Source organism: Fundulus heteroclitus, chromosome 11, assembly GCF_011125445.2.
Source record: "Fundulus heteroclitus isolate FHET01 chromosome 11, MU-UCD_Fhet_4.1, whole genome shotgun sequence".
NCBI classification, from domain to species: domain Eukaryota; kingdom Metazoa; phylum Chordata; class Actinopteri; order Cyprinodontiformes; family Fundulidae; genus Fundulus; species Fundulus heteroclitus.
In genome coordinates, this window is record NC_046371.1 from 8,999,144 (window position 1) to 9,071,232 (window position 72,089).

The window sequence follows — 72,089 nt, forward strand, 5'->3', positions numbered from 1 at the left end:
TATAATCCCATGTGGGATGAGCACATATGGTGCATGACACTAAAAATAAAACCAATCAATCAGACACTAAAATTCAATCAATCAATCAATCAATCAATCAATCAATCAATCAATCAATCAATCAACATTAAATTCCCACTGTTTGTTAATACAAGTGAGTGATCCCTCATTGAGGTCTGCCCAGAGCACCTATACATGACAGGAAAGAAAGAAAGCCCTAAAGCTGGGTTCTGACTGCCCAGACTTGTCTATGTTTCTCAAGTACAAAGAATTTAATGATGTTCTGAATTAAATGTTTAATGTACATTCTTAAAGGAGTATTATTTATTTTAGGCAACTTTGTTCAGGATGTTTTTTAAAGAAAGGATGATTAGTTTAAGTGTTGCTGGGTTTAAGCTGGTATTTCATGTCTGGTATTCTGGACCAGATCATCTTTACTCACTGTACAGTAAATTAACTTTTATCATTGCACAGAAGCTCTTCCTCCCCCTCTTTCCCCCATGTTGTTGTTTTTCCTTCGACAGATTTAAAGGGCAGCGCCTCGTGGACTCCGTGTAGGCTATGGCTATAAGCTATGGCTATAATTGGCTATAATTGTAAATTTATTAAATGGTCAATAAAATAAAAAGCATTTTCCTAGGTGTCAGGACCCTGCGGGAAGCGTCGTGCAGTTTTCTGCCGGCCCCGCCTGATCTGTTTTCCCCACAGGTGGCTGGAGTTGATAGGTGGGCGTGGTACACACCTGCGGCTCGTTCAGCAGCGCGGAGCTGCACTATAAAGACAGCACCTGGACTGCTGGATGATGCCACAGTGTAGCCAAGTGTTGGTATGCTTAAAGTGGCCCTTGTTGCATGACAATGTTCCTTTTCAGAGTCTTAACAAATATTTCCTGCGTCTCAGGTCACCCCTTCGTCCCGAGTGTTCCTCGCTCCTCCGTGAGCTCTGTCTCCGGTGCCCATTCGGCTCCAATGGATCAATCCGTGGACACCTACGAAACCGCTCTGGTTACTCCAGCTTTCCTCAAACCACCCATCCATTCACCTGCTGCTCGGGCCCCGAACGGATCCCTCCTGACCGCCCGCCTGTCTCTCCACCACCATCTGCCATCTAGGAGGGTCGCTGATTGGGTCCGTCTCTCTGCTCCACTCCCCCGGGCTAGATCGCGGCGCTCGGCGGTAAGCGGAAACAAAGTAACACCATTCCTTTTGCTCCGTGAGCTGATCTAACTTTCTCCTTTGTCCGCAGACTGTCCGAGCCCGGCTGTACTTTCTTTCCCTGGCTGCGAGAACCATAAATCGCTTGAGATCGGCTCGTGCTCCCCTGCTTTAAATAAATATCTGAAACTGCTCTGCGCCTCTTGAGTATATTCTGCATGTGGGTTAGACACGTCAAAACCATGACTGATTTACACTCTGGCCAGACAAACCCAGCTGATATACTCGAGAGGACGCTTGCTATCCATCAGGAGCAGCTGCAAAACCTTGGTTTTGCTGTAAATTCCACCCAGGATCAGCTGAAGGGGCTCGCAGGGCAGATCGGTCAACTGGCTGACGCGCTGCGCGCCGCCGCACTGAATCCCCCCTCCGCGTCGCCTCCCACTACATTGGGGCCCACACCCCCGAACCGCCTTCAGCTGTTGGCGCAACCTCCTCTCCCGGGCCGGAGAAGTTCTCTGGAGATAGCGGAGATTGTGGGGTTTTTTTGTTTCAATGCTCTCTAGTTTTTAATAATTCCCTGAGAGCGTTTACTCAAGACGAGACTAAGATCTCCTACATTTTGCGCCTGTTAACAGGGAAGGCCCTAAGATGGGCTGAGGCCAGTTTTCCCAATTGTCAAAACTTCAATTGTTCCTTTCAAGAGTTCCTACAGGAATTCAAGATGGTCTTTTCAGTCGAATCTGACCCTGTACAACAGTCCCGCCAGCTGCTGGCAGTCAGACAACGCGGTCGCCGCACCTCCGACTTCGCAGTGGAGTTCCGCACCTTAGCTGCCGCCACCGGCTGGGAACAGTGAGCGCTCAAGACGGTCTTCTTTAATGCGCTAGACAAATCCCTTAAGGATGAGCTAGCCCGTCTAGAGGAGCCTGACTCTTTAAATAAATTGATTGAGCTCACCATCTGTCTCGATGACCGTCTTAGAAGTAGGGGCCGGGGCAGGGCTGAGAGATCCCCGCGGCTGTCGGCTCCTCTCCCTCCCGAGCGCATTCCTCCCAGGCCGGCTGCCGCCTCACCACCTCCTCCTGAACCTATGTAGATAGGCCGGGTGCGTTTAACACCAGAAGAGAGGCAGCAACGCATGGAATCTAGGCAGTGTATCTATTGTGCCTCACCTGACCATTTCATCCGTGCCTGCCCTGAGCTGTCAAAACACCGGGTCCATCGGCTGTAGTGGAGAAGCCGGCGGACCATAAGCTTTCGTCTTCCGCGCCTCCACATCTTCCTGCGTCCCCACGTTTCTGTCTGCGAGCAATAATTCCCACGGCTCATGACAGAGTAAGTTTCGCTGCTCTAGTTGATTCGGGCTGCGATTTTAACCTAATCGATGGTTCTCTTGTGCAGCAGATCGGCATCGAAACTGTGCCACTGCCTACGCCCCTTCAGGTGTCCGCCCTGGATGGTGGCAACCTCCAGCAAATTACCCACCAGACCAAGCCCCTGGAGGTCATCATTTTCCAGTAAAACACGCTCCGTTAGTCCTCGGATACTCGTGGCTAAGAGAACAGCGGCTTTTTAGACCCCACTGGGCCATTTCGAATACCTGGTGATGCCTTTTGGGCTCTGTAATGCTCCGTCAGTCTTTCAAGCCCTCGTCAATGACGTCCTCCGGGATTTTCTCAACATATTCGTTTTTGTCTATCTGGATGACATCCTGATTTATTCCCAGAGTCCCACCGAGCATTATCACCATGTTCGTTTAGTGCTCCAACGCCTCCCTCGAAAACCGCTTATTTGTCAAAGCGGAGAAATGTGAATTCCATAAACCCTCTGTAACCTTCCTAGGTCTAATTTTAGAGGGTGGGCGGGTTCGATCAGACCCTGAGAAGATCAAGGCGGTCCTCACCTGGCCCGTTCCTGAGACACGGAAGCAAATCCAGCGCTTCCTAGGTTTTGCAAACTTCTACCGCCGTTTCATCAGGAATTACAGCCAGATTGCCACCCCCCTACACGCTCTAACGTCCCCCAAGACCCCATTTATGTGGAACACTGAAGCCAATGCAGCCTTCGAGGACTTAAGAAATCGCTTCTCCCAAGCACCTGTTCTCAAGCATCCTGACCCGCTGAAACAGTTTACCCTGGAGATCGATGCCTCACACACGGAGGTTGGCGCTGTACTCTCCCAGAAATCCGATGATGACCAAAGGCTCCATCCCTGCGCCTTTTTTTCCCGTTGCCTGACCCCTCCTGAACGCAACTATGATGTTGGGGATCGTGAGTTGCTAGCTATTAAACTCGCGCTGGAAGAGTGGCGTCACTGGCTAGAGGGGTCTGAGCAGCCCGTCATCATTTGGACTGATCATAAAAACTTGGCTTATTTACAGTCCGCCAAACGTCTAAACCCTCGGCAAGCCCGCTGGTCACTGTTCTTTTCCCGTTTTAACCTGTCCATAACATACCGCCTCGGTTCCAAGAACCTGAAGCCGGACGCCCTTTCTCGCTTCTACTCCCCACACGACTCCGATCCTTAACCAGCTCCTATCTTACCCCCCACCTGCACCTTTGGCTCTTTACGTTGGGAAATAGAAGAAGTCATCACCCGAGCTCAACCGAATGAACCTGATCCAGGCAACGGTCCTGCCAATCGAGTTTATGTGCCCCGCGCTGCACGCGCTCAAGTGATTCGCTGGAGCCACGCCTCCAAATTCTCCGCTCACCCAGGCACCCATCGAACTCTCTCCCACATCTCCCGGCGATTCTGGTAGCCATCTATGGCTAAGGACATCCAGGAATATGTCCTCGCTTGCCCCGTCTGTGCCAAGAATAAACCGTCAAACCGACCCCCTTCGGGTCTCCTACGTCCACTACCGATCCGCGGTAAGCGGAAACAAAGTAACACCATTCCCTTTGCTCCATGAGCTGATCTAACTTTCTCCTTTGTACTTTCTTTGTACTTTTTTTTAAAGCAAAAACAAGATAGGATTTTATTTGTTAAAGGAGTATTAAAAGGTCTAATGAGTTATTTTTTAACATAAAATTCAACTCCTCTCTGTCATTTATCTTCCCCGTTCTCCTCCAACTCCTCTTCGTCATCGCTGCTGGTGTCCTCTAATCGCCGTGACTTGAGAGCCAGCCTCTGAGCAGCACTTTTTCAGCTTCCGTCCTCCGAAACAAGGAACTTATTTTCACATTTGAGGGCGAGGTGGCGCACTGCCACCTGGAGCTTATCGCTGAAGCTAAACCCAATGATGTTTAGAGATTCAAAATGGCTGTAACTATAACACAGGAGGTCTCTGTGTTGACAGACATTTTAGGTGGCAATGTCAGCAGTGGTTGTTGACTGAGACCCATTTTGGGCCAATGATTGGTATTCATTGGGCAAATACCTGATCCATTAGTTAAATCTCTCACCCATTGGTTTGCGTCAGTTTTCCCTTAGCAACTCTAGACATAATGTTGTCCTTTCTAAAAATAACATTGTTATTAGCTTGTGCTGCAAGTAGCAATTAGCCTAGTTTCTGAGAACATTAGTTCACAAATCTTCCATTTATTGGTTGGGTGTGGCTAAATTCCAAGATCTGAGTTTCAACTGTTAAACCTGTGGGAAAACAAGAGTTCTGATGTGACTTTGACGTCTGTTACGGATAGAATCTGTGTCAGATGTCTCCCCATAGCATTCTTTTCAAAACAATAATGATGGACAAGAGTGATGATACCCTGTTGTTGACTTGACAAATGCTTAAAATGTCTGAGTCTTTTTTATGATGCTGGCTGGTTACAGAAACCATATATCAGATAGTCCTGATGCATCCAGGTAGAAAAATACAATAAAAATATATTTTTTGCATACATCAGATACATCACTTTCCCAACTCGCATAGCTGGCTTTTCCCTTCTTAAGTCCACTGAAGCAGGGCTACTTCTTCTTTCTAGACCTGTTACACCCACAGGGTGCCCTAGAGGACAATGTACGCAAGGCCTGAGCTGGACTGCATTGACTGAATTTAATTAGATTTTGAGAGAACTTATTTCCATTTTCTGTGTGCTGCCTTAAGATGACTTGGACAAGTGATGCCACCAGATTCCTCTGCCAGCTGGTGCTGGAACCATAACTGTGACACATGAATAATCTAAATGTGTTTGAGAAGAGGCTTATCCTACAAATAAAATAAAAACTTAAACAGCAGTGGAGCTTCCTGTTGAATTCTAGATTGATGTACTGTATTTGCAATGTCACTACTTTCAATCAAGTGGACCACAAAACATGTTTTCTGTAATAAATTACAACAATCAACTATGTTTTGATGAGACATAGATGATTGACCTGTTAATTTGAAATTTGGCAGGCAACTGTAGGATACAATTTTGCATCTGCCCTTTCTTGGTAACTTCCTGTTTCTTATCAACCTGTGATTAGATTATGTGGAGCAGCTGTAAATCGTTTTAAAGCCAGACTGTCATGCTTTCTTGTCAAAGGTTAGGGAGGCTTAAGGTCACAAAACAAACCATAATGTGCCATTCATATTGCTTAAAAGCAAAGCAAATTAAATCGAGATTGCTCATAACTACTTGCTGAAGTAGTACAAACTTCTCTAGATGTCAGATGTACACTTTTAAACAGTGGTGGGTACAGTCAGGCTACAATAACAAAAGATAGTTGCAGAGCTAACTTTTTGTTAATCGCATTAGCATTCCTGTTTAGAAAGTTTAGAAATCTTTTGCAGACCAGTTTGTGTCTATTTTATAGGGTTTCTATTACTGTACGTTCTATAATTTTCACAACAAGATACTGATTTGCGGTTTACATTACTGTCCTGGCTCTCAATACAGATCCATACAGAAGAAGAGTCGTGAGAGATGGGCAGGGAAAATAGCTGCTCAACTTGCATTGCGATCACAGGAGATCAGCATCAGCACCTCTATGCTTCTCTGCCACAGGTGAGCCTTCTGGCCAGATTGTAAAATTCTGAAATCCATCATTGAAACATCTAACTGTGTTCTAAGTGGGCATGGCTAAATACAAGTAATCATTTCACCACACCAATATGTAAAACAGTCATCCACAATGAACCACACAACCTTGGTGCAGATCCTATGATGTATCAGGGAGCTATAGCTGTCTAAATATTCTATGGAGCACCATTGATCCAAATTCATATCTTATCCAAGTGAGCTGTTTGTAGGATGACAGAGATCATTCAAATCCAGTTTGAAAATTAGATTATTCATGTGTGATTTAGAGCCAAACATATGCAAACATATGCTAAAAACGTAAACATATGCTTTAGAAATTTGCCCTTCCACCACGCCCGTACTGTCGAGCCAACAGTTAAAGCTCAGAGTAGGATACAACATCAACTTGCTCTGTGGGATCACACTCAACTTGAAACTTGAGGCAGAGTGTAAAATCAGGACACTCACCAGTGAAATATGTAACTTCCTGTTCTTAGTGGGTAGGGATAAGGACATGTCATCCAATGTACAAATGACTGCAGTCTGTACTTCTGTAAAAAGACTCACAGAAAAAAAGTGTCATGCAGCTGGGAGCTTCAGTGTGGAAGTTTTATGGCGAGAAGTCAGATTTTGAGGCTTGGCCACACCCACATGCTTTAATGCATCAAATAGATTTTGATAACCTTCGATTCCAACGCCTTAGGACTATACTAGGGATTTTTAAATCTCTAAATCTAAAGCTCTGACATGAGTAAAAGAGACAAAAAGGTGGCTTTGATCCAAATTGGCTGACTTTCTATTTGGTTTGACCATCGCTCCAAAATACTTTTTTGTAGGTCATGAGAAGTTACATATGTGTACCAAATTTTATAATCCTCAGTCAAAGCATGGTTTGGGGCTGATTCTTTTAGTGATGCTAGGTGTCACTGTGGAGGTATTAGGCAACATCCACCAAATCTTTCACCACATATCTCTCGTGGCCTTCGAATTTGGTGCAGATTAGATGGAAAATGTTGAGATTAGAGCTAAACGTATGGTCCTGGCATTAGTCTTTGTGCTCCAAAGGATCTGAGACCAACATGTTATCTGTCTTATGAGACAGTTTGGAGTTGATTAGGGCAAGGAACTTTCCAGGCAAAAAAAAGGACTTCCTCTTCTGAAGGGGCGTGGCTTTGATGATGTCAGACTTTGAACACAAAAGGTCGTTGGGTCCCTGAGAGGGATCGATCAGTGCCGACTTCCTGTTGGTTTTACATTGTACCTATGTATATGCCAAATGTCAAATTTTTATGACTTACGGTTTGGCCCAACTCACTCTAGGTGGTGCTGTAGAGAAGTTTGGCCGTGCTCTTTTTCAATTACATTAAAATGAGATTTCAGTTGAGGGACAACTTTTGGTAAAGTTTGGTGAATTTCTATGCATGTTTAGGCCTCCAAAAAGCCATTCTTGGAGGCAAAAAACCCATCTGATTACAATAGGCCTTTGCTGCGCTTAGCTGCTTAAGTCTAATAAAGTGGAGGAGCTTTCAGGGCTAACAAGATACCAGAGTCTGTACAGAGAGGCTAGTTTACTGATGTTTACAGCCATTTCAAGATGCTGCTGTACCATCAAGGCTATTCATTTCACTTAAAGGTCAGCTAACTTTGTCTGGAAAATGCATTTGTCAAATCAACAGTCAAATTTAGCATAAAACATTTCTTATGCCCTCTTTGCCAAAGGTATACGGCTTATTCCACCATTGATTTTGTATGTAATGATGATGAATTACGGTTTGGCCCAACTCACTCTAGGTGGTGCTGTAGAGCAGTTTGGCCGTCCTGTTTTTCTAATGGGGGAGATGCTTTCCCATACCATCAAACTGCTTCCACCACTGTTATGCCTCTTGCAGAGAACATTTGGTAGGTTTTTGTGGGTGTAACCCATCTAAGCTTTGCATCTCAACCCTAGATTTCTCTTCAGTACAATTGCCAAACTTACCCAGAGTCATAACTCTGTTGATCCATCCAATGCCTTAGCTTTTAGCAGTAATAACTTTATGGGGTTCTTCATAAATAAAATTGATTCCATAAAAAAAAAAAATAATTGGCATCTTCACAAACATGTTTACCTCGTCCTCAGTAAGTGAGACAGCGTTGGAGGATTGTTTAGAACCTGTGTGGTTTCTGAGCTATCTAAAATTTTAGCTTCATCTAAACCTTCTACTTGCATGTTAGATCCAATCTAACCAAGTTATTTAAGGGGGTATTCCCTTTGATCAATAGCCCTATTTTAGACATGATTAATCCATCCTTAGTAGATAGATATATACCACAGGCTTTCAAAGTAGCTGTTATTAAACCTTGACTTAAGAAACCTTCTCTTGATCAAGATGACTTAATTAATTACAGACCTACAGTATATCTAATCTTCTTTTTCTATTTAAAATTCTTGAGAAAGTAGTTGCTAATCAACTATGTGAATATTTACAAAGTACTGACCTATTTGAAGAGTTTCAGTCAGGCTTCAGAGCTCATCATAGCACTGAAACAGCTCTGGTGAAGGTCACTAATGATATTCTCATGGCCTCAGATAATGGACTTGTGTCTGTACTTGTCCTGTTAGATCTCAGTGCTGCATTTGATACAGTTGATCACAATATTCTCTTAGAAAGGCTTAAACATACTATAGGGATTAAGGGGAAAGCATTAGACTGGTTTAAATCTTATCTGTCTGACAGGTTCCAGTTTGTTCATATTAATAAATTTTCTTCAAACTCTAGGGTCACTTGTGGAGTACCACAGGGTTCAGTCCTAGGACCAATTCTCTTTACTATATATATGCTTCCGATTGGCAAAATTATCAGACAGCATGGGATTCATTTCCACTGTTATGCTGATGACACTCAGCTATATTTATCCATAAATCCTGATGAATCCAATCAATTACTTCGACTACAGGCATGTCTTGATGACATTAAAGCTGGATGACCTTAAATTTCCTGCATTTAAATTCTGACAAGACAAAAGTTGTAATCTTTGGACAAGAGTCCTCAAAAAATAAACTTCCTAATCAATCACTTAATCTGGATGGCATTGACTTGGCCTCTGGTAATAAAGTAAAAAATCTTGGTGTTATTTTTGACCAAGACATTTCATTTAGATCCCATTTTAAACAGGTTTCCAGAGTTTCCTTTTTTCACCTCCGGAATATTGACAAAATTAGAAATATTCTGTCCATGCATTTGTTACTTCAAGGGTGAACTATTGTAATTCTTTACTATCAGGAAGTCCACAAAATGCAGTTCAAAGTCTTCAGCTGATCCAAAATGCTGCAAGAGTTCTGATGAAAATCAACAAGAGGGATCATATTTCTCCAATTTGAGCTTCCCTTCATTGGCTTCCTGTTAAATCAAGAACAGAATTCAAAATTCTCCTTCTCATGTATAAAGCCCTTGATAATCAAGCTCCATCGTATATCAGAGCTCTGATTACCCCGTATGTTCCTAACAGAGCACTTCGCTCTCAGACTGCAGGTCTGCTGGTGGTTCCTAGAGTCTCTAAAAGTAGAATGGGAAGCAGATCCTTTAGCTACCAGGCTCCTCTCCTGTGGAACCAACTCCCAGTTTTGGTCCATGAGGCAGACACCCTGACTACTTTTAAGGCTAATCTTAAAACTTTCCTTTTCGACAAAGCTTATAATTACAGTGGCTTATGTTACCCTTAGCTATCTCTATAGTTATGCTGCTATAGGTTTAGGCTACTGAGTTCTCCTACTGTTTTCCAAACTGGTGACGGAGTGTCATTATCTACAGTTATGTGACTACAGTGCCAACATGTGGTAAAAGGCCACTCAGAAAGGAAGAGGCCATTACTCCATAAACAGCATAAAAACCCAGGTTAAAATAATGAAAAACCTCAAGTGAACAAAAACCTTAATATGTTTTGTGGTCAGATGGCCATTAATACAATTGGAGGAAAAGGGGAAAGCTTGGAAGCATGGATAATACTATGACAGTTGTTAAATATGGGTTTTCTGCAAATTGTTGCACATCACAAAGTATATGACTATAAGTCAAACTGAAGATCGGATTACAAATTTTAATTGAGCGCACGTAAGACCAACGCCTTTCAGAAACAACAACCAGTAGCTTAAAATACAGGATTTTAGCCGCTACAGTTACCTTCAATAAAATATTACCAGTTCCCCAACTTTTACTTTCCATTTCCTTTTTGCTAGAAGGTAGGGTCTGCAGGGCACAAATCAGGTGAAACAAATCTGGCGGTTGCAGTATTTAGCAAATGGAAATAGTTTTGGTAATCCTAGTTGACCTAAACAGGGAAAGTTTAGTCTGGTTTCAAAGTAAGAAAAACATGGCTGGGTCTTTATAAACAGTACATTTAATATCTGAATTTGGCTGTAGAAAGGACTTCTGGAATGATGTCCCTTGAACAAACGAGACCAAAGTACAGATTTCTGAACAAAATGAATACTATGACTGGAGAAAACCAAACCCAACAGCACATCACCACAAACGGAGATTTTACCTTCTTCTCGCTATGGCTGTACTGCAATGTTCATTGTAAGTTTTTACTTTAAGAGTGAAGCTATTTTATCTTGCTCACAGGTTTATATGCAGATTTGTTTTCATTTCACTGACATGGTGAAAGATTGAGTCATCACATATCAAAGAACAGAACATCCCTCCAGTGGTTTACAGCTTCAAATGCATAACCTTTACTTAATTGCATCCATTAGCTTTGTAACTCTGAACCTGGAGCTGGTAGAGTCAGCTGCCACACCTCACGACAGAGGAACAAGAATTGCCTGTAAAACAAAATAGGACCAAATTAAAAAAGTAACCTCAATCCTTTAGGCAAGAGTCGGGATCTCAACATCATCACCGACCTTGGCTAAAAGGACTATCCAACCTCTTACTTACTGGCATTAAACAGAACTGACAAATTTAGCAACCAGTAGCAATAATTTGTCCCCAAAGACACAAACCGAGTTTTAAGAAACTAGGGTGGAACATCCTCCTAAAGAGGAGGCTGGGTGGTGTGGTAAGGCTTGAACTCCAATGAGACAGTCAGTGTTTTCATCATACACAAAATAACAACACATTTAATGATAAGCAAAGGTCTAGAGTAGGAGTTCTCAAACTTTTCTTGGCCAATGACGCCTTATCAGCTTAACATTTATACCAAAGAGGCCTTTTGATTCCTCATGCTGATAGTATTTTTCAAACTGTTTTTGTACTGTTAAATACATTGGGAATGGGAATTACCCATTTTCTAAACCGCTTAATCCCTCATGGGGTCGCAGGGGTTGCTGGTGCCTATCTCCAGTGTTCACCGGGCGAGAGGCAGGGTACACCCTGGACAGGTCGCCAGTCTGTCGCAGGGCAACACAGAGACAAACAGGACAAACAACCTTTCACACACACACTCACACCTAAGGGCAATTTGGAGAAGCCAATTAACCTAACACTCATGTTTTTGGACTGTGGGAGGAAGCCGGAGTACCCGGAGAGAACCCACGCATGCACAGGGAGAACATGCAAACTCCATGCAGAAAGACCCAGGGGTGTACTCGAACCCAGGACCTTCTTGCTGCAAGGAAACAGCACTACCCACTGTGTATATATACACAACTAATATTAGAGATTTGCTGCTCAAAAACCTGTATCACACAATCACTACCTAATATGCTATAGAAATAAAATTAAAGATTTGAACACTTTAAATACAGAAGAAATTTATTTAAGTTATATTTTCAAAGGATGTTTTCTTCAAACATCAATTTTTAAAGCTTGCAAAAAAATTAACTGTGAGAAGACTGAACGGAATTCCAGTGAACTCTATTTGGTCTATTTGTCAGTTTAAAGACTGCTTTAATTGGTTCAATTTAAACACAATACATCTTATTCAAGCTATTGGCAGAAAAACTGAAACTTTCTTATTAATATCTGCTTTAGGCTTTATTACACACAGTCGAGCCAGTCATCAAGATAACTCCAAGAGCTGTTCTTCTGTTTTACCTGTTAAGCCAATTCCTGTTGCAACAGGTGAACATGGATCAAGCACCCAGTCCGAGGCATCAGTGTTCACATCAGAGAAATATGAGCTGAATTGCTGACACTGATGTTAAGTGAAGTCTCAACATCCCTCACAATAACAACAGACAGGTTCTCATTGTTTAAAAACTCAGTTTTGGACATGTCTGTTATTCCATCTTGTAATCTTCTTCCCCAAAGGTCATTTTTATCATAAAGGTAGTGATTTTTGTCACTACCTTTGACCAAACAGCCGTGATTGCAAAGCTCTGGATTTCCCAAGGTTAACTGCAGTGATATGTGTATTTAGCATAGAGTGAACATCTGGGTCCATGTCTTTGAATCACTAATTGTTTTCTTTGTTGCATGTAAAGCTTCCCCTTCCACTGGAAAAATTCTTTGGTTTTATCTTTGAACGCCAAGGGCTTTGTGATGAGATGCTGCTTTATCTTGGCTGGCTTCATTGCTTTGTTTGCTAGCACTTGACGACAAACAGCACATTATTCCATCCTCATTATTTATATTTATTAAGTTTAAGAAAAACTTAAACTTAAATGTTTGTTAACTATCTTAGACAAAACATAATATACAGTTTTGTATCGTCAAATTTAAAAAAGTGTACTTGTCCTATGGAGGATTTTGACATAAACTTACCTGGTCGCAGTTGGGAGTGATTATAATAGGTGGTTACTGGTTGGAATGTAATATGGATGTGTTGCTTTCTGTTGCAGTGACCTGAACAGAGTATAATTGCACTGAAATGTATTCAGTTTAAATTGAGCTTTCAGGTGTGTCTGTCTGAAGACAAAAGAAACCAACCATTAGTGCTGCCCTGCCCATTAGTCTAAAAAGAATCATGAGCAATGCCAAGACAATTTGGATTGTTTAGAGGTTCATAATTGAATACCAAGGCTTTTGTCAATGTTCCCTGTTAAATCTTAAAGTTCATGATAGTAAGATTAGACAAAGACTGAACAAGCACGGTTTATTGGAAATAATTTAAGGAGAAGTTCCTATGGTCTCTAAAAACATGATGAAACATGATTTAAGCAGATGTGATATCATACATTTTTTAAGGTTTCAATAATAGTAAGTACGGTAGTATTTGCAGCAAGATATTCATCCACAGGGGCGTGCTATGGTGGCGCAGTGGTTAGCATGCACGACACATGTATGGAGGCCTTAGTCCTTGATGTGGCTGATGCAGGTTTGACTCCGACCTGTCATCCTTTGCCTCATGTCTCTCCCCCTCTCTTGTAGCCCCTTTCCTGTCAGCCTACTGTACAAAAAAATGCCACTGGTGCCATAAAAACCTAAAAAAAAATTCATGCATGTTTTATGTTTCTTCCAGGCTCGTAATACATTGCGAGGCTCGCAATACATTACAGACTACAGCAGTAAGAGCCACTGCTCCACATAAAAACATTGTAAAAAGAATGCTGCGGCAAGAGTTCTGATGAAAATCAACAAGAGGGATCATATTTCTCCAATTTTAGCTTCCCTTCATTGGCTTCCTGTTAAATCAAGAATAGAATTTAAAATTCTCCTTCTAACGTATAAAGCCCTTAATAATCAAGCTCCACCATATATCAGAGCTCTGATTACCCCGTATGTTCCTAACAGAGCACTTCGCTCTCAGACTGCAGGTCTGCTGCTGGTTCCTAGAGTCTCTAAAAGTAGAATGGGAGGCAGATCCTTTAGCTATCAGGCTCCTCTCCTGTGGAACCAACTCCCAGTTTTGGTCCGTGAGGCAGACACCCTATCTATTTTTAAGACTAATGTTAAAACTTTCCTTTTTGACAAAGCTTATAGTTAGAGTGGCTCATACCCTGAGCTATCTCTATAGTTGTGCTGTGATAGGCCTAGGCTGCTGGAGGACATCAGGGTCTAATTTTCTCACTCTACTGATTTCTACTGTTCTTCAGTCTACTGTTCTCCAGTTTTGCATTGTATTACATTGAAATGACTGTCGTCATTTCAGCTTTTAACTTTTTGCTCTCTCTCTTTTTCTTCATAGTAGGTACACCTGGTCTGGCGTTCTGTTAACTGTGACATCATCCAGAGAAGACGGCTCACCCGCTACTACCATCTAATGTAGAACAGATTACTAGATCAATGTGTGCTTCTGTGCTTGTTTGTCTGTCTTGTTGTGTCTCTGTTCTGTCTTCTGTAACCCCAGTCGGTCGAGGCAGATGACCGTTCATACTGAGCCCGGTTCTGCCGGAGGTTTTTCCTTCCCGTTAATGGGTGGTTTTTCTTCCCACTGTCGCTTCATGCTTGCTCAGTATGAGGGATTGCAGCAAAGCCATGTACAATGCAGACGACTCTCCCTGTGGCTCTACGGTTCCCCAGGAGTGACTGCTGCTTGTCGGGACTTTGATGCAATCAACTGGTTTCCTTATATAGGACATTTTTGACCAATCTGTATAATCTGACCCAATCTGTATAATATGATTGAACTTGACTTTGTAAAGTGCCTTGAGATGACATGTTTCATGATTTGGCGCTATATAAATAAAATTGAATTGAATTGTTGTTTTCAGCTTACCATTCTTCTTGTTAAGATGCATGTTACTTCAATCCTTTTAATTAGTAGAGTACCCGAGCATTAAGGGATTGTCACCGACACTGCATGTGATGGAAGGAGACTGAACTGAGCTGAGCTTCTGGGTCGCTGTATAGCTCAGTGGGACAAAACACTGGGTAGACCCAGTTTAAATGAAAAGTTTAACCAGTTTAAATGACCCTCGGGTAATCCCCGAGGGTCATTTAAACAGCATGTCTAAAATCAGAAAACATATTTCTTCTACAGAGCAATGATGAAACCAATTTTTATGCTTTTCTAGTCAAAAACAGTGCACATTAAGTATATGATATCAATGATGTTGCAACCCTAAAAGTCATCAACAGTAACCCTAAAAGTCATCATTCATTTCATGTTTTTTAAAGAATGATGATAGAAGGGAAAAGTGACCTCCAGAAATGATCCGCACTGTGGTCCAAGCTTCCAGCAGTGTTGCTACCTCCACTTATTATTATTGATTTTGGACTTAATCTCTGCTGTTTATAAGGTAGAAGTATGGAGGTAATAGAGCTGGTTGCTTGTTTTTCTTGCAATAACTGGCAACACCGGAGTGGCTTCCCAACTCACATTTAACAAAAATGCTGCAGTGTGGACACAGGCGGATAGAATATTCTTCTCATAAGCTTCCACTGCTGTGTAAAATTTGAAGTTTAAAAATTATTTATCCTGAACTAAAACAGTTATCCCCTAAAACATGCAGCACTGTCTGGAAGAAGGTGCTTCTTAGATTGTGCTTCCTGCACCAACTTAAGAAGTATAACCTGTCACAAGAGCTGCTGGTTATACACTGTCACTAACCAGTCTGTTTTGTGAACTAACATCTGGTTTGGCTCATCCCTAAAACAGGACAGGTTCAAACTGTGATGTATTATCAGGCCTGTTACGATCATTTAAGTATTTACAAACAAAATGGAAGATTACATCTTAAAATGAAAGGCTTTTCTATTACCAGATGGAGATAATTCATGAGGGAGCAGGGATTTAAAAAATCAGGGAGAAACAGGTCAGTGGCGGTCCAGCAGCTACTCTGTCCTCCCGGCATGCAAAGATGGCTCGGTTGTCTCCCTCTCCCTCTGTGTGTGCACAGGGAGCGGTGAGGGGATGCACGATCTAGTGCATCACTAGATCGTGCATCAGTGTGAAAAACTTACACTTTAATGGCTTTAATGTTGGTACGCTCTGAACATGTGAAACCAAAATCAAATTCCTAAATAGTGCACACAACCCTGGCCAGTAAAGCTGAATCTGAATGTGAAGCCATCTCTCCAACAGCTAAAAATCGGAACAAAGGGGGTGACTATGGCTGGATGGGTTGAGTAGTTGTCTTGCAATTGGAAGGTTGTCAGTTTGATTGCAGCTTCCCCTTGTCACTTTTTGATGTGCCCCTGGGCAAGGCACTTCACCCCAAGTTGCCTACCGTGCTATTTATCAGTGTATAGATGTAGGGAGTGCCATTGGGTGAATGTGGCTCTAATGTACAGCGCTTTGAGTGGTGAGTGTGACTGGAAAAATGCTATATAAATCCAGTCCAATTAAACCCCACACCTAAATCTGAGGAGAAAATGTTCAGTCTTTCATTATGTTGCAGGTAGATTTTCCTTTGCTTTTGCTAACTCTATAATATTAAGGTTTAACACTTAATATAAGTTTTGAGAAGATTGCACTTTTTCTGTAAAGATACTCCACATCTAATTTATAAAGCCATTTTCCCTTAATTATACAGGTGAAATGCAGTTTTAATATTTTGTTTCAGTGGGGAGGACTTTCATTTATGGATTCTCTTCACCACCTCTTCAAATAGCACATTTTCTTACAAGCTTTATAACCCAGCCCAACTAACCTAAATTTAAATCCAACTTATTGTTGTTCTGTTCTTAATATGCTCCTGAATGTGTTTGAAATAGCTGCCACGCCTGATGCTGCAGATACTTTTGGGTGATTAATAACACTTAACATTCCAGACTAACAGAAACAAGAATCACATACAACAAAATATCTGATCCAATAAAAGACAATAAATAAAAAAAAACAAGATTTTTTTCACCACCAAAACTTTAATTTTTAAAACAATAGTATACAATCGTTATGCTTATATATTATTTGCTTAACCGAATATACATGGACAAGGTTCCCAATAATATTACGCAGGATTCAACATCTAAATCAGTTTAAATCAGTTTAAAGATTGCTCTGTGTTTTTCATTTATTGGTTACAGTCACTTACCAATACCAATTCTTGTTGACATGCAAAAAAACCTGTTTGAGGTGTGTTGACTTGTCAAATTGATAATGTTAATAAATGGGAGGAAGGAGACTGTCTGAAGAGTCTCCTCCCATTGGATCCAAACTGGCTGAGCAACAGGAATTTCACCTGTACAGTATAAAAGGTGTTGTGAAGCTCTCAGATCTCAGTACAGAATCAGGAGGATAACTGATCCAAAGAACCCACCAAATGATAGAGATGAACACGCTACTTTTTCTCACAGTCATTTGGGCTCTTGGCAGCAAAGGTAATACTTGTTAAGACATTTTCTATTGGTGAAGGTGAATTAAAAGGTGTTTTTTTCTCAAGGAAACAAAACCTAAATGTTTAATCAAAAAAGCCTTAAAGAAAAACTTTGTTCCAATGCTTTGTTCAGTTTGAATAATAATAATGAAAACACGTTTTATTTAAAAAGGCGCCTTACAGGAAACTCAAGGTCACATTACACAAAAAAGCAAAAAATAACAAACAGACAACAAAAATAGAAAATTAGAGAGAAATAATAGGACCTTGGTGACCAATCAGAGAGAAAATGCTTGATTGAACAGATGGGTTTTAAGCTAAGAACAGGCAATGTGTAAATTCAAGACTGTGGACCAGGATTGCGGTGGAGGCAGGAGTGAGGGATGGTTAGAGATGGCTCTTAACCTGAGTGCGTTGGGTAACCTATGAGATGTCGAAAGTGAGGGTGAAATTGGCAGGATTTGGGAGGATGGATTTAGTCCTAATGAGGAGATTTTCTGTTTGTTTTTTATCACTGTCGAGTTTGAAAAAGTTAGATGGAAACTAGGCATTGATTTCATGTAAATGGTCAGAGAAGAAACAGGGTGGGAAGGTAGAGTTAGGTATTGTCAGCATAACGGCAGAAATTGATGTTACAGCAGAAGGAAGTTAGAATGTTAATAGCAGTTGAGGCGTGGAGTACAGCAAGAGGAGAGAAACTGCAGAAGGTGTGATGGGTCAATTAGTAGTTGGTCTTGACTATTTTCTCATAGAAAAATGGCATGATTAATTTCAGATTTAGATTCTTCCTTTCAAACAGACAAAAATGAAAATTCATACAAACATATAGAATACATTCCCATTTGTATAAGATGCAAAACGTAGGTTGTTGCAAAATAAAAAATAAAAATTATATATATATATATATATATATATATATATATATATATATATATATATAATATTGTACGTATTAAAACAGAAGTTTTAATACGTACAATTAATTTGTCAAACCAGTAGCAAAGCAATTTGCGTTTCTAAAATGAGCATAATGACCAAATGACTAAATCACGCAAATTTATGAGAGGGGATACGCAAATGTAAATACGTAATACCCGTAAAACGACTTTCAAAAGCTGAAACAGAATTGACACAGTTTTTGTCTTTAGTACCTCTGAGAGTCAGGTGCAAACTTGCGCGCAAAAAATGACTTCAGACCTTGTGGCCAGAAAGGAGGCACTGGTATAATGACAGAAGAACAGACAGTCTCTCCGCAAGTGAACATATTTGAGGTGTCACAATAACAACGGCAGAATAATTTTAGTGGGGGAAAGGACAGCTGAGAAAAAGATGGGGTGGGACGCCGTATTAATCTTCATGCACTTAAACCAAGGTGAAACATTTCAAACCTGATCCTAAAGATTGTGGCATGCTTGTAAAGAAACAAATCTAAATATTAAACCCCTTCTAAGAACAGTCTGAAGGCTGTAAACATGTTACAACTTGGGAAAAATGAAAGGAAGGGGGAGGAGGAAGGGAGGGTGCTGCGCAAGTCTGACAGCACATCTGTTTGTGTGTGTGTGTGTGTGTGTGTGTGTGTGTGTGTGTGTGTGTGTGTGTGTGTGTGTGTGTGTGGTCATTATAGAGCAGCGGGTCCACAGGTTATTCATAACTCCAGTACATTAAGGGATTGTACAGGTTATCCATGCAGGGTCACAGGGAAGCTGTCAATGGGGGAGAGGCGGGGTAAACCGTGGACAGACCTATTTATGTTATTGTTTTCTTTTAAATAGTTATTATCATTAAAACCTCCAACAACTGGAGGGAGGTTTCAGTAAAACAGGGCTTGAGAAGCTCTGCTCAGCTGTCCCATTTGACATGACCACCGTTACACCAGCAAAGATGAGATCTTTGTAGTACAAGGACTTAACTGAGGAGAGTCAGAGGCGGGCATTGAGGCTGTTCCCGCCCTGGACTGGAAGCATTTTTTTTTTTTTACCTCGGAATGGCAGACTTTCTATTGCTCATATCTTTGATTCGTCAATCATACAATTCAACCAATCAAATCAACGACTGATGGCAACATGCTACCAATCACAGCTAGACGGGGGTGGGTCACTGAGTCACATTCGTAGCCAACAGGTACACCATGGCTCGACTGAGCTCGCTGTTGATGGCGCTGGTACGCCGTGGATATTCAGACTTATCCTCCTTATTTTCAACGGAAATACGAAGACAGTGAGTTGACGTTTTTTGTGCGAGACTTCCGGTCAGTCACTTCCTGTCACTGTTTAGCTGGCTAAAAAGCGATTCATGGAGCTACTTCGTACCAAATTAGGCTACGTTCACACTGCAGCCTGAAGTGACCCAATTCCGATTTTTTTGCCCATATGCGACCTGTATCTGATCTTTTCATGACAGTCTGAACGACACAGATCAGATTTCTTCATATGCGACCCAGGTTACTTGGATATGTGGTCCTGAATCCGATACATATCTGATCTTTTGAAATGCGATCTGTGTCTGTACGGCCAGGTCGCATTCATCTGACTTACACGTCATTGATACTTGACAAATGTCACTAACGGTGGACCTGGATATGCCAAAGAGGTTGACTATTGTGTGGTAACAAGCACCTGTTGCAAGTCAATACAACCCCACAGCAACTGCTATGGCCGCCGAAGATGTGTGTTTTTATGTGAGAGCGCTAAAGAGATCTGTTCAGATGCACATAAAGGTTGCCTTTGTCATTCGAAAATTATGAATGAAGTCTGTATCAGTAAAGCCGCTCACATCTTCCTTTTCGATCTTCTTAAAAAGATTGCGTTGTAATGTGCTGGCTCCGGTTGGAGAATAACGTAAAGAACGCAAGATGCGCAAGATACGCTGCAGCATTACGATCCATGTTTACTTTCGCAAACAATGAGCACGCTTGCTACATATGACGTCATTGCGTCCTCTACTGCGCATGCGGGACACTTAGGCGTATGAATGCAGTTCACACAGGAGATCACATACAAGTCGCAAATATTTGGAAATGTGAACAGCCACGCAAAAAAATCAGATTTCACAAAAAAATCGGAATTGAGCGTCAAGGCCTGCAGTGTGAACGTAGCCTTACTCGTCATTATGATTTGGAGGAAGACTAGGAGCGTTTGTACAGTTAGAGGCTGTCATAATAACGGGTGTAAAAGAGAGGTTAATGTGGAGCAGGAGCGTTTTAATCATCGACCGTGTACAAGAGCTGTGGATTAGAGGGGCCCTATAACACTGATACTCTAAAAAATAAACTAGAAATAAAGTTATAGCTTAATTCTAAAGCTAACTTACATTTTAACGTGACAAGCCTGCATCAAAAGTTTTGAGACCACTAGTGAGATTGGTATAATTTCAAAATTCAAGCCTGAACATGAAGTAGGCAGAATGTTTTGATATCCTTTTACAACATCAATTCAATCCCAAACATTTAGCACTGCTATTTTTGTAAAATTAATTGACCAGCAATCTAATCACAACGAGGCAACAGCTAGTATGTTTCTGAATCAGATTCATTAGCCTACATTCCATAAGATCGCCGCTGCATGACTGAAGTACTTCCCCAGGAACCGCAACACAAGAGCGCTCCGGCCGTCTCGGTAGTGCCAGCTGATGTAGTCAGGATCCAGCAGAGTCAACGTCTGACTTGCTTTGGCTTGAATGGACATCAGCCTCCACGAATACCAGGTCATTGATGTTGCTATTTATTAACACCTAGACAACTTTTCCACTGTGGAGGTTCACCTCGGTAAATGACGACACAAAATGGTTAAACATGTCCTCGTACGTTATATGAGGCCACTTCTTTATGTCATCCTCTCAGTCATAAATAGTTTGAGGTTTATCATTTCAGTCAAGCTAATGTTATTTGGCTGAGGGAAGCGCTGAAACGCAAGTGCCACACAAAAAAACACAAGTTGGACCTATAGTTACTTCCGTGTTCGAAAATAAGGTGGATAGCTGCATTAATTTCAGTTGGGAACATCAGCACTGAACTCAACACTGCAGTAAATGTTCATGCTAGGAGAGTTATCTACAGCAGCTAGGTACACAAGGAGCAGAACAGAGCAGAGGAACTCGGCCAAATTGAAGAAACTTTGGTTGCAAGCAGAAGAAAACTCTGCTTTGTTGTGATCCTTGTGCTTCCTAGCTGATGTGGTTACCTCTCCTAGTATGAATATTTACTTCAGTCAGTGTTCAGCCTGGAATCAGTGGTCATTTTTGTCAGAGCGTCTGTTTATGCTTGACTTATGAGTTGATTGAATGGACACAGCATCAATCTGACTGAGTTTCCAGCCCAAGCACGTTAATTGAAAAAAAAAACCATCCCAAATTGCAACCTCTCTTGGACTCGTGTTAAAAGTGTAGAATTATTAAACACATAAAGAGCATGCCATTAGCACACAACTGCACTTAGGCATAGGAAAATACTGTTGCGCAACCAGATTGCACAATCAGGCACATTTTGTGCCTAATTCCACAAAATGTGCAATCATGCAACCAGATTACACACAAGATCACATTAACAATCACGTTATATCAACTGGAAATAAAAAAAATATCAGTAGTCTCTCAACATGAGTTGTAAATCTAACTTATAAATTCCTTTCGCTCACAGAGTAAAGAGCAATTTACATTTCTCTTTCACACACAGCCATGAAACATTTTTAAGATGATCAGTAGAACTGCACCCCATTTAGGCGTTTACAACATTGACCAATACAATTTCATTGGGACAGTTTATTAACCAGAGACTGTTATCATTCATGACGTCAGGTTTGACAGATTCTACTCATTTAAAAAATAAATTAACTAATAAAATGAGTTCAAGGAGATGCCATTTTATTAAAATGTAGAACATTTCTGTCCCACAGTGACAAATATTTGTAATTTTTGTGTTATTGATTCTTTCTAAAAACCCGTTGAATGTTGAGAAAACCTTTCCAAATTTTTACAACAAATAAGTTATTGTTTTTATCTCAATGCGTTCAAAATTAGCCTAATTGGGTGGAACCACACTCTATCTGGCAACACTGACTACATTGCTTTTTGTTTTTCTAGATTTTGGGATTTTGTTTTTTTTATAATCTTTTCCCTTGGCACTGTAGGAGTGGTCAGAGAGCCACTGCTCAGTCTGAAGCACAGAAAATGTTTTTTTTTTTTTGAAGAAAAAAAAGAAACCTTTTCTGAAAAAACCCCAAAACATTTTATGTTAATTTGATTCTGGAGAGAGTGGCTTTATAATTAATACATTTAGGAGTTATACAGTTGTTTGTGAACAGCAAGTCTGGTTTTCCTAATGAGCCACTTGAGTAGATGTCCTTTAGCTTTGAGTTCAAGTAGCGGAGAAGACAATGAAGGAGTGAAATGGGTAAATTAGACAGTTTTTAAAGGAGCAAATTAATCAAGCAGAATATGGAGACCATTGTTATTATGTGAAATCAGTTCATCAGGAGCTGATGGGGAGTGCTGGCCGAGTGGTTAGACCAGTGCACCTGAGCTCTGAGAAGGAAGCAAGTACGCGGTTCGATCCCAACTTCCTGCACTCTGGGTCCCTGAGCAAGACCCTCAACCCCCGACTGCTCCCCGGGTGCCACACATGGCAGCCCACTGCTCCCCAACGGGGATGGATTAAATGCAGAGGAAGGGGGAGTGGTGGCCTAGTGGTTAGAGCACAGAGCTTCGGTCACAGAGGTTCTGAGTTCAACTCCCACAAGCTGCCGTTCTGGGTCCCTGAGCAAGACCCTTAACCCCCAATTGCTCCCAAGGTGCAACACAGTGGCAGCCCACTGCTCCCCAAGGGGATGGGTTAAGATGCAGAAGTGAATTTCTCCATTGTGAGATCAATAAAGTTAAATTATTTTATCATTATTAGGAGAGGAGGAGTAGCTGATAATGCGAAGGGTGTCTATACCTCATGTTAGAACAGCTAAATTACTATTATTATATAAACTTTTAATAGTGAACCTCAGAAAATTTTCAAATATGTATTCTTGAATGTAAATGTTTTCTTTTGATTTCAGCTATAGCCCTGCAATGCTTCAACTGCAGAGGTGATGGTTGTATGAGTCCACCAACCAAGACATGTGACCCAGGGGAGATGTGTATAACAGCTTTTATCAGTGGTATGTTTTTCTGTTTGACAAGTTTCCCTTTGTGACAAAATCTAGTTCATGTGCACTAACAAATATACTTGTACTTTGCAGCTACCACAGGTGGACAAACTATAACCCAAATCTACAAGGACTGTGGTGCATTGTCTCTGTGTCAAGAATCAGGCATTCAGACCTATTCAGCAAACATGGGGTCCGAACGTGTAATTGCATCTGCTGAGTGTTGTGACAATGACATGTGCAACTCAAAAACTCTGAAAAGTAAGTCTGGTGTAATCAGAGATTCATGTTTGTAATGTATTGTTTCGTTCTGCTACTAAAAAAATCTATTTATTCTTTTAGCGCCCCCTGCACAAAACATAGAAAGAAATCGCAGCTGTTTTATTGTGGATCAGGAAACTTCAAAACAAGACTCAACAGTAAAATGTTCCGAATTGGAGACCAACTGCTTTTCAGCAACTTGTAAGTTTTCCCAATTAAGCATGTGATAAATCATATTTTAATATTGTCCAGTAATTTTTGTCTTTGTTTTACCTGGAGAACTATACATTTAAATAATTGCACATAATAAAGTTACTTTATTGTTTAAAAATAGCCAAAATAAAGTATGCTGGGACACGAGAAATATTTTATGTAATTTTTTTTTCTTTAATCCATAGTTACTCAAAGCAACAGAAACTTTCCGAGGCTGGGCTGTGTGTCTCCAAATATATGTACAGCTGCTAAGGCCCTGAATAAATTACCGTTCCTGGAAAATATAGGTTCAATCACAAGTGGACCAAGCTGTTGTAAAGGTAATTTATGTAATAATATAAATCGTCCACCTAGTCCAAAAACCACTACTGCAGCAACAAAGACCACAACTGCACCGCCAACAACTACAACTACTCCACCAACAACCACAACCATGGCTTCAACCACTAAATCTACTGCCCCCACAACAACTGCAGCACCAACAACGACTACTGAAGCAACAACAACAACTACTGTAGCAACAACGACAACTTCACCACCAACAACAACAACTGCTTCACCAACAACCACAACCATGGCTTCAACTACTACATCTACTGCCCCCACAACAACTACAGCACCAACAACCACTACTGCAGCAACAACAACTACAACTGCTGCACCAACAACCACAACTATGGCTTCAACCACTACATCTACTGCCCCCACAACAACTGTCCCAACAACAACTGCAACATCGACAACCACTACTACAGCAACAACTGCTCCACCATCAACCACAACCGTGGCTTCAACCACTACATCTACTGCCCCCACAACAACTGCAGCACCAACAATCACTACTGCAGCAATAACAACAACAACAACAACTGTTCCACCAACAACCACAACTATGGCTTCAACCACTACATCTAGTATTCCCACAACAACTGCAGCAACAACTACAACTACTGCAGCAACAACGACAACTGCTCCACCAACCACCACAAGCATGGCTTCAACTACTACATCGACTGCCCCCACAACAACTGGGCGTGGAATGGGTAAATTAAACAGTTTAAGTCTATAAAGGAGCAAATTAATCCAGCAGCGTACAGAGATCATTATTATAATGTGAAGTTCAGTTCATCGGAGAGAAGGAGTAGCTGATACTGGGAAGGGTGTCTATATCTCATGTTAGAACAGCTAAATTACTATTATTATATAAACTTTTAATAGTGAACCTCAGAAAATTTTCAAATATGTATTCTTGAATGTAAATGTTTTCTTTTGATTTCAGCTATAGCCCTGCAATGCTTCAACTGCAGAGGTGATGGTTGTATGAGTCCACCAACCAAGACATGTGACCCAGGGGAGATGTGTATAACAGCTTTTATCAGTGGTATGTTTTTCTGTTTGACAAGTTTCCCTTTGTGACAAAATCTAGTTCATGTGCACTAACAAATATACTTGTACTTTGCAGCTACCACAGGTGGACAAACTATAACCCAAATCTACAAGGACTGTGGTGCATTGTCTCTGTGTCAAGAATCAGGCATTCAGACCTATTCAGCAAACATGGGGTTCCGAACGTGTAATTGCATCTGCTGAGTGTTGTGACAATGACATGTGCAACTCAAAAACTCTGAAAAGTAAGTCTGGTGTAATCAGAGATTCATGTTTGTAATGTATTGTTTCGTTCTGCTACTAAAAAAATCTATTTATTCTTTTAGCGCCCCCTGCACAAAACATAGAAAGAAATCGCAGCTGTTTTATTGTGGATCAGGAAACTTCAAAACAAGACTCAACAGTAAAATGTTCCGAATTGGAGACCAACTGCTTTTCAGCAACTTGTAAGTTTTCCCAATTAAGCATGTGATAAATCATATTTTAATATTGTCCAGTAATTTTTGTCTTTGTTTTACCTGGAGAACTATACATTTAAATAATTGCACATAATAAAGTTACTTTATTGTTTAAAAATAGCCAAAATAAAGTATGCTGGGACACGAGAAATATTTTATGTAATTTTTTTTTCTTTAATCCATAGTTACTCAAAGCAACAGAAACTTTCCGAGGCTGGGCTGTGTGTCTCCAAATATATGTACAGCTGCTAAGGCCCTGAATAAATTACCGTTCCTGGAAAATATAGGTTCAATCACAAGTGGACCAAGCTGTTGTAAAGGTAATTTATGTAATAATATAAATCGTCCACCTAGTCCAAAAACCACTACTGCAGCAACAAAGACCACAACTGCACCGCCAACAACTACAACTACTCCACCAACAACCACAACCATGGCTTCAACCACTAAATCTACTGCCCCCACAACAACTGCAGCACCAACAACGACTACTGAAGCAACAACAACAACTACTGTAGCAACAACGACAACTTCACCACCAACAACAACAACTGCTTCACCAACAACCACAACCATGGCTTCAACTACTACATCTACTGCCCCCACAACAACTACAGCACCAACAACCACTACTGCAGCAACAACAACTACAACTGCTGCACCAACAACCACAACTATGGCTTCAACCACTACATCTACTGCCCCCACAACAACTGTCCCAACAACAACTGCAACATCGACAACCACTACTACAGCAACAACTGCTCCACCATCAACCACAACCGTGGCTTCAACCACTACATCTACTGCCCCCACAACAACTGCAGCAACAACAACAACTACTGAAGCAACAACAATCACTACTGCAGCTACAACAACAACAACTGTTCCACAAACAACCACAACTATGGCTTCAACCACTACATCTAGTATTGCCACAACAACTGCAGCAACAACTACAACTACTGCAGCAACAACGACAACTGCTCCACCAACCACCACAAGCATGGCTTCAACAACTACATCGACTGCCGCCACAACAACTGGGAGTGGAATGGGTAAATTCAACAGTTTAAGTCTATAAAGGAGCAAATTAATCCAGCAGCGTACAGAGATCATTGTTATAATGTGAAGTTCAGTTCATCGGAGAGGAGGAGTAGCTGATACTGGGAAGGGTGTCTATATCTCATGTTAGAACAGCTAGATTACTATTATTATATAAACTTTTAATAGTGAACCTCAGAAAATTTTCAAATATGTATTCTTGAATGTAAATGTTTTCTTTTGATTTCAGCTATAGCCCTGCAATGCTTCAACTGCAGAGGTGATGGTTGTATGAGTCCACCAACCAAGACATGTGACCCAGGGGAGATGTGTATAACAGCTTTTATCAGTGGTATGTTTTTCTGTTTGACAAGTTTCCCTTTGTGACAAAATCTAGTTCATGTGCACTAACAAATATACTTGTACTTTGCAGCTACCACAGGTGGACAAACTATAACCCAAATCTACAAGGACTGTGGTGCATTGTCTCTGTGTCAAGAATCAGGCATTCAGACCTATTCAGCAAACATGGGGTTCCAACGTGTAATTGCATCTGCTGAGTGTTGTGACAATGACATGTGCAACTCAGAAACTCTAAAATGTAAGTCTGGTGTAATCAGAGATTCATGTTTGTAATGTATTGTTTCGTTCTGCTACTAAAAAAATCTATTTATTCTTTTAGCGCCCCCTGCACAAAACATAGAAAAAAATCGCAGCTGTTTTATTGTGGATCAGGAAACTTCAAAACAGGACTCAACAGTAAAATGTTCCGAATTGGAGACCAACTGCTTTTCAGCAACTTGTAAGTTTTCCCAATTAAGCATGTGATAAATCATATTTTAATATTGTCCAGTCATTTTTGTCTTTGTTTTACCTGAAGAACTATACATTTAAATAATTGCACATGATAAAGTTACTTGATTGTTTAAAAATAGCCAAAATAAAGTATGCTGGGACCAGAGAAATATTTTATGCAATTTTTTTTCCTTTAATCCATAGTTAATCAAAGCAACAGAAACTTTCCGAGGCTGGGCTGTGTGTCTCCAAATATATGTACAGCTGCTATGGACCTGAATAAATTACCGTTCCTGGAAAATATAGGTTCAATCACAAGTGGACCAAGCTGTTGTGAAGGTAATTTATGTAATAATGTAAATCGTCCACCTAGTCCAAAACCCACTACTGCAGCAACAACAACCACAACTGCACCACCAACAACTACAACTACTCCACCAACAACCACAACCATGGCTTCAACCACTAAATCTACTGCCCCCACAACAACTGCAGCATCAACAACGACTACTGAAGCAACAACAACAACTACTGTAGCAACAACGACAACTTCACCACCAACAACAACTGCTCCACCAAAAACCACAACCATGGCTTCAACTATTACATCTACTGCCCCCACAACAACTACAGCACCAAAAACCACTACTGCAGCAACAACAACAATGACTGCTCCACCAACAACCACAACTATGGCTTCAACCACTACATCTACTTCCCCCACAACAACTACAGCACCAACAACCACTACTGCAGCAACAACAACTACAACTGCTGCACCAACAACCACAACTATGGCTTCAACCACTACATCTACTGCCCCCACAACAACTGTCCCAACAACAACTGCAACATCGACAACCACTACTACAGCAACAACTGCTCCACCATCAACCACAACCATGGCTTCAACCACTACATCTACTGCCCCAAAAACAACTGCAGCACCAACAACTACAACTGCAGCACCAACAACCACTACTGCAGCAACAACAACAACAACTGCTCCACCAACAACCACAACTATGGCTTCAAACACTACATCTACTGCCCCAACAACAACTGCAGCACCAACAACCACTACGGCAGCAACAACAACCGCTCCACCAACAACCACAACCATGCTTTCAACCACTACATCTGCTGCCCCCCTCAACTGCAGCACCAACAACCACTACTGCAGCAACAACAACCACAAGTGCTCCACCAACAACTACAACTACTCCAGCAACAACCACAACCATGGATTCAACCACTAAATCTACTGCCCCCACAACAACTGCAGCATCAACAACGACTACTGAAGCAACAACAACAACTACTGTAGCAACAACGACAACTTCACCACCAACAACAACTGCTCCACCAACAACCACAACCATGGTTTCAACCACTACATCTGCTGCCCCCTCAACTGCAGCACCAACAACCACTACTACAGCAACAACAACCACAAGTGCTCCACCAACAACCACAACTATTGCTTCAACCACTACATCTACTGCCCCCACAAAAACTGCAGCGCCAACAACGACTACTGAAGTAACAACAACCACTACTGCAGCAACAACGACAACTTCACCGCCAACAACAACTGCTCCACCAACAACCACAACCATGGCTTCAACTACTACATCTACTGCCCCCACAACAACTACATTACCAACAACCACTACTGCAGCAACAACAACTACAACTGCTGCACCAACAACCACAACTATGGCTTCAACCACTACATCTACTGCCCCCACAACAACTGTCCCAACAACAACTGCAACATCGACAACCACTACTACAGCAACAACTGCTCCACCATCAACCACAACCATGGCTTCAACCACTACATCTACTGCCCCAAAAACAACTGCAGCACCAACAACTACAACTGCAGCACCAACAACCACTACTGCAGCAACAACAACAACAACTGCTCCACCAACAACCACAACTATGGCTTCAAACACTACATCTACTGCCCCAACAACAACTGCAGCACCAACAACCACTACGGCAGCAACAACAACCGCTCCACCAACAACCACAACCATGCTTTCAACCACTACATCTGCTGCCCCCTCAACTGCAGCACCAACAACCACTACTGCAGCAACAACAACCACAAGTGCTCCACCAACAACTACAACTACTCCAGCAACAACCACAACCATGGATTCAACCACTAAATCTACTGCCCCCACAACAACTGCAGCATCAACAACGACTACTGAAGCAACAACAACAACTACTGTAGCAACAACGACAACTTCACCACCAACAACAACTGCTCCACCAACAACCACAACCATGGTTTCAACCACTACATCTGCTGCCCCCTCAACTGCAGCACCAACAACCACTACTACAGCAACAACAACCACAAGTGCTCCACCAACAACCACAACTATTGCTTCAACCACTACATCTACTGCCCCCACAAAAACTGCAGCGCCAACAACGACTACTGAAGTAACAACAACCACTACTGCAGCAACAACGACAACTTCACCACCAACAACAACTGCTCCACCAACAACCACAACCATGGCTTCAACTACTACATCTACTGCCCCCACAACAACTACATTACCAACAACCACTACTGCAGCAACAACAACGATGACTGCTGCACCAACAACCACAACCATGGCTTCAACCACTAAATCTAGTGTTCCCACAACAACTGCAGCAACAACTACCACTACTGCAGCAACAACAACATATGCTCCACCATCCAGCACAACCATGACTTCAACTACTACATCTACTGCCCCCACAACAACTACATTACCAACAACCACTACTGCAGCAACAACAACGATGACTGCTCCACCAACAACCACAACTATGGCTTCGACCACTACATCTACTGCCCCCACAACAACTGCACCACCAACAACCACAACCATGGCTTCAACTACTACATCTACTGTCCCCACAACTGCTGCACCAACAACCACTAATACAGCAACAACAACCCCAACTGCTCCACCAACAACCACAACCATGGCTTCAACCACTACATCTACTGCCCCCACAACAACTGCAGCACCAAGAACGACTACTGAAGCAACAACAACCACTACTGCAGCAACAACAACTACAACTTCTGCACCAACAACCACAACCATGGCTTCAACCACTACATCTACTGTCCCCAAAACAACTACAGCACCAACAATCACTACTGCAGCAACAACAACAACAACTGTTCCACCAACAACCACAACTATGGCTTCAACCACTACATCTAGTATTGCCACAACAACTGCAGCAACAACTACAACTTCTGCAGCAACAACTACAACTACTGCAGCAACAACGACAACTGCTCCACCAACCACCACAAGCATGGCTTCAACTACTACATCGACTGCCCCCACAACAACTGGGAGTGGAATGGGTAAATTAAACAGTTTAAGTGTATAAAGGAGCAAATTAATCCAGCAGCGTACAGAGATCATTGTTATAATGTGAAGTTCAGTTCATCAGAGAGGAGGAGTAGCTGATACTGGGAAGGGTGTCTATATCTCATGTTAGAACAGCTAGATTACTATTATTATATAAACTTTTAATAGTGAACCTCAGAAAATTTTCAAATATGTATTCTTGAATGTAAATGTTTTCTTTTGATTTCAGCTATAGCCCTGCAATGCTTCAACTGCAGAGGTGATGGTTGTATGAGTCCACCAACCAAGACATGTGACCCAGGGGAGATGTGTATAACAGCTTTTATCAGTGGTATGTTTTTCTGTTTGACAAGTTTCCCTTTGTGACAAAATCTAGTTCATGTGCACTAACAAATATACTTGTACTTTGCAGCTACCACAGGTGGACAAACTATAACCCAAATCTACAAGGACTGTGGTGCATTGTCTCTGTGTCAAGAATCAGGCATTCAGACCTATTCAGCAAACATGGGGTTCCAACGTGTAATTGCATCTGCTGAGTGTTGTGACAATGACATGTGCAACTCAGAAACTCTAAAATGTAAGTCTGGTGTAATCAGAGATTCATGTTTGTAATGTATTGTTTCGTTCTGCTACTAAAAAAATCTATTTATTCTTTTAGCGCCCCCTGCACAAAACATAGAAAAAAATCGCAGCTGTTTTATTGTGGATCAGGAAACTTCAAAACAGGACTCAACAGTAAAATGTTCCGAATTGGAGACCAACTGCTTTTCAGCAACTTGTAAGTTTTCCCAATTAAGCATGTGATAAATCATATTTTAATATTGTCCAGTCATTTTTGTCTTTGTTTTACCTGAAGAACTATACATTTAAATAATTGCACATAATAAAGTTACTTGATTGTTTAAAAATAGCCAAAATAAAGTATGCTGGGACCAGAGAAATATTTTATGCAATTTTTTTTCCTTTAATCCATAGTTAATCAAAGCAACAGAAACTTTCCGAGGCTGGGCTGTGTGTCTCCAAATATATGTACAGCTGCTATGGACCTGAATAAATTACCGTTCCTGGAAAATATAGGTTCAATCACAAGTGGACCAAGCTGTTGTGAAGGTAATTTATGTAATAATGTAAATCGTCCACCTAGTCCAAAACCCACTACTGCAGCAACAACAACCACAGCTGCACCACCAACAACTACAACTACTCCACCAACAACCACAACCATGGCTTCAACCACTAAATCTACTGCCCCCACAACAACTGCAGCATCAACAACGACTACTGAAGCAACAACAAGTACTGTAGCAACAACGACAACTTCACCACCAACAACAACTGCTCCACCAAAAACCACAACCATGGCTTCAACTATTACATCTACTGCCCCCACAACAACTACAGCACCAAAAACCACTACTGCAGCAACAACAACGACTGCTCCACCAACAACCACAACTATGGCTTCAACCACTACATCTACTTCCCCCACAACAACTACAGCACCAACAACCACTACTGCAGCAACAACAACTACAACTGCTGCACCAACAACCACAACTATGGCTTCAACCACTACATCTACTGCCCCCACAACAACTGTCCCAACAACAACTGCAACATCGACAACCACTACTACAGCAACAACTGCTCCACCATCAACCACAACCATGGCTTCAACCACTACATCTACTGCCCCAAAAACAACTGCAGCACCAACAACTACAACTGCAGCACCAACAACCACTACTGCAGCAACAACAACAACAACTGCTCCACCAACAACCACAACTATGGCTTCAAACACTACATCTACTGCCCCAACAACAACTGCAGCACCAAGAACCACTACTGCAGCAACAACAACCACAACTGCTACACCAACAACCACAACCATGGCTTCAACCACTACATCTACTGTCCCCACAACAACTAAAGCACCAACAACCACTACGACAGCAACAACAACCGCTCCACCAACAACCACTACGACAGCAACAACAACCGCTCCACCAACAACCACAACCATGGTTTCAACCACTACATCTGCTGCCCCCTCAACTGCAGCACCAACAACCACTACTGCAGCAACAACAACCACAAGTGCTCCACCAACAACCACAACTATGGCTTCAAACACTAAATCTACTGCCCCCACAACAACCAAAGCACCAACAACCACTACGACAGCAACAACAACCACTCCACCAACAACCACAACCATGGCTTCAACCACTACATCTACTGCCCCCACAACAACTGTCCCAACAACAACAATTACAACATCAACAACCACTATTGCAGAAACAACTGCTCCACCAACAACCACAACTATGGCTTCAACCACTACATCTACTGGCCCCACAACAACTACAGCACCAACAACCAGCACTGCTGCAACAACTGCTCCACCAACAACTACTACTGAGGTAACAGCAACCACAACTGCTCCACCAACAACCACAACTATGGCTTCAACCACTACATCTACTGCCCCAACAACAACTGCAGCACCAACAACCACTACTGCAGCAACAACAACTACAACTGCTGCACCAACAACCACAACTATGGCTTCAACCACTACATCTACTGCCCCCACAACAACTGTCCCAACAACAACTGCAACATCGACAACCACTACTACAGCAACAACTGCTCCACCATCAACCACAACCATGGCTTCAACCACTACATCTACTGCCCCAAAAACAACTGCAGCACCAACAACTACAACTGCAGCACCAACAACCACTACTGCAGCAACAACAACAACAACTGCTCCACCAACAACCACAACTATGGCTTCAAACACTACATCTACTGCCCCAACAACAACTGCAGCACCAAGAACCACTATTGCAGCAACAACAACCACAACTGCTACACCAGCAACCACAACCATGGCTTCAACCACTACATCTACTGTCCCCACAACAACTAAAGCACCAACAACCACTACGACAGCAACAACAACCGCTCCACCAACAACCACTACGGCAGCAACAACAACCGCTCCACCAACAACCACAACCATGGTTTCAACCACATCTGCTGCCCCCTCAACTGCAGCACCAACAACCACTACTGCAGCAACAACAACCACAAGTGCTCCACCAACAACTACAACTACTCCAGCAACAACCACAACCATGGCTTCAACCACTAAATCTACTGCCCCCACAACAACTGCAGCATCAACAACGACTACTGAAGCAACAACGACAACTTCACCACCAACAACAACTGCTCCACCAACAACCACAACCATGGTTTCAACCACTACATCTGCTGCCCCCTCAACTGCAGCACCAACAACCACTACTACAGCAACAACAACCACAAGTGCTCCACCAACAACCACAACTATTGCTTCAACCACTACATCTACTGCCCCCACAAAAACTGCAGCGCCAACAACGACTACTGAAGTAACAACAACCACTACTGCAGCAACAACGACAACTTCACCACCAACAACAACTGCTCCACCAACAACCACAACCATGGCTTCAACTACTACATCTACTGCCCCCACAACAACTACATTACCAACAACCACTACTGCAGCAACAACAACGATGACTGCTGCACCAACAACCACAACCATGGCTTCAACCACTAAATCTAGTGTTCCCACAACAACTGCAGCAACAACTACCACTACTGCAGCAACAACAACATATGCTCCACCAACCAGCACAACCATGACTTCAACTACTACATCTACTGCCCCCACAACAACTACATTACCAACAACCACTACTGCAGCAACAACAACGATGACTGCTCCACCAACAACCACAACTATGGCTTCGACCACTACATCTACTGCCCCCACAACAACTGCACCACCAGCAACCACAACCATGGCTTCAACTACTACATCTACTGTCCCCACAACTGCTGCACCAACAACCACTAATACAGCAACAACAACCCCAACTGCTCCACCAACAATCATAACCATGGCTTCAACCACTACATCTACTGCCCCCACAACAACTGCAGCACCAAGAACGACTACTGAAGCAACAACAACCACTACTGCAGCAACAACGACAACTGCTCCACCAGCCACCACAAGCATGGCTTCAACTACTACATCGACTGCCCCCACAACAACTGGGAGTGGAATGGGTAAATTAAACAGTTTAAGTCTATAAAGGAGCAAATTAATCCAGCAGCGTACAGAGATCATTGTTATAATGTGAAGTTCAGTTCATCGGAGAGGAGGAGTAGCTGATACTGGGAAGGGTGTCTATATCTCATGTTAGAACAGCTAGATTACTATTATTATATAAACTTTTAATAGTGAACCTCAGAAAATTTTCAAATATGTATTCTTGAATGTAAATGTTTTCTTTTGATTTCAGCTATAGCCCTGCAATGCTTCAACTGCAGAGGTGATGGTTGTATGAGTCCACCAACCAAGACATGTGACCCAGGGGAGATGTGTATAACAGCTTTTATCAGTGGTATGTTTTTCTGTTTGACAAGTTTCCCTTTGTGACAAAATCTAGTTCATGTGCACTAACAAATATACTTGTACTTTGCAGCTACCACAGGTGGACAAACTATAACCCAAATCTACAAGGACTGTGGTGCATTGTCTCTGTGTCAAGAATCAGGCATTCAGACCTATTCAGCAAACATGGGGTTCCAACGTGTAATTGCATCTGCTGAGTGTTGTGACAATGACATGTGCAACTCAGAAACTCTAAAATGTAAGTCTGGTGTAATCAGAGATTCATGTTTGTAATGTATTGTTTCGTTCTGCTACTAAAAAAATCTATTTATTCTTTTAGCGCCCCCTGCACAAAACATAGAAAAAAATCGCAGCTGTTTTATTGTGGATCAGGAAACTTCAAAACAGGACTCAACAGTAAAATGTTCCGAATTGGAGACCAACTGCTTTTCAGCAACTTGTAAGTTTTCCCAATTAAGCATGTGATAAATCATATTTTAATATTGTCCAGTCATTTTTGTCTTTGTTTTACCTGAAGAACTATACATTTAAATAATTGCACATAATAAAGTTACTTGATTGTTTAAAAATAGCCAAAATAAAGTATGCTGGGACCAGAGAAATATTTTATGCAATTTTTTTTCCTTTAATCCATAGTTAATCAAAGCAACAGAAACTTTCCGAGGCTGGGCTGTGTGTCTCCAAATATATGTACAGCTGCTATGGACCTGAATAAATTACCGTTCCTGGAAAATATAGGTTCAATCACAAGTGGACCAAGCTGTTGTGAAGGTAATTTATGTAATAATGTAAATCGTCCACCTAGTCCAAAACCCACTACTGCAGCAACAACAACCACAACTGCACCGCCAACAACTACAACTACTCCACCAACAACCACAACCATGGCTTCAACCACTAAATCTACTGCCCCCACAACAACTGCAGCATCAACAACGACTACTGAAGCAACAACAACAAGTACTGTAGCAACAACGACAACTTCACCACCAACAACAACTGCTCCACCAAAAACCACAACCATGGCTTCAACTATTACATCTACTGCCCCCACAACAACTACAGCACCAAAAACCACTACTGCAGCAACAACAACGACTGCTCCACCAACAACCACAACTATGGCTTCAACCACTACATCTACTTCCCCCACAACAACTACAGCACCAACAACCACTACTGCAGCAACAACAACTACAACTGCTGCACCAACAACCACAACTATGGCTTCAACCACTACATCTACTGCCCCCACAACAACTGTCCCAACAACAACTGCAACATCGACAACCACTACTACAGCAACAACTGCTCCACCATCAACCACAACCATGGCTTCAACCACTACATCTACTGCCCCAAAAACAACTGCAGCACCAACAACTACAACTGCAGCACCAACAACCACTACTGCAGCAACAACAACAACAACTGCTCCACCAACAACCACAACTATGGCTTCAAACACTACATCTACTGCCCCAACAACAACTGCAGCACCAAGAACCACTACTGCAGCAACAACAACCACAACTGCTACACCAACAACCACAACCATGGCTTCAACCACTACATCTACTGTCCCCACAACAACTAAAGCACCAACAACCACTACGACAGCAACAACAACCGCTCCACCAACAACCACTACGACAGCAACAACAACCGCTCCACCAACAACCACAACCATGGTTTCAACCACTACATCTGCTGCCCCCTCAACTGCAGCACCAACAACCACTACTGCAGCAACAACAACCACAAGTGCTCCACCAACAACCACAACTATATCTTCAAACACTACATCTACTGCCCCCACAACAACCAAAGCACCAACAACCACTACGACAGCAACAACAACCGCTCCACCAACAACCACTACGATAGCAAGAACAACCACTCCACCAACAACCACAACCATGGCTTCAACCACTACATCTACTGCCCCCACAACAACTGTCCCAACAACAACAATTACAAAATCAACAACCACTATTGCAGAAACAACTGCTCCACCAACAACCACAACTATGGCTTCAACCACTACATCTACTGGCCCCACAACAACTACAGCACCAACAACCAGCACTGCTGCAACAACTGCTCCACCAACAACTACTACTGAGGTAACAGCAACCACAACTGCTCCACCAACAACCACAACTATGGCTTCAACCACTACATCTACTGCCCCAACAACAACTGCAGCACCAACAACCACTACTGCAGCAACAAAAACTACAACTGCTCCACCAAAAATCACAACTATGGCTTCAACCACTACATCTACTGCCCCCACAACAACTGTCCCAACAACAACTGCAACATCAACAAACACTACTGCAGAAACAACTGCTCCACCAACAACCACAACCATAGCTTCAACCACTGCATCTACTGCCCCAACAACAACTGCAGCACCAACAACCACTACTGCAGCAACAAAAACTACAACTGCTCCACCAAAAATCACAACTATGGCTTCAACCACTACATCTACTGCCCCCACAACAACTGTCCCAACAACAACTGCAACATCAACAAACACTACTGCAGAAACAACTGCTCCACCAACAACCACAACCATAGCTTCAACCACTGCATCTACTGCCCCAACAACAACCGCTCCACCAACAACCACAACCATGGTTTCAACCACTACATCTGCTGCCCCCTCAACTGCAGCACCAACAACCACTACTGCAGCAACAACAACCACAAGTGCTCCACCAACAACCACAACTATGGCTTCAAACACTACATCTACTGCCCCAACAACAACTGCAGCACCAACAACCACTACTGCAGCAACAACAACCACAACTGCTACACCAACAACCACAACCATGGCTTCAACCACTACATCTACTGTCCCCACAACAACTAAAGCACCAACAACCACTACGACAGCAACAACAACCGCTCCACCAACAACCACTACGACAGCAACAACAACCGCTCCACCAACAACCACAACCATGGTTTCAACCACTACATCTGCTGCCCCCTCAACTGCAGCACCAACAACCACTACTACAGCAACAACAACCACAAGTGCTCCACCAACAACCACAACTATTGCTTCAACCACTACATCTACTGCCCCCACAAAAACTGCAGCGCCAACAACGACTACTGAAGTAACAACAACCACTACTGCAGCAACAACGACAACTTCACCACCAACAACAACTGCTCCACCAACAACCACAACCATGGCTTCAACTACTACATCTACTGCCCCCACAACAACTACATTACCAACAACCACTACTGCAGCAACAACAACGATGACTGCTGCACCAACAACCACAACCATGGCTTCAACCACTAAATCTAGTGTTCCCACAACAACTGCATCAACAACTACCACTACTGCAGCAACAACAACATATGCTCCACCAACCAGCACAACCATGACTTCAACTACTACATCTACTGCCCCCACAACAACTACATTACCAACAACCACTACTGCAGCAACAACAACGATGACTGCTCCACCAACAACCACAACTATGGCTTCGACCACTACATCTACTGCCCCCACAACAACTGCACCACCAACAGCCACAACCATGGCTTCAACTACTACATCTACTGTCCCCACAACTGCTGCACCAACAACCACTAATACAGCAACAACAACCCCAACTGCTCCACCAAAAACCACAACCATGGCCTCAACCACTACATCTACTGCCCCCACAACAACTGCAGCACCAAGAACGACTACTGAAGCAACAACAACCACTACTGCAGCAACAACAACTACAACTGCTGCACCAACAACCACAACCATGGCTTCAACCACTACATCTACTGTCCCCAAAACAACTACAGCACCAACAATCACTACTGCAGCAACAACAACAACAACTGTTCCACCAACAACCACAACTATGGCTTCAACCACTACATCTAGTATTGCCACAACAACTGCAGCAACAACTACAACTTCTGCAGCAACAACTACAACTACTGCAGCAACAACGACAACTGCTCCACCAACCACCACAAGCATGGCTTCAACTACTACATCGACTGCCCCCACAACAACTGGGAGTGGAATGGGTAAATTAAACAGTTTAAGTCTATAAAGGAGCAAATTAATCCAGCAGCGTACAGAAATCATTGTTATAATGTGAAGTTCAGTTCATCGGAGAGGAGGAGTAGCTGATACTGGGAAGGGTGTCTATATCTCATGTTAGAACAGCTAGATTACTATTATTATATAAACTTTTAATAGTGAACCTCAGAAAATTTTCAAATATGTATTCTTGAATGTAAATGTTTTCTTTTGATTTCAGCTATAGCCCTGCAATGCTTCAACTGCAGAGGTGATGGTTGTATGAGTCCACCAACCAAGACATGTGACCCAGGGGAGATGTGTATAACAGCTTTTATCAGTGGTATGTTTTTCTGTTTGACAAGTTTCCCTTTGTGACAAAATCTAGTTCATGTGCACTAACAAATATACTTGTACTTTGCAGCTACCACAGGTGGACAAACTATAACCCAAATCTACAAGGACTGTGGTGCATTGTCTCTGTGTCAAGAATCAGGCATTCAGACCTATTCAGCAAACATGGGGTTCCAACGTGTAATTGCATCTGCTGAGTGTTGTGACAATGACATGTGCAACTCAGAAACTCTAAAATGTAAGTCTGGTGTAATCAGAGATTCATGTTTGTAATGTATTGTTTCGTTCTGCTACTAAAAAAATCTATTTATTCTTTTAGCGCCCCCTGCACAAAACATAGAAAAAAATCGCAGCTGTTTTATTGTGGATCAGGAAACTTCAAAACAGGACTCAACAGTAAAATGTTCCGAATTGGAGACCAACTGCTTTTCAGCAACTTGTAAGTTTTCCCAATTAAGCATGTGATAAATCATATTTTAATATTGTCCAGTCATTTTTGTCTTTGTTTTACCTGAAGAACTATACATTTAAATAATTGCACATAATAAAGTTACTTGATTGTTTAAAAATAGCCAAAATAAAGTATGCTGGGACCAGAGAAATATTTTATGCAATTTTTTTTCCTTTAATCCATAGTTAATCAAAGCAACAGAAACTTTCCGAGGCTGGGCTGTGTGTCTCCAAATATATGTACAGCTGCTATGGACCTGAATAAATTACCGTTCCTGGAAAATATAGGTTCAATCACAAGTGGACCAAGCTGTTGTGAAGGTAATTTATGTAATAATGTAAATCGTCCACCTAGTCCAAAACCCACTACTGCAGCAACAACAACCACAACTGCACCACCAACAACTACAACTACTCCACCAACAACCACAACCATGGCTTCAACCACTAAATCTACTGCCCCCACAACAACTGCAGCATCAACAACGACTACTGAAGCAACAACAACAACAACTACTGTAGCAACAACGACAACTTCACCACCAACAACAACAACTGCTCCACCAAAAACCACAACCATGGCTTCAACTACTACATCTACTGCCCCCACAACAACTACAGCACCAAAAACCACTACTGCAGCAACAACAACGATGACTGCTCCACCAACAACGACAACTATGGCTTCAACCACTACATCTACTTCCCCCACAACAACTTCAGCACCAACAACCACTACTGCAGCAACAACAACCACAACTGCTGCACCAACAACCACAACTATGGCTTCAACCACTACATCTACTGCCCCCACAACAACTGTCCCAACAACAACTGCAACATCGACAACCACTACTACAGCAACAACTGCTCCACCATCAACCACAACCATGGCTTCAACCACTACATCTACTACCCCCACAACTGCTGCACCCATAACCACTACTTCAGCAAAAACATCAACTGCTCCACCAACAACCACAACCATGGCTTCAACCTCTACATCTACTGCCCCCACAACAACTACAGCACCAACAACCAGCACTGACGCAACAACAACCACAACTATGGCTTCAACCACTACATCTACTGCCCCCACAACAACTGTCCCAACAACAATTGCAACATCAACAACCACTACTGCAGCAACAACAACCACAACTGCTACACCAACAACCACAACCATGGCTTTAACCACTACATCTACTGTCCCCACAACAACCAAAGTACCAACAACCACTACGACAGCAACAACAACCGCTCCACCAACAACCACTACGATAGCAACAACAACCACTCCACCAACAACCACAACCATGGCTTCAACCACTACATCTACTGCCCCCACAACAACTGTCCCAACAACAACAATTACAACATCAACAACCACTATTGCAGAAACAACTGCTCCACCAACAACCACAACTATGGCTTCAACCACTACATCTACTGGCCCCACAACAACTACAGCACCAACAACCAACACTGCTGCAACAACTGCTCCACCAACAACTACTACTGAGGTAACAGCAACCACAACTGCTCCACCAACAACCACAACTATGGCTTCAACCACTACATCTACTGCCCCAACAACAACTGCAGCACCAACAACCACTACTGCAGCAACAAAAACTACAACTGCTCCACCAAAAATCACAACTATGGCTTCAACCACTACGTCTACTGCTCCACCAACAACTGCAGCATCAACCACCACTACTGCAGCAACAACTGCTCCACCAACAACCACAACTATGGCTTCAACCACAGCACCTACTGCCCCATCAAACACTGCAGCACCAACAACAACTACTGCAGCAACAACTACATCTGCTCCATCAACAACCACAACCAAGGCTTCAACCACTAGATCTACTGTCCCCACTTCTACAGCACCAACAACCACTACTGAAGTAACAGCAACCACAATTGCTCCACCAACAACGACAACTACGGCTTCAACCACTCCATCTACTGCCCCAACACCAACTGCAGCACCAACAACCACTACTGCAGCAACAACAACTACAACTGCTCCACCAACAACCACAATCATGACTTCAAGGACTACATCTACTGCCCCAACACCAACTGCAGCAACAACTACCTCTACTGCAGCAACAGCAACCAAAACTGCTCCACCAACAACCACAACTATGGCGTCAACCACTACATCTAGTGTCTCCAGGAATACTGCAGCAACAGCTACCACTACTGCAGCAACCACAACGATGACTGCTCCACCAACAACCGCAACTATGGCTTCAAGCACTACATTTACTGCCCCCACAACAACTACAATACCAACAACCACTACTGCAGCAAAAACAACTACAACTTCTGCACCAACAACCGCAACCATGGCTTCAACCACTACATCTACTACATCTAGTCTTCCCACAACAACTGCAGCAACACCTACCACTACTGCAGCAACAACGAACACTGCTCCACCAACCACCACAACCATGGCTTCAACCACTATATCTACTGCCCCCACAACTGCAGCACCAACAACCACAACTGCTCCACCCACAACCACAACCATGGCTTCAACCACTACATCTACTGCCCCAACACCAACTGCAGCAACAACTACCACTACTGCAGCAACAACAACAACTGCTTCACCAACCACCACAACCATGGCTTCAACCACTACATCTACTGCCCCAACACCAACTGCAGCAACAACTACCACTACTGCAGCAACAACAACTGCTTCACCAACCACCACAACCATGGCTTCAACCACTACATCTACTGCCCCCACAACTGCTCCACCAACAACCACAACTATGGCTTCAACCACTACATTTACTTCCCCCACAACTCCAGCACCAACAACCACTACTGCAGCAACAACAACTAAATCTGCTCCACCAACAACCACAACCATGGCTTCAACCACTACATCTAGTGTTCCCCCAACTACCACTACTGCAGCAACAACCACAACTGCTCCACCAACCACCACAACCATTGCATCAACCAGTACATCTGCTGCCCCCACAACTGCAGCACCAAAAACCACAACTGCTCCACCAACAACCACAACTATGGCTTCAACCACTACATCTACTGCCCCCACAATATCTGCAGAAACAACTACCACTACTGCAGCAACAACAACAACTGCCCCACCAACCACCACAACCATGGTTTCAACCACTACATCTGCTGCCCCCACAACTGCAGCACCAACAACCACTAATGCTCCACCAACAACCACAACTATGGCTTCAACCACTACATCTACTGCCCCCACAACCACTGCAGCACCAACCACCACTATTGCAGCAACAACAACCGCTCCACCAACAACGACAACTATGGCTTCAACTACTATATCTACTGCTCCCACAACTACAGCACCAACAACCACTACTGCAGCAACAACAACTACAACTGCTCCACCAACCACCACAAGCATGGCTTCAACCACTACTGTCCCCACAACAACTGCTGCACCAACAACCACTACTGCAGCAACAACAACCACAACTGTTCCACCAACAACCACAACCATGGCATCAATCACTACATATAGTGTTCACACAACAACTGCAGCAACAACTACCACTACTGCAGCAACAACGACAACTGCTCCACCAACAGCCACAACCATGGCTTCAACCACTACATCTACTGCCCCCACAACTGCAGCACCAACAACCACTACTGAAGCAACAACAACCACAACTGCTCCACCAACAACCACAACTATGGCTTCAACCACTACATCTATTGCCCCCACAACAACTGCAGCACCAACCACCACTATTGCAGCATCAACAACCGCTCCACCAACAACCACAACTATGGCTTCAACTACTGCATCTACTGCCCCCACAACTACAGCACCAACAACCACTACTGCAGCAACAACAACTACAACTGCTCCACCAACAACCACAAACATGGCTTCAACCACTACATCTACTGCCCCCACAACAACTGCAGCACCAACCACCACTATTTCAGCAACAACAACTGCTCCACCAACAACCACAACCATGGCTTTAACTACTACATCTACTGCCCCCACAACAACTACAACATCAACAACCACTACTGCAGCAACAACAACTACAACTGCTCCACCAATAACCACAACTCCGGCAACCACAACCGCTGCTCCCCCCACCACAACTTTGGCTCCAACTACCACAACCGCAGCACCAATCACCACAACTTTGGCTCCAACAACCACAACTGCACAACCAACCACCACAACTCCGGCAACCACAATCGCTTCCTCTTCCACCACAACTTTGTCTCCGACCACCACAACCACAGCAAAAACCACCACAACTTCGGCTCCAACAACAACAACTGCTCAACCAACTACAACTGCAACAACCACAACTGCTGCCTCCTCCACCACAACTTTGTCTCCAACAACCACAACTGCAGCACCAGCCACTCCAACTATGGCTCCAACAGCCACAACTGCTCAACTGTCCACCACAACTCTGACAACCGGAACTACTGCCCCAACAACAAAATCTACACAGACTACTACAACCATAAAGCCAACCACAAAAACGACAACAAAATCTACGCTGACTACTACAACCATAAAGCCAACCACAAAAACTACAACAAAATCTACACCGACTTCTACAACCATAAAGCCAACCACAAAAACTACAACAAAATCTACACCGACTTCTACAACCATGAAGCCAACCACAAAAACGACAACAAAGTCTACAACAACTACTACAATCATAAAGCCAATCACAAAACCTACAGCTGCTACTAGAACCACAACCAGTAGTGCATATCAGTTCAAATTAGGTCTACTCCATCTGCTTGTTGGACTGCTTATTTTTATTCTCTAACTGAAAAACTAAAATAAATAAAATGTTCATGTGATTTATGACTTAACTTTATTTAACATGAAGGGATTGTATACCAGAAGAAAGATTTTATATTTCATATTTCAATGTAAATGTATATCTTTTCCTTGACATGCAGTCATATTATTTTCAGCAAATATTTAAATGCAATATAAATTAAGATATTTATCAAACCTGTTATTCTTTATTTATTTTTTGTTTATGTGACAGTTTTTTCCTATAATCTCAGTTATGCATAAGCAAATTCAACATCTTGGTTACTTTTTGATGCAAGTGAATGTTTTATATCTTAACCGTAGTTGCTTTATTAAAATTACACTGTATTTAAGTAGTATTTTACCTTTAAATATTGTCAGTAATTCATATTTCTCAAGAATTTGAGAATACAGATCAACTCTAACAAGATATTTAATGTCATGGATCTTTTTTTTACTATCTTCCCTTTTCTAAAGGATTTGCGCTGTTCAATAAGATCATGGCACATTTTCCCACGTTTATTTGGGGATCATCAAGCTTTTGTTTCGTTTAATTTTCTGATCTTTTTTCTAGGTGTATATGCATCTGTTCATCCATTTTCTAGTAATTGCAGTTACTTTGGTGACTGTCTCCAGTTGTCAATGGCTGAGAGGTAGATGACAATCCTACACGTCATATGTCCATCAAAGGACACAATGAGGCAATATGAGGTAGGAGGGAACCAGAGTACACTGTGATAAACCGCAAATATGGAAGAAAGACATATATAATCTATGCAAAAAGAATCCAGCTGAGACATGTGTAATTATTACTTTTTAGCCTTGGTTTATGATTCTACACAATTGCTTAGAAATTGTATGTTTTTCACAGCAGCTGCTTGATCTGTTTTGTCTTATGTAAGAAGAGGGTCCAAAGAGTCTGCCAAGTGTATTGAATTTTGTTGTATTTACAGATAATACAGTATAACAATTTTTTTGTTCTGATAAGTTAAAGCAGCTTTTGGAGGTTGGTGGTTTGTTTGACAGAAATAAATAATATTTAAACGTATCTATGTCATGTCTTTCTTAAGAGGTTTGACGAACATGCACAACACACAAAGAGATCAGAGCAGATTTTAGATGTTTATTGCTCACAGAACTATGAGATCACAAGAGGAGCCCAACTGAGTGAGGCCAACGGGGAAAACACAGGAGGTATGCTCAGAGATCTGTAAGTGAACGGTGGGACGTTAGGTGATAGTTTACTCAAGATTGTAAGAGCTACGGGTAGTAACTGCTTACCGCGGGGCGCAGAGACCGAGCCGGGGGAGATGAGTGGAGAGAGCGGCCCAGCAAACTACCTCCAGCAGCTGACTGAGTGACAGGTGGCTGGTGGAGTCAGGAGGTTTCCGAGCAGCGGAGGCGAGAGGAAGGGTCCAGAGACAGCTGAAGGAACCAGGTAGTCCAGTAAGTGGGGGTCCTGAGCCCGGCTTGGTAAAATCTAGGGAGCGTCAGGTAATCTTCTGGAGAGGGATCCAATGAGCGATCGGCGGGTATTTGATTGAAGACGTCGGGGCTCGGGGAAACACTTAAGCCGGGCGTACACTGTACGAGTTTTTCCCCTTTTCGGGCCGATTCTTCAGTCGTGCGAGCATTTTTTGAATCGGGCCGAATTTCAGCTTGATCGTAGAGGGGGGGAGGAGGGGGGACTGGCTTCTCACGACTACCTCCCGATCAGGAATCGGACGATCGTGAAAATCAAACATGTTTGAAATTCAGTCAGCTGTCGTGAGGTTTTCGTGAGCGCATCCTGCTGTTCAAGCAGAGCTACGAGGGGGCGCCCTCCCCTCCTCTCCGTCCCCGCTAGCGGAGGGAGGGAAGCGGGCGTCCCTGAAGCAAGCTCCGGCCTGTGTTGGGGAGGGCGAGCCGTCCGGTCCGCGCAACGCGCTGGCCGCCTGTTTCGGCACTCCTCCGCGGTCCCGCGCGTTTCGGCACTCCTCCGCGGTCCGCGCAACGCGCGGTCCGCCTGTTTCGGCACTCCTCCGCGGTCCGCCTGTTTTGGCACTCCTCCGCGGTCCGCCTGTTTCGGCACTCCTCCGCGGTCCGCCTGTTTCGGCACTCCTCCGCGGTCCGCGCAACGCGCTGGCCGCCTGTTTCGGCACTCCTCCGCTTGCTGGGGGGTGCGGGCCAGGCGACCTGCCGTGCCGCGCGGCCGCCGATGCGTCTCGTCTCTCCTCTCTCTCCCCTCCGTTCCCCCGACGCCCGGTGCCTCGCCAGAGCTGGGCTCGAACCCCTGCTCTGGGTCCCTGTCACCCACCGTCGCTCGCCTGCCTCTGCCACCACAGCGAGCGGTCCCAGAGGGGACACGACGTACAGTGTGAGCAGTCCGGTCTCGTCCGAGCGTCGCGCCGCACAGATCGTGAGCGGTGAACTTTTTAAACCCCGCGGTTCCGTCGCACAGTTTGAGATATATATAAGTACCACGACTGAAAAACTCGTACAGTGTACGCCCGGCTTTAGGGATCCAAAGGATGGGAGACAACCCTGAAACACAAGGAACAGGACTTACTCGAGGGAAACGTAAGAACTGTCGGTGGACAGCGGCCAATACAACATACCACATAGGTTAACGTTCTAGCGTCTTTCAGCTGTCTGAACGCCGTTCTTATAGTGTTGCTGCATTCAGCAGAACAGGCCACAGGTTTGTGTTCCCGCCCACCTGTCAACTCGAGTCACCTGCAAAAGGGAGAGAGAAGGAAAAGGCAGCACTGGCGGAGAGCAGCACTGGCAGAGAGCAGCAGGCGCCGCCTGCTGAGCCCTGACACCACCCCCCCTGAACAGTCGTCACCCGGCGACCCCGAGGAAGACGTGGAAGGGCGAGAGGCGAGGAACTCATCGATCAGAGACTGATCAGGAATGGTGGAACCCGGCAACCAGGATTGGTCCTCGGGATCGCGGCCCTCCCAGTCGACAAGGTATTGGTGAACCCTGCGATCAGACGGATCCGGCGGCCCTGGTGGTCCTGGGAGGGTGGAGGGGGCTCGGCAGGAGGTCACAAGGTGCTAGAACACACAGGCTTGATGTTAGAGACGTGGAATGTAGGATGGATCCGGGAGTGGGGAGGAAGACGGAGACGGACGGCAGTGGGGCTGATGATAGAGGTGACTTCGTAGGGGCCAGAGTAGCGGGGAGCCAACTTGCGGCTGGCAGAAGGGAGGTGCTGGGTGGAGAGCAAGACCTGCTGACCGGGATGGTAATGGGGGGGTTGGATTCTCGTTTTCGGTCAGCAAATCTGCGGTTTTGCTCAGCAGTTCTGTGTAGGGCCTGGATGGTTTGGGACCAGAACTGCTGGCAGCGATGAATATGGTGTTGTACAGAGGGAACCGCAATTTGACGATGGTCTGAGGGGAAGAGTGGAGGTTGATAACCCACAGAGGCTTCGAAGGGAGAAAAGCCAGTGGCGGTGGAGGTGTGTGAGTTATGTGCATATTCAACCCAAGGGAGGTACTTATTCCAGTCGGAGGAATTAGAATAGGTCAGGCAACGGAGGGTGGACTCCAGCTCCTGGTTAAGACGTTCTGTCTGACCGTTGGTCTGCGGGTGGTACCAGGAGGTGAGGGTGTACCTGGCCCCAAGGGCCGAGGCAAACTCCTTCCACACCCGCGAGGTGAACTGAGGACCACGGTCAGACGAAAAACGTGCTTAACCAGGAGCTGGGCAGTTTGAAGGGCAGAGGGGAACTTTCAGAAGGGAACCAGGTGACAGGCCTTGGAAAATCGGTCATTTATGGATAAGATGATTGTGATGCCTTGAGAAGCCGGGAGACCTGTGACGAAATCGAGTGCAATGTGGGACCAGGGGCATTCTGAGATGGGTAAGGGCTGAAGGCGACCCGCAGGTGGCCTGTTGGAGGGTTTGTTCTGGGCACAAACGGGGCAGGAGCGGACATACTCATGAACGTCCTTGGGCATTGAGGGCCACCAAAATTGTCTTTCAGGGTGACCAGAAAATTTAGCTGTGTGAGCCCACTGGATAACACGGGGGCGAACTGAAGTCGGGACGTAGGTTCGGTTAGGAGGGCCCCTCCTGGATCCGGTTCAGAGCGTAATGCTTGGTGGATCTGGTCCTCGATTCCCCAGTGGAGGGCGTCAAAGGTGCAGGTGGGTGGCAAGATGGGTGCTGGTTCCTTTTCTGTATCCTGCGGAGCGTGGAGACGTGAAAGGGCATCAGGCTTCTGATTCTTGGAGCCAGGTCGGAAGGTGATTCAGGCACTGGTCACTCGAGGACTGATTTAATTTTTTCCGGATCCAACCGGACCTGCCCACCCTATAAAATAAGACCAAGGAATGTAACGGATGATTTATGAAACTCACATTTCTCAGCTTTGACGAAAAGACGGTTTTCAAGGAGGCGCTGGAGGACTAGCCGAACGTGGAGGTGTTCAGAGAGGTCTTTGGAATAGATTAAAATATTGTCAAGGTAAACAAAAACAAATATGTTTAAGAAGTCCTAGAGGATATCGTTTACCAAGGCTTGAAAAACTGATATACAGGCGCAGGCCGAAGGGCATTACTTGATATTCAAAGGGCATTAGTTGATAATCAAAATGACCCAGGGGAGTCTTACCGCTTCGAACCAAATGTAAAAGCAACTTCGGGATAAAAAAATAGTCCAATCTAGAGTAAGTGTTATGGGGTTGTGAATAAACTGTCCCTTACTTTAGGATTTAAATGTCACCAGATGTCTATCAAACCAGTATCTCTGCATAAGTCTTTTAGGACAGCTGAAGCTTTTGGGTTCAGCAGTTTTGCAGCGGAGGACCTGTCCAGAGATGCATTCATTGCACAATTAAAGTCACCAGCCAAAAAAAAACGATTTCTTTACAATGATGATTAAATAATAAAATCATTTGTGACATAAATTGAGGCGAGTCGTCATAAGGAGCATATACATTGAGAATAGCTATAACTTGTCCATGAATCCGGCCCTTAATTAAAATAAATCTTCCCTCTGAATCCTTCTCCTCCTGCTCCAGGATAAAAGGTAAATGCTTATGTAAAAGAATGGCTGTACCCTTGTTATTTTGTGAATGGGAGGAAAAATATACATTACCTGCCTAGTCCCTTTGAAATTTCAAATATTCTGAAACAGATAACCTAGTTTCCTGTAATAGTGCTATGTTTTTTTTCAGGTAAGTCAAAACCTTCTTCCTCTTGATCACATGACCCAGTCCTTATACATTCCAGGTAACAATCTTAAGAGAACCAGACATACAAACTGTAAATGCAAAAAACAACTCTTAAGCACTGGGTGTCATATTTAAATAGGTTAGTCTGTACTAGGGTTGTCAAAAATATCCATACTCAAAAAAGTACAGATAATAAAACAATTTCAAAAGTAACGATACACACCCCTCCCCCACCCCCCCCCCCCCCCCCCCCCCCCGCGCGCGTGCGACGCCGACCTGCCGACGCTGCGCCCTTCTCTCTCTCTCTGAAATAATAAACATAATACCTCGTTTAAGAGAGAAATGCAGCGGCAGCCTCAGGCGTATCGAAAAAACGGATTTGCCCCTCATGAAGGCATCGAAGACGAGCCGGATAGGCGAACCCACGGTATTTGTCGCAGCGGGACAGTGCCTTCACCACAGCACCAAATTCTCGTCTCTTCCTCAGGACCTCCGCGGACAGATCAGGGTAGAATCTTAGTTGGGAACCACCATGGTAGATGTCCCGCTTCTTCTTTACTGCATTAAGCACAACCTCTCTGTGCGAGTATCGCAGGAAACGGACCAGGATACTCCGTGGCAGCTTATCTCAGGCCGGAGGTCCGGACCCTGAAATCACCCCATCCACCTTATTTTCAAGGGAAATACGGAGACAGCGAGTTGACGGTTTTTGTGCGAGACTTCCGGTCAGTCACTTCCTGTCACTGTTTAGCTGGCTAAAAAGCGATTCATGCAGCTACTTTGTACCAAATTAGGCTACATTCACACTGCAGCCTGAAGTGACCCAATTCCGATTTCTTTGCCCATATGCGACCTGTATCTGATCTTCTGAACGACACAGATCAGATTTTTTCAAATGCAACCCAGGTAGCTTGGATGTGTGGTCCTGAATCCGATACATATCTGATCTTTTGAAATGCGATCTGTGTCTGTACGGCCAGGTCGCATTCATCCGACCTACACGTCATTGATACTTGACAAATGTCACTAACGCTGGACATGGCTATGCCAAAGAGGTTGACTAATGTGCAGTAACAAGCACCTGTTGCAAGTCAATACAACCCCACAGCAACGCGTTTACTCGCTGCTATGGCCGCCGAAGATGAGTGTTTTTACATGAGAGCGCTAAAGAGATCTGTTTAGACGCACATAAAGGTTGCCTTTGTCATTCGAAAATTATGAATGAAGTGCGTATCAGTAAAGCCGCTCACATCGCTAAAATTTGGCCATCTTCCTTTTCAATCTTCTTAAAAAGATTGCGTTGTAATGTGCTGACTCCGGTTGGAGAATAACGTAAAGAACGCAAGATACGCAAGATACGCTGCAGCATTACAATCCATGTTTACTTCCACAAACAATGAGCACGCTTGTGGCTTGATGGGTTCAGTAGGGTGTCTGTGGCTTGATGGGTTGAGTAGTCGTCTGGCAATCAGAAGGTTGTGGGTTTGATTCCTTGCCACGTGTCATGTTGCCCCTTGGCAATGCACTTAACCCCAAATTGCCTACCAAATTGCATCTTGGTGTATGGGGAGTGTTGGCCTAGTGGTTAGAGCAGCGCTCTAGAAGGAAGCGAGTACCCAGTTCAATCCCCAGCGCCTGCACTCTGGGTCCCTGAGCAAGACCATTAACCCCAGATTGTTCCCCTGGCACCACACATTGCAGCCCACTGCTCCCCAAGGGTGGTGGATTAAAAGCAGAGAACAAATTTTGTTGTAATGTATGTTTCAATGACAATAAAGATGATATTACTATTAAACAAATGCTTGGGCCTGTAAAAAGGTTTTGTCCTTTGGTTTCAATGTACTATGGTGTATTTCACTGTATAATAATTGTTAAAAAAAATAAACGCACTGGACCATTTGTTATAATAGCTATAGCTTTAAAGTTTCACCAAAAAAAATGTGAAAATTAGTTCAATGTTCAACGAGTTATAGAATTATAAAATTTATTCTGCGCCTGGTCAACATAATACACTGAGCTGAGCTGTGGACCGCCCCAAGATGGCGCCCCCAAATCCCGCCAGCGGCCATAAACGAAAGTGGTCGATGCGGGGTCTACTCTTATATTATGTCTATGGTCTTTGGCTCTTCACAACCGCAGCCGCTATTCTTCTTCTTTAGATTTTAACGGCAGCTTGCATCCATTATTGTTGCACTACTGCCCCATCTATTGGATCCAAATATCTATTCCTCAAATTCTCTGATCCCAGTATTTTTTTTAAGCTGAAGAATCTTCTTTTGCCCCTAAATACTATTTAGCTTATAAACCACATTCTCAAATTTAAATTCCTATTAAAACCTAATTCCGTTTTTAATAATCTTTGATTTACATATCTTCTATAATTAATAAAAACATGTTCTATTGTTTCTACATCATTACACCAACTACAAAAACCAGTAAGATGTTTCTCCATTTTACAAAGAGTTCATTTAAAAAAAACTGTAACTGGTTCTTATTCTATTTATAATTATTTCCTCCCTCCTGTTTATTCCTCTAATCCTTACTACATCAACTGTATTTTGTATCCTATATAAGTGCCCTCCGTTTATTTCATTATCCCACCTACTTTTCCATATCTTCTTGCTTTCTCTCCAAACTATACTTTTGCCTTCAGATTTGGATAACTTTACTGGTATATCAATATATTCTTTTTTAGTAGCCTCCTTAGCCAATCTATCTGCTCTTCCATTACCCAAACTACCTACATGAGCAGGAGTCCAAAAAAATATTACATTTTTATATTGTTCACATATTCTATGATGAACAGCCATAACCTCATATAATATATTTTGATGATTATTTGTACATCTCTTTTGAATACTCAATACAGATAATCACTACAAATTATGTTATTTATATTGGTTTCCTCCACCCATTCTCAAGCTAATAATATAGCACATAATTCTACTGCATATATACTGAGATAATTAGATGTTCTTTTTGAAATAATCTTTGTCAGGAATCACCACTACTATAATAGTTGCTTCAATTTTTGTCTTTTTATTTTCATGTATCTATGTCTACATGTGTGTTGTCTTTTACTTTCCTGTATCTGCTTATTCACTTGTGTGTAAAGGCACCCGAGCAATCAAAAAAAAAATAATAATAATGTTATGAGAAATTTTACTCACTGCTGCTTTTTGTTTCCGACTATGTAGACCACTGTTTTGAGATGCTGCTAGCAGAGCTGGGGAAAATAAAAACTAAGCAGGTTGATGCAGCAAAAGAGCCCCCATCACTGACAAGTTCATTTGTGAAACCAACAAAAGATGATGCCATCAATCTCTCATTGAATCGATTTTCAAAAAGAACATGAAATCATTTTATTAGTAATTGCTTATATTACATAATAATCACAACAATTTTGTGGTTGGGTATTTTTTTTAACTGCCAACAGGTGACTTCTAAAGGTAAAGTCATCTTCAAGTCCTGGGGGTGGGAAGTGGGCCCTTATACAGCCGACTGCACACGAGGGTATCACATGCCTGGTATCTTTGCCTAAATAGTCCCAACACCATCTCACAAATTGTCTATAGGCTATATGCCTATGCTGTTGCTTGTATTGGGACCAAGCAACCTGCAATGTCCAAGCATTTAGACACAGCCAGGGATTTCTCCATCCATATCCTCTCTGGCTTCTTCCATCTTAGCAACAACCAAGCCCATTTCCTGGCAACAGATGCACTCTCTCGCAGAATCCATTATTGGCAGTGAGAACAGGAACACCTAAAAAATAAGATTGATTAATTGTATATTTGTATATGAATTATACACCATAACTGGTTTGCTAAATTCACTATTAATGCATTTATGGTAAGTTGGAAATGGGTTTACATTAAGAAAATCTTTAGGCCTCAATATTACTCAGTGTATATTTTTGATATATTATTATTTTTGACTTTTGTTAGGCTAGTATGTAGGTAGGCTAAATATTAATGTACCGATACTGCTTATAAATTGTTGTCAAGTGATTCTTTATGATAACTGGCACCTCATCATTGGGCCTAACTAGGCCATGGCATAAAATGCAGCTTAAGCGAAAATTCAGACCGAAGAAACTATTGCCTACCTCCATCAATCAGAGACTCATCCGCCTCCGACACAAGCCAATCAGCTTTGAACTGCTCCTCCTCGAAGCCAATCAGCATCCTGGGTTCATCTTAAAAAGAACTCCACATCCTCGTCTCGGCCTTCTCCTCAGCGAGCAAGCGGTGGCTGCGCCGTGTCTGGTTTGGACTCTGATGACCGGCTTCAACCCACCTCCATCCCCTTCTCCACCATCGTAGCAAGCTTCGCCTGGCTTTCCTACGGTCCTCCTTCAACCTCGTCCCTATCAGAGTGTAATTCCTCCTGGACTCTTATGGAATTCACAGTCACTCCTTAAAACGGTCCGGCAGAAGACCGCCATGCTGAGCCTGGTTCTGCCAGAGGTTTCTTCCCAAAGGGGAGTTTTTCCTCTCCACAGTCGCTTCATGCTTGCTCATCATGGACAGTTCATGCAAACCTGTGTTTATCAAGTTGGACATCTAGGTCAAACAGTTCAGCATATGGACGGAACAAACTTTATTTATCTCCACTCCACCACCAGTTTCAGACCTGGGGGGAAATATCCCTATTCTCATACGCCTGCTTATGCATATTGAACTATAATTCAGCGTGAATTTTTCCTGCCGAGGTCTGAGCGCCAAACTCTTAAAATATTGTATCAATAAAATTCTTCTAATTGCCTTTTCTTTCTGTGTGAGTTTTTCAGATTGAATTAATTTTTAGTTGTGAATAAATACTCATTCATTTTAGTGATACATTTTGTCATCTCTTTATTTAAGATAAGACAAGATAGACTTTATTGATCTCACAGTGGAGAAATTTGCTTGTCACGTCGGCTCAATAATCAAAAGAAGGTGCCAAAAGGAGGAAAAGGTGCATGGGGTATATACAATGTGTCCACATATATACAGTGGATCGAGAAATAAATAAATAAATAAATAAATAAATATACTTTGAATTGTCTCTTATTTCATGCTAAATACATTTAATGCTCAAATATCAGATGCTGGATTCCTAAAAATCTTAATGCCAACAAGACCAAGCACCCTCGTAAGCTCAAAGAAAGAAGGCAATGGAATAATAATTCATTGAACTGAATTTTACACTGTATCATTACAGCTGAATTAATCGTGCTGGTTATGGGCAAACCGGTGTTGTGCGAAATAGACCCTTTTCACAGTGACGTCATGCAACTTCCGTTCTGCGGTGAAGCAGGGTATCTTTACTTCCGCTTTCTCCGCGAGCAGTGTTTTTACATAGGGAATTCACACAGTCCCTCACCAATCTACCCAAATTTCGTTTGGGAGACGTGCACAGACTGGCACAAAAGCTTTCGGCCACACCAGCCTCCAAACTCGACAAATATGACAAGTTCTTTGTGGAACAGTACCTTTTCGATTACGAAGGTAAGAGCTTTGTCTTCTTAGCTCTGTTGTTAGCATAGATGCTAGGATAATGGTAGCTATGCTACCAACAGGACTTTTGTCATTTATTAGTTTTCTATTTCTCCATTATATTGCTACGCTAGCTTTATTGCTATATCAGCTTATCTGTTTCACAGCTTTTAGTCAATGAGTCACACCAGGGATATAGTTGATGTATAATGTTGAGCCTTTTCTTACTTTGTTTTGGAACAGTGTCAATGCTGTTGGCCACTTGGTCACAGCTCTATGAATAAAAATGAGGAGCCTCATTCCCTCCTTTTTTTTTTTTTTTTTTTTCTTTTTTTGTGTAGTATTTTACTGAGGTTGCAGACTTTTGCAGTATCCCTCAAAATTCCTCTGTGGGTTCAGTGTGTTTCTCAGTCTCGTCAGTAGATCTGGAGCCTCAATTAATAAAATAATTCTGCCCATTCCTGTTAAAACTGTGATAGTTTAGGACATCATAGACTGAGAAAGACGCTGTCAATAATGTTGCAAGCACACTGCATGCACACTAATAATCAGTTCACTATAGTATTTATGGATTATGCTGCTGTCGGGGCAAACCCCTTGTGTCCTATACTGTTATTTTTCAGGAACTGACCAAAAAAACATGGATTTAAAAAAACTTCAGACACCACACTTCATATATTTTAGTTATTTATTACATAGATACTTCATAGCAGCTCTGTCCATTTTACCTTTTACCTGTCCTGTTTATCCTGCTGCCTTGCTTCGGTTCCCCTCTGCCTTACAGAAGAGCCTGCTGCCGAGCTCTGGTGGGTTCTCCCCTGAACTGTCAATTCTCTGCCGAGGTGTGGACCCTGCTGCCTGATCCTGGTTCCAAGAAGTCTCTCTCCGGTCCGTCAGCTCCTGCCAACACCATCACCCTGTTCCCGTGCAGTTCTACCTCGCTGGTTACATCACCCTCCATCCCATCAAACCTTCAATAAAGACTTTCATTTTAAGTCCCTTGTGTGTGGTTCTGGGTTCATCCATGGACAAATTAGATTTAGACAACTTTATTTGTCATTATGTATGCACAGAGTGCGTACAGAACGAAATTCTGTTTGCATACAGCTTGAGAATTACAGTAAATTACAGCAGTGATTTAACAGTAAACAATTGAAATGTAAACAATGCAGGAGAAAGAGACAGTGTGCGATCACAGTGTACAGGTGAGTATTTTTAAAAACCATTTGTATGTGCAGAAATTAATTAATTTCTCAGATTAATTTCCTTTCATTAACAGATTGATTTTGACAGCTCTAATAAAATTTTACATGGTGAGCCACAGATATTATCTTGGGAATAGCTAAATTAACTTATAACTCAATTATCTTTAAGAAAGAAAGATGGAGTTTAATTTGTTAAAGACCACTTGCAGAAACATAGGTCTCCTCGGAAGAGAAGTGCTGACTGCAGGCGTAAGTGCTGCCACGAAGGATTTTAAAATTTGGCCCCTCGTCTCTTCTTATTGCCGTCACCCAACAGGCTCCAGTCTCAGCATCAGCCGGGAAGTCATGAACACTGAGATATGGAAAGTTTTTTTTTTGTTGTTCGAACACTGTGGGACACTGCAGTAGCGGTTTCTCTGTGATTGTGCCATGCTTGGTGGATATGATGCTGCTGAGAGATGGACACAAGGGGAGAAAAAAATAGATTAACTATAATACTTTTTAAAACCTTTATTTAACCAGATAAACTCCCATTGAGATTAAGATCTCTTTTTTAAAGGTTGATCTGACTAAGAGGTCAGCAGCACATGTCATTACTAATACAGTATAATAAAAACAATTTCAGGCTTCTACTTAAAATATACAGTATTTTGCACAAAAACTAAAAAAAAGTGCATTAATATAAGTGCAAATAATATTATGAAGAAAATTAATTATAATACACAGAAAATTCAGAAACAGAAGTACTGTCCAATAGACCCACGGTAATTTTTTTTTTAGGAATGAACAAAAAGATTCAAATGGAATAAGATCTTTTTAATTCAGTGACTGCAATTATATATATAACACGTCACCATAATCAAGTAAAGGGAACAATGTAGCAGATAAATGTCTCTTTTTTCACTCAGTGAACAAGATTTATTTCTATAATAGCAAAGCTACAGTAATCATTTTATAACATCTACATCAGATTAATGACAGGTAAAGTAAGCTAACAAGCTGCTCCATGTTAGCTTTGATCTTCATGTTACTGTCCCGATCAAAGCATCTATATAACAGCAATGATCGCTACAAATACTAAGGAAAATAAAGATAGTCAATGCGACACATTGTGGTCTCAGTCTTACCTTATGAAATCGCGCTGATTATCAGTGAAACACGTCTTCACCTCCCGAATTTTCTATGTAAAAGCATGTAGCCGGAAGTAAAGATACCCTGCTCCGCTTCAAAACGGAAGTTGAGTGACGTCATGTGAAAAGGGTCTATTCAGTTTCCCTGTGAAAATCTGTTCCCCCTGTGTCGGGAGCGCGCATAGCAGCCGTTTTCACGGCTCTTCTAATTGATTTTTCAGTAAAACAACTCATAATCATGTCAAGGTTGTAACATTCAGTTTAATCGGCAGCTGTTTACAAAATTGTAAAATAAAAATAAATAAACGCGGTCTTTCAGGCAGTTGAAATATCCATTCTCTCCTCTCCTTCCCCGGAAACTTTAGGAAATAAATAGCAAATGTTTCCAAATTCTCAATAACTGTTATGTTTGACAGCATGTAGTACACTAGAAATGTCCTTAATCCATTAATCTATGGAGCGATATTTGTGCCTCCTGGTTGAGCACGCAGGAACCAATCCCAGCGCACAGTGAGACAACACGCGCGTGCTCAAAACCGGTCTGTCGCGCGCTCAACTCTGAAAAACTGTTCTCAATCCACTGCCCTCGCGCTCAGTTCCATCTATGCGCGTGCTCGGCTCCCTCTCTGCTCGCGCTCGAGCTGCTATCTCCGCGCTCAACACCAGCTGTGGGCTCGGCTGTTTCTTCGCTCGCTCGACTGTCTCAGCTTTCGCGACTTCATAAATGTATGTAAATGAACCACACCACCAGCCAATTGTGCTCAGCTTTTTTTTTCACCCAATCAAAGCATTCATTTTCAAATACTACATCCAGTTAAATGAAAAACTGCCCGAGAAGATGATTGGCGGCATCCCTGGGCGGAAGTTTTAAAAAATAAAAAGGTAAGGTTTAGCAAGACTTAATATAAGATGAAATTTATTCTTTGATTTTATACCTACAATTTTAACTGTATGCATATGCTTGCCATTTTGCATTAGTATTAATTTCTCAAGCCACTATGATTAATGCTTTATAACACTCAACCATTGTACCTTGGATAGGCAACTCACCGCAGTTCAACAATGTCGTCTGCATCACAGTCACATGTACGTACGTTTAAAATATTTTATAGACTTAATAGATCTGATTTTCCTCCTGTGGCTGTTATCAGTTTCTGGACTTGTTTCATGCTGTTCAAATTCAATTCATTCTGCTATATCAAAAGTCCATTTGCTAATATCAGTTCTTTCTCTGACCATCAGGATACACTAAGGAATCAGCTCATGGAGGGACTTCTCACAAGACTGCAGTCTGCTTTAAACCAGCAGCCACTCAATTTAGATTATTTACAGTTTCTCACTCGTCATGAGTTAATCATGTTTTTCTCTTTCTCTGAGCAAATTGGAGGGGTGTCAGATATTTTAGAAGCCATCCAACATCGTTATGATCTAGTTCAGTGGGAAATGAATGCAAAGCAATGAGACAGAATTAAGTCCATGTTCCTCTCGTCCAAGAATTGTACTGGAGAAAGAAACGCTGGAGAGACTGTTAGACACCCACCTACCAGTTGAATGCATTGCTAAATGCCTTGGAGTTTCAAGGAGGACCATTTATCGCAGGATGCAAATATTTAACTTGACTGTGAGAGGATCATACAGTACAATGACTGATCAGGAGCTTGACCAAGTGATTTCATCTATCAAACATCAGATGCCAAATGTTGGCTACCGCATGGTTCAAGGACATTTGGTCTCCATGGGTCACCGTGTTCAGTGGTGGAGGATGATGGCTTCTATGCACAGAGTTGATGCGGCAGGCATCTTCTCACGTATGACCGGACTTGGGTGCATTAGGCGAAGAAGCTATTCTTTGCGAGGTCCTCTCTCTCTGCTCCACATTGACACTAACAACAAATTAATTAGGTAACAACAACAAAGAACCGCGTGTTAACGTCAAATAAACATGCAAGCATATCGAGTTTTATTATTATTATTATTTATGTTGGCGAGACGCTACCGCGGCGGCGGCTTGGCGAGGCGGCCGCCGCCTCGCCAAGATAGCGCTGCGGGAAACCCTGATGTTCATACTTTCACTGTTAGTCATTGTTTGTACTGCCGTTTTTTCCACTTTTCGTTGCGTTCGCCTGTCTGCTAAGCTCAAAACAACCGCGCCTGGCTTGACAGAGAAACCAGAACAGCTGAGCATCTTTACGACAGTGCACTTTTACTTTTGCCCTCTGGGGGGAGCCTCGCTGGAAAATCAACCCCGGTTGCATAGTATACCTTTAAAATCTTGCTTTTCACTTGTGTGACATCAGGTACGGTTTCTAAACCCTCAACTCTTTTGGTACCAGACCACAAAGAAAGGTTGCAAAGATTAACAGAGGCACAAGTTCAAATTGAATATAGTTTATTGGTTTTACAATTTGGAACAATTAACATGTTTTATCGTGCAGGAAAGAATAACCACCTTAACACAGGCGCCTATGCTGGCCTGGAATCCTGGTAGCTAAGAGGACTAGGTAAAAACCCCAAATAAATTAACTAGACCATTTGGAGGAGAACTAAAGAAAAACACAAACAAAATACACCTTGGTGTCTCCCAACAAAGAAACAAAAAACAAACAAACCCTAGTGCATACAACACAAAAGAACTCTCCTTTCACTAGTCCCATCAATCTAATCTGAATAAAACCGGCACAGGACCCAGGGACAGCATAGGACCTCAGGTGGGATAAAACCAGCCCAGGGAGCTAAACAATAAAAAAAAAAACACACACTACAAATAAATAGCTAAAATAGGGTCCAAGTAGTGATTAAAACAACTGAAACAGTAGCAGGCCACCCTGCACACAAAGAAAGTCACATTAGACCAGCACCTTAAAAATCCAGGTAATAAGAGACTGCCTTCTTTTACCTCTCCAAGGTGGAACCCAGTCCACGGCAGTCTGTGCGTCGCTCTATTACCACGTTGCCTAAAATGTTTAAAACAAAAAGGGCTCAACCAAATCATCCTGCAGCAACCTCACTCTCAGTAGTAAACATTTTTGCAAGAACCCTTGTCTCACATCTGATCTAATCACCAATCTACCCCCCTTTAAATGGAACAGCTGATTACCTGCCTCATTAACTACCAGCTGTGTGCTGTCGAAGCATCCTCCATATATGGGCAGAAGGAAGAGTGTGCAGCACCATGCTTCAAGGCCAAAGTGCCCCAGCTACAATCGGAAGAATGGGAATGTGGGCTTGCCCTGTCATCCACTGAAGCACATGCTGGACTGCAAGACATTCTGACACTTCACCTGATGCACCTGCCATGTCCCTTTTTATGAACAAAATGCATTTTGAAAACAATTTATTAAAAGCAATTCAATGCTTATATCTAAAAAAAAAAGAAATCTTATGACTTCTCTGCATTTAACTTGCTATAACAGCAAATAATTTGATAATTACTTTATGAATTTAATATTGAGTAATATTGGTACCTTATATCTCAAGCTCCTGCAAGAAATCTTGCAGGAAATGTATAATATTCCTCTCAGCTCTTTCTTTGGATGTCCCCTTTTCACTGTATTGTGGCTGGCAATTCATCATGATAAGGTCAGCATCTGGCTAATGAGAAAATGTATATTTGCAAAAGTTTTGTAAGACATACAACCTATACAAAACACACGATACAAAATGCACCGCAGATATAATTGGGAAGAGCAAGGCAAGTTATTTAAAATAAAAAGTTACTTTGGTGATTGTCCCTGGAACAAACAGGGGTCGACAAGCCTCAGCATTTACGTTCATCTGGTTGACCAGACTACAGAGTTCCGGGCCCTTCCTGAGTTGTTGCAGCATTGGAATTAGTCTTGTGGTGGAATGCAAAATAATAGCACTGTGGGAGGAAAAAGTTCTAAATTAACTGAAATTGTAAAGCTTTTCAAACAGAATAAAATACTTTTCTTACTGAATTATTCGTTCTTTGTTATCCATCTTGATCTGGGTGGTGTATCCACAGTTTACAAAGTCCTGCGCCAACAACATTATAGACTCTGCATCTGCTGCATTTTCAACCTAATAGTAATATAAATATTCTCTGAATCTGTGGGTTGAATACTTTTGAGATGAACTGTATGTCTGACTATAACAGTCTTACCCTGCAGATTAGTAGCGCAGAGTCCAAATCTGTTTCATCCTCTTTATTCAGAGAGTCCACTTCTCCACTGCAGAAAAAGTTGTAGCACCAGTGCTTAAAAAATGCTGGAGCTGGGCCACCTTGGGCAAGGCTAACAGCAATGATTTCTCCAACAGTTCTGTATAAAATTTTTTTTTAACTTAGCATATAGAAGAAAAGAGTCAAGTTTTTGTCTGGCTGTCTTCCCGGTTATTTTCCAGTACCTCCTCCTCTCACTCAGCTCACCCTCCACTCCCTCAACAATCAGTCACACCTGTTAGGCACTAATTAGTCAGAACTCACTTCACCAGCCAGCCTCCCTACAAAAGAGTCTTCTCTTCCCCACCGGTTCGTCATCAGACTCCACATCTGTCAGCCTTGTTTACTCCCTGTTTGGTCGCTGGATCTCCTGCTAGCACTGTGCTTCAAGTAAGGCCTCTGCTAGCTGCTGGATTTCCTGCTGCCCCTGTGTTCCAAGTTTGCTCTCTGCTTTGTTGCCTCCTGCTACTCACTGTACTCCAGCAGTCCTGCTCTCCCTAGAACTGTCTCGCTCTGAATCTCTGGATCGACAGCAGCCCTTGCATCTTAAGAATTTTCTCCGATCCTTCAGCTCCTGCTCCTAGCTGCACCTCCAGCTTCCTCCAGTCCTCCTGGCCCCGCACTCAGTATTCACCCGCTCCAGCCCGATAACTGACTCTGGTCTCCTCCTGTCACATCATCTCACTGCAGAAGAACTAGCTCCTTGTGTGTGTGTTTGGGTTCTCCTCAACAAATCGCGACAAAAAGCAGATAGTATAAATAAGAGTAAATGTCACTACATGTGACCTACCTGAAGTTTTCACTATCAAGGTCCGTAAGTGAGAACTTGGGATTTTTACCCTGCCTTTCAGGACCTTCAAAGAATCTTTCTTCAATGCTTGAAATCATATCTTTCAGCATAAAATCTCTCAATCATTTTTGGGTAAAAAACTGCTATAGATATACACCCGTGACAATGTAATGTATTAATTACATGTTAGAAACTCTTTCCTTAGTGCTCCTGTATCTATACCTGCCAATATAGGCCACCTTGAGGAAACTTGTAGGGAATGCAGTTTTTTTCCTCTGCCACTGGAGAATGCCCCTGTCTAGAAGGTCTTCTCTGGCCACACACAGTCTGAACTCCTTTGTAGTGTCAACCTGTTGTTCTAGAAAGTGTAATACATCTTCCGTGCTTAACGAAGCAGATAGAAATATATTAGTTAAAAAGTTACATATTCTTAAATACCAGCAATGTTAACAGCCTTCGTTTATCACACTTATTTTATGAAGAAATGGTAAACGGTAAGAATCATACTTGAATAGCGCCTTCATGCAGCATAAATTGATAATGCACTTCACACTACACAATCACTCTCTGACAAGCTACATTTTAGCCACAGCAGACCTAGGGCAGACTGACAGAAACATGGCTGCCAGTCAGATAATGGGCACCACCAGGCAAAGTGGGCCAAGTGTCTGTGAGCAACACACAACAACTGAGACAAATGGAGCAGGGGTTCAAACCAGCACCCTGTCGACAAGAAAATCTCCCTAACTGCTGCACGACTGTCATCCCTTGAAACAAAGCCCTTCAGTGAAAACTATAACGTGTGCATTTAAAACATTTAATTTCATGGAGGGAACCGTAAATGGTAACTGTTAATGTTGGTGAAACCTTTTTGCTTTTTTTAATACTTAAATGTTTTAGATGATCAAATGACTTGAATGATTAGAAAAAGCAGTCTTTAATGATATAGGTTAATGAATTAGGGGGAAACAGCTATTCAAACCAACCCGGCTTGATGAGGAAAAAGTATCCTATGTTCTGCCACAAATAGGCCTGATTACCCTTAGACTTGAGGGATTAAGGGAATCAACTGCAGTATCAAATACACTGACAGTAATTCTTTAAGAAAATCAACCCATAAGCAGAAGCTTGGACACATACTTGCATTTGCCAATTACATTGTTTGCAAATTGTAAATGGTCCAACCGATGTCACACTGATGGGTGTTGCAGCAGTAATTATTGGGCAGCTTTGTGCTAAGGCACACCTGAAACCTAAATCTTGAATCTGCACAAACTACATGTGACCAATTACCCTTTGTCGGCAGCATTAGTGGCAGAAGAGTAATCTGTATTCACCTTCCTAAAGTTGCATAAGTTTTTTAAAGGTGGCTAAATTTGTAAAAAGCTTCTGGGGGAGTGGTGGCCTAGTGGTTAGAGCACAGAGCTTCTGTCCCAGAGGTTCTGAGTTCAACTCCCACAAGCTGCCATTCTGGGTCCCTGAGCAAGACCCTTAACCCCCAATTGCTCCCTAGGTGCCACACAGTGGCAGCCCACCACTCCCCAAGGGGATGGGTAAAGATGCAGAAGTAAATTTCTCCATTGTGAGATCAATAAAGTTAAATTATTATTATTATGACCTGAAACTGTCAGTAATTTTCTTTAAAGCTGAAGATAAAGAGGGATTTAACTTTTTAGCAACACAGTGTCTAAGTGTATATCCAATTTACCAAAAGAATGACTTTACCAGAAGAAAATCAAAGGTTTAGGAATGGTCTAGTCCAATGGTGTCCAAGACAGGGCCCGGGGGCCATTTGCGGCCCCTGGACTGATTTTGTGTGGCCAACAACAGCAATTCAAGTGTAATTTGGCCCACCACAAGGGATGATTTTTATTTTTAATGAAAGCAAATTTATCACACAAACAAATCAAAATCTTCTTGCAATTGAAAATGTTAGACACAACACATATTATTTTTCTTTTAATTTCCACACCTTTTGTATTCTATTTAACTTCATTGCAAATAGGATCCCATCAATTCAATGATGGTAAATGGCTTGTATAGCACTTTTAACTAGTCTTGACAACCTCCAAAGCGCTTTATACTACATTCAGTCATTCACACCCTGACGGTGGTGAGCTATTTTAGTAGCTACAGCTGCCCTGGGGCAGACTGACAGAGGTGAGGCTGCCATACACTGGCACCACCGGGCCCTCTGACCACCACCAGCAGGCAATGTGGGTGAAGTGTCTTGCCCACAGACACAACAATGGAGACTACCAAAGCAGGGGATTGAACCAGCAACCCACCAATTGCAGGACAAACTCTCTAACCTCTGTGCCACCATCGCATGATGTTAATCAAAAATAAATAAAATTTGCTTTTAACTCGTTTAATGAAATTAGCTAAATACAGCAAGTGTTTACAAAGAAAGAGTGACCCAAATCCTGATTTTATTGCTGAGAATAGATTTTTTATTTTTTATTGAGATGGTCATCCAGTCAGCAAAACAATTTGCAAACTGGATGACCAGTTTTTAATAAGGCAAATGTGCATAACACTTTTTCTATTCTCGACCAACAATGATTTATGCATCCCTTTCCTAGAGAAAATCTGACTTATTTGATTTAAAAAAATATTACATAATCAAATTTTGTAGAGTTGGTAAAAAAATCCCAATACAATTTTTGGCGTAATACATTTTTGGCCCTTGAATACAGGTTTGTCTTTAATTATGAAGTTGTTTTTGTTCCAGTAAAAAAAACATTTATAACCGGAGCTCTGCACGCTTGTCGCGTGCACCAGTCCAAGCTCGCCCTACCTGCTCAACCGGATGCAGCTGCCACATTTTCTGTTCATCAGAACGTTGTACATTAAGAGGCTGTGTCTGGTTGGAGAAAATTAGTGTAGGATTCAACTATCTTAACTTTATTTTGTTTTGTATGAGGCTCATAGTGTTGCTTTATTTATGGTCTTTAACTGCTTGAGGTTAATGATAAGAAGGATGGATAGAATCAGGAATTATTACATTAGAGGAACACCTCATTATGTTATTGGCGATAAAGCCAGAGAGACCAGAATGAAATGTTTCGGACATGTAAAGAGGAGGGACTGTGAGTATGTCGGTAGAAGGATGTTGAAGCTGGAACTGCCAGGCAGGAAGTCTAAAGGAAGACCAGAGAGGAAATTTAAGGATGCTGTTAAAGAGGAAATGAAGGTAGATGGTGTGACAGAAGAAGATGGAGAAGATAGGGTTAGATGGAGACAGTCGACTTTTTGTAGCAACCCCTGAAAGGAAAAAGGAGAATGAAGAAAAGGTTTAAACACTGGTGGTCCAGTAACGTGAGCTTGCCGTGTTGTATCTGTGATTCCCCTCCTTCTCTCTCATCTTACCAAACTGCACAATATATGTCTGCATATATATATATATATATATATATATATATATATATATATATATATATATATATATATATATATATATATATATATATATATATATATATGTCTGCATAACAGTTTGTTTTGCTGTATTAAATACACGACACAACTCGTGTTCTTGCTGCGATCAGCTGTAGCAAGATGCCATCTTGGTGGTCCATCACTCCCTACAGTTACTGTGATGACTAGTTAACACAACATTAAGTATCACTTTTCTAAAGTGTTGTTTATTTTTAATAAAAAAAATATATTCCAACGTTTTCTATTGAAAATTGTTTTCTGCTGTGCATTGGAAACTGTTGTTTGTTTTTTTTGTACATATAGCAGGTGTTGTTTTGTGTTAGCTTTTAGAGCTAATTTTGCCTAATTTCCAGTTCCACAAAACAAACTGTGGTCCTCAAACATACAAGTTTACACTGAACTGCAACTTTTTATTGGTTACTGGTTTCTTTCTTATTTGTTGCTTTATATTCTTATATATTCTTTGTAGCATATTATTTTTATTTTTAATTTTTTTTATTTTACTTATGTTGAACGTTACTATCAAAAAGTGTATTAACTGAAGTATTTTAATTGGAAGTTGATGTATTTTGTCAGTAAATATGAGAGAATTTGTATGTTTATTCTGTATATGTGTGCTTTACTTGCTTTTTGAGAACACCAGTGTGCAAATTGACGCCTTCGTGTATTGCATTATAATTCAACACCTCACCCGGCAGGTATTCATTAAACAATAAATGACAGAGACTGGGAGCAGTACGGCTATTACTTCCTGATAATCAAGTGGTGCCCTGACTTTGTAGTTTTGATAAAAATTACTTTGTTGATCATTTCCTTTGGCTCTTAGCGATAGTTATTCATACAAAAAACAAACCTATTGTTGCACAAAACAGTTTTGTTTTGATTAAAATAGATCCGCCGTTTGTGGATTGCTAATATTTCTCTCTCACAACTTAAGTCATTTAAGAAATTTTCACCAGAGGGTAAGATATCTAGGACAGTGTCAAGTTTCAATCTTCCTTGACACACCTATTTTTCTGGATGATGCCTCTGTCACCATACAGTTTTCTTAATAAGTTACTTTGATGGTGTCCTCTTTTCTGAGCCAATAATGTGTCACACCCACACTTAACTGACACAGTCCATTGTAGTTTCCATAGCAGTCAGGTATCATTAAAGCAAACACAAAGAGTCTCAAATTACATATTTCTTTACTTGCTTTATGCTATTAGTCACACGCAATTGAGTCTTTGCATTTAACACTGTGAGGCTTGACAAGATTCCTCAACATGATACTCAACTCACATTGACTCAAATGTACGGAGATCCTGAACAAATGCAATTCGGCTTTTTCTTTCAACACTGAGGAGTACCTAAAACTGGATTAACATGGTTCTCCTTCACCTAAACTCCATTTTAAACTTAGTTTAGGATCATTTAAAGTCATTCAAAGTAAAATCATTCTGTAAGTAAGCTTTTCCTACCAAATACACCAGTTAAACGGACACAAAAAGTTCAGTTCTTTTAAGTATTCATAACTTTAGTTTTTGATAAGTATCACCATAAACACAGATGCACTCCAAATTAAGATTTAGAAAAACTTAAACATCCATCATCCCGATCTAACTAAAATTCAGAACAATCAAACTACTGTCTTTTGACCCAACAAAACTGACTGATTGCATTAGAAAGGATACAGTGGTTAGCATTTTTGCCCCATAGACCTAGGTTGGCTTGAGAGAAGCAGCTGAAATGACTGGCAATTTACAACAGTTGTCTGAAGATTTTTTTTTGTTTTTGCCTTTTAAATATACTGCTTTTGGGTTTGATAAGGATTATCCTACCTCTGAGATCTTCTTCAATTTTCAATAAAATTGTATTTATATAGCGCCAATTCATGAAACATGTCATCTCAAGACACTTTCCAAACTTTTTCTTCTGTTCCAAATTGAAAGTTGTATAACTTTATTGCCAACTGTAATTTCCCCTGTTACAACTTACAGGACTTATATGTGGAATGAATAGGTTAAGAAATAAATGACCTTTGTGACCTTAATGCGGTAGAAGATGAAGATCTTCCACCTCTTTGTCCTTTACTGTCCCCTGTACACTGATTGGAGATTTTCCTTATTTGAATGTATAAATAGAAGTAATGCAGATGAATTTTTGCCTATTTGAGGATAAAATTGTAAGTTGGATAGATGGCAGGTATATTTTTATATTTGCTACTTTTATTTGACCCCTCCCTGGGCTGCCACCTTACCGTGGTGGAGGGATTCGAGTGTCCCAATGACCCTAGGAGCTATGCTGTCAGGGGCTTTAAGCCCCTAGTAGGGTCACCCAAGGCAGACAGGTCCTAGGTGAGGGACCAGACAAAGAGCAGCCGGAAAAGCCCCTTATGATGAATCACATATTTGGATCTCGTGTTCCCTTGCCCGGAATGTTGGATGTTGTGGGGCTGTGTTGGCTAACGCAGGTCTGCAGCATTGCATGGACATCGGGGGCAGTTCCCCTGGATTGGCAGACTGAGGTGGTGGTCCCCCTATTTAAAAAGGGGGACTGGAGGGTGTGTTCCAACTACAGATGAATCACACTCTTTAGCCTCCCTGGTAAAGTCTATTCCGGGGTTCTGGAAAGGAGGGTCTGTCGGATTGTCGAATCTCGGATTCAGGAAGAGCAGTGTGGTTTTCGTCCTGGCCGTGGAACACTGGATCAGCTCTACACCCTCAGCAGGATCCTGGAGGGGGCATGGGAGTTTGCCCAAGCAGTCTACATGTGCTTTTTGGATCTGGAGAAGGCATTTGACCGTGTCCCACGAGGGATCCTGTGGGGGGTACTCCGGCAGTTTGGAGTACCGGGCCCTTTAATAAGGGCTGTCAGGTCTCTGTACGACTGGTGTCAAAGGAGGATGTGCTGCCCCTAGTGGAGGAGTTCAAGTATCTTGGGGTCTTATTCATGAATGAGGGGAAGATTGAGCGGGAGATCGACAGACGGATTGGTGCGGCGTCTGCTGTGAAGCAGGCGCTGAGAGCTGAACCAAAAGGCGAAGCTCTCGATTTACCGGTCGATCTACGTTCCTACCCTCATCTATGGTCACGAGCTTTGGGTCGTGACCGCAAGAACAAGATCCCGGATACAAGCGGCCAAAATTAGTTTTCTCCGTAGTGTGTCTGGGCTCTCCTTTAGAGATAGGGTGAGGGGCTCAGTCATCCGGGGAGGACTCAGAGTAGAGCCGCTGCTCCTCCATGTCAAGAGGAGCCAGTTCCGGGGTCGGGTCGCAGGGGTAGCAGCTTCAGTAGGGAGGCCCAGACGTCCCTCTCCCCAGCCACTTGGGCCAGCTCCTCAGGAGGAATCCCAAGGCGTTCCCAGGCCAGCCGGGAGACATAGTCCCTCCAGCGTGTCCTGGGTCTTCCCCTGGGCCTCCTCCCGGTGGGACGTGCCCGGAACACCTCACCAGGGAGGCGTCTAGGAGGCATCTTAACCAGATGTCCGAGCCACCTCAACTGGCTCCTCTCGACGTGGAGCCTGTTTCTTAATACGAGTGAGTGATCTTTCATTGGGGTCTGCCCAGCGCACCTATACATGACAGGAAATAAAAAAAAGCCCTAAAGCTGTATTCTGACTGCACAGACTTGTCTATGTTTTACCTCAAGAACAAATAATTTAATGATGTTCTGAATTAAATGTTTTATTTAATTTAGGCAAATTTGTTCAGGATGCTTTTTAAAAAAAGGATGATTAGTTTAAGTGTTGCTGTGTTTTAGCTGGCCCTACTAATGAGTTTATCCAGCTACTTACTCTCAGCTGCTTCATTAGGAGGGCCATTTCTGTCCTGTGGTACTTTTGAAAGTACCGCCGACACAAAAATCATTATTGACCTTGGACACTCATTCATGGAAATAGTTCCTGAATGACTACAGACGTAAGCAAGATTCAGGAATAGCTAAAGGAGCACAACAATGAGTGGATGACTTGACCTCCCCAAACCAGTCTGATCCGTAGAGGCCACAACTTTACTTGGAAAATTTAAAGGATCTGCTGCTAACATGTTTTCAATTGGTACAACCCATGTTCAGCTTCTAGTGGAATGAATGCCTTGATAGATCAGGGCTGGTTTTGCAGCAAAGGTGGAACAGCACAAAATTAGACACAATGCTATGCCTCATATATTTTGTACTGATTCCCAATTCTCAACCACTCAACTCTTTTGGAAAGCTAAATACTCTTTTGTTGTCAGCCTGTCAGTCTTTAGTTGACAGCAGAAAGCAGGATAAAAGCTATAAAACAGAAGCAATAATCAGTTGAAAGATGGCACAAATCACTGTGATGATCTTGGAGGGAGATGAACCCAGTATTCAACCAACACACTTGCAATGCCTTTAACGGGGTTTATTGAAGGGCAGATGAACAAAAACAGGATCCAAAAACAAGGGTAAGGCAAACATCCAGACACACTTGACAGAACAGGCGAACTGACTGGGCAAAAACAAACAGAACAGGTTATCCAAAAGACAGAAACAAGGTGCTGGGAGCTCCTACCAAAAACAGGGATTGTAAAAATGGAGGAACAGGAGCATAAGCAGGAGAGTGCGACGTACCGACAGATAACTGAGGATGGAGTGAGACTTAAATAAGCAGACAAACAGGTGAGCGGAGGGAACTAATTAACTGCAGGCAGGTGGAAACAATAACAACACTGACAGAAAGATAAAACTAAGACCGAGAATAAACTCTAAGCACAGAATAAGAACTAATACAAAGACTGGATTACTTAAAACAATACACCGACTAAACAAAACCCAAAAACAAGACAGAATCTACAAAGGAAATAAACCCAAAGGCATGAGGGAAGCCACATACTCAAACACCAAACCAAAACAGAGAAAAGACACCAAAACTTACTGCTTGTCTTCCTGTCAGTCTAAGAAGATTCATATAGCCATTTACAAAAACTTTGGTAACTGTGAACCTCCAATGGTCTGTTTCTTTCCTTGGTACAATTACAAAATGACTAAAGCTGCATCTACTAATAATTATATGCAAGTTTAAACAGAAAGAAGATGAAGGGTTCTGTGTCTGTGTGAAATTTTGTTTTTGTTGTGAACAGTGAATTGACCCCAGGACAAAAAGAAGCAATCTTGTCAGTGTACTGACTTAAACTGGTGACGGAGTGTCATTATCTACAGTTATGTGACTACAGTGCCAACATGTGGTAAAAGGACACTCAGAAAGGAAGAGGCCATGATATATTAAAGAGTTATTTTTGTTCTTTGACTATGTATTTTGGGAAAAACTGGTTAGTTTTAAACTAAGAGCAACATACATGCTCGTGCCTGTTATGATGCTCACATAAAACTAAGAACCACGTGTTATTTTGTTATAACTTGTTTTAACTTGTGGTGGAAACCTATGACTATGTGTTGTGGGAAAGACTGATTTTGTATTTCTTATTTTGCTTATATTTGCTGTATTCTGAGTGCACTCATATTATTTTGCTTCGCACACTGCTGAGGTGCTGGGAACGGTTGATGTTTTGGGAAACATGCTTAGGGAGGCAGGGCAGCTGTGGAGGGAGAGATGGCCGCTCTCGC

At 42.5% G+C, this 72,089-nt stretch overlaps 3 protein-coding genes and 4 long non-coding RNA genes across 7 annotated transcripts; all 7 read left to right on the forward strand.

Moving 5' to 3' along the window:
• Positions 1-26,684: 26,684 nt before the first annotated feature.
• Positions 26,685-27,950, forward strand: LOC118564516. Its single transcript, XR_004931903.1, has 5 exons — positions 26,685-26,733; positions 26,970-27,071; positions 27,153-27,320; positions 27,402-27,521; positions 27,719-27,950. It is a non-coding gene; the product is annotated as an uncharacterized LOC118564516 (long non-coding RNA).
• A 1,730-nt stretch (positions 27,951-29,680) lies between these two features.
• LOC118564632 (mucin-2-like) lies at positions 29,681-30,772 on the forward strand (the record flags this gene model as incomplete). The annotated part of the gene is made up of 2 exons (XM_036143515.1): positions 29,681-30,375; positions 30,484-30,772. Coding segments are annotated over exons 1-2 (984 nt in total), but the record flags the coding sequence as incomplete, so codon positions are not given.
• A 40-nt stretch (positions 30,773-30,812) lies between these two features.
• Positions 30,813-32,084, forward strand: LOC118564512. The gene is made up of 5 exons (XR_004931900.1): positions 30,813-30,914; positions 31,151-31,252; positions 31,334-31,501; positions 31,583-31,702; positions 31,900-32,084. It is a non-coding gene; the product is annotated as an uncharacterized LOC118564512 (long non-coding RNA).
• A 1,014-nt stretch (positions 32,085-33,098) lies between these two features.
• On the forward strand, positions 33,099-33,865 carry LOC118564633 (hepatitis A virus cellular receptor 1-like; the record flags this gene model as incomplete). Its single annotated transcript, XM_036143516.1, has 2 exons — positions 33,099-33,640; positions 33,766-33,865. Coding segments are annotated over 2 exons (642 nt in total), but the record flags the coding sequence as incomplete, so codon positions are not given.
• A 1,138-nt stretch (positions 33,866-35,003) lies between these two features.
• LOC118564514 lies at positions 35,004-36,232 on the forward strand. The gene is made up of 5 exons (XR_004931902.1): positions 35,004-35,061; positions 35,298-35,399; positions 35,481-35,648; positions 35,730-35,849; positions 36,047-36,232. It is a non-coding gene; the product is annotated as an uncharacterized LOC118564514 (long non-coding RNA).
• Positions 36,233-38,205: 1,973 nt separating this feature from the next.
• Positions 38,206-45,054, forward strand: LOC118564634 (integumentary mucin C.1-like). The gene is made up of 4 exons (XM_036143518.1): positions 38,206-38,427; positions 39,432-39,484; positions 42,475-42,822; positions 44,703-45,054. The coding sequence occupies exons 1-4, from the start codon at positions 38,257-38,259 to the stop codon at positions 45,052-45,054; spliced, it is 924 nt and encodes a 307-aa protein (XP_035999411.1). The 5' UTR covers positions 38,206-38,256.
• LOC105921850 lies at positions 39,383-40,701 on the forward strand. The gene is made up of 5 exons (XR_004931899.1): positions 39,383-39,484; positions 39,721-39,822; positions 39,904-40,071; positions 40,153-40,272; positions 40,470-40,701. It is a non-coding gene; the product is annotated as an uncharacterized LOC105921850 (long non-coding RNA).
• Positions 45,055-72,089: the final 27,035 nt, after the last annotated feature.

Bases quoted from the DNA above. Each gene is read 5' to 3' on its own strand.
- LOC118564634 (XM_036143518.1), top strand. From the start codon at position 38,257: ATGGCTTCAACCACTACATCTACTGTCCCCACAACAACTAAAGCACCA. The intron at 39,485-42,474 runs GTAAATTAAACA...TAGTGTCTCCAG, and splicing joins AACAACTGGGAGTGGAATGG to GAATACTGCAGCAACAGCTA. The intron at 42,823-44,702 runs AACCACAACCAT...CCACAACTGCAG, and splicing joins ACCACAACTGCTCCACCCAC to CACCAGCCACTCCAACTATG.